The sequence below is a fragment of the Barbus barbus genome (assembly GCF_936440315.1).
Source record: "Barbus barbus genome assembly, chromosome: 31".
Classification (NCBI taxonomy): Eukaryota; Metazoa; Chordata; class Actinopteri; order Cypriniformes; family Cyprinidae; genus Barbus; species Barbus barbus.
Genome location: NC_136759.1, coordinates 11,882,659 through 11,942,473, shown reverse-complemented (window position 1 = coordinate 11,942,473; position 59,815 = coordinate 11,882,659). Strand labels below are relative to the sequence as shown.

The 59,815-nt window shown below is 36.1% G+C and overlaps 2 protein-coding genes across 3 annotated transcripts; one reads left to right on the top strand and one right to left on the bottom strand.

The window, feature by feature from the left end:
• The first annotated feature begins 3,423 nt into the window (after positions 1-3,423).
• c4 (complement component 4) lies at positions 3,424-20,812 on the top strand. 2 transcript variants are annotated; one of them, XM_079388017.1, is made up of 42 exons: positions 3,424-3,524; positions 3,630-3,648; positions 3,751-3,943; positions 4,028-4,208; positions 4,326-4,396; positions 4,486-4,571; positions 4,728-4,810; positions 4,906-4,993; positions 5,072-5,177; positions 5,301-5,427; positions 5,643-5,758; positions 6,758-6,931; positions 7,517-7,714; positions 7,940-8,134; positions 8,251-8,394; positions 8,546-8,675; positions 8,758-8,835; positions 8,912-9,115; positions 9,626-9,743; positions 9,837-9,907; positions 10,035-10,174; positions 10,416-10,619; positions 10,776-10,827; positions 10,918-11,001; positions 11,187-11,390; positions 13,169-13,244; positions 13,467-13,623; positions 13,707-13,811; positions 13,898-14,066; positions 14,235-14,422; positions 15,675-15,830; positions 17,070-17,129; positions 17,216-17,306; positions 17,572-17,746; positions 17,862-17,949; positions 18,287-18,361; positions 18,554-18,656; positions 18,747-18,836; positions 18,922-19,014; positions 19,103-19,186; positions 19,967-20,114; positions 20,205-20,812. In XM_079388017.1, the coding sequence occupies exons 3-42, from the start codon at positions 3,839-3,841 to the stop codon at positions 20,344-20,346; spliced, it is 4,959 nt and encodes a 1,652-aa protein (XP_079244143.1). In that variant the 5' UTR covers positions 3,424-3,524; positions 3,630-3,648; positions 3,751-3,838; the 3' UTR covers positions 20,347-20,812. The 2 variants fall into 2 exon arrangements, with proteins under 2 accessions (XP_079244143.1, XP_079244142.1); XM_079388016.1 differs by having other exon boundaries at positions 3,467-3,648.
• Positions 20,413-54,439, bottom strand: LOC306851630 (tripartite motif-containing protein 3-like). Its single transcript, XM_079388018.1, has 14 exons — positions 54,272-54,439; positions 32,461-32,634; positions 30,472-30,712; positions 29,793-29,944; positions 29,359-29,539; positions 28,500-28,847; positions 26,682-27,072; positions 24,522-24,625; positions 24,250-24,417; positions 23,528-23,696; positions 23,386-23,445; positions 23,024-23,094; positions 22,646-22,786; positions 20,413-22,170 (listed from the first exon to the last, which is right to left on the bottom strand). The coding sequence occupies exons 2-14, from the start codon at positions 32,604-32,606 to the stop codon at positions 22,018-22,020; spliced, it is 2,325 nt and encodes a 774-aa protein (XP_079244144.1). The 5' UTR covers positions 32,607-32,634; positions 54,272-54,439; the 3' UTR covers positions 20,413-22,017.
• Between the last annotated feature and the right edge of the window lie 5,376 nt (positions 54,440-59,815).

The window sequence follows — 59,815 nt, the reverse complement described above, 5'->3', positions numbered from 1 at the left end:
CACGGGCAGGGTCAGACACGGCAAGATAAACAAGGCAGGACTAGGACTAGAACAATGGCTCTGTAAAGTTGCTATCGCTGGGTGAGTGATAAACAATTACAGAAATGAACAGAAACACGGAAAGGCACGGTAAAGCAGCTAGCGCTAGGAGAGCACTAAATGCAGAACAATACTCGGCCCTGATGCTGAGGAAGTCCATGGCTTAAATAGTGGGTGTGATAGGGTGATCAGTGAAATCAGCTGTGTAATCAGTGACAGCTGTGTGTATCGTCAGTGCAATGTATTGTGGGAACTGTAGTCCAGTGTGCTGTGTGGTGTATGAGTCCATGTGGTGAGTGAGTGACATCTGGTGGTGAGTTAACGGAAGAGCATGGCCAGGATTCGTGACAGTAGTAGGCTACATTATAAAACAGTATGCAATAATAACGTACTGAGTGTAAATTATAATTTGTATTAAAATTATTAACTGGATGCCGCCCCTACAACTAACCCTACCCTTAACCAATAATCACGTTATTTTCCATTATTTCCCAAATTTTTACTGAAAATAAGTGCCTGTCCGATGTGATACGGGATGTGGAAAGAGAGTAGAATGAGGTCAGTAGAAGGCGGAATCGAACCCGGGTCGATTGCGTCAAAAAGCAACTGCATCATGTTTTACTTTCTGCGCCATTGAAGACTACAGCGATTAAAAGTTTTTTGCAGTATTCTAACCCTACGACACGTTGGTAGGCGGAGTTAGTAGAAGTAGCCTCTGCCTAAATGAAAACAAAATAATTATTAAAAATAGCCTGCAGGAGCGTTTTATTTTTATGAGAGGGCATTCGAATGCGCCGTTCTCTTTTGGGCTCTGTACCTTGTCGTCTATCCGCCATAAACATTCATAATGGGCGGCACTCGTCATTAAATTATGCACATATCCAAAAAGGTATTCATTACTATGCACATATCCAAAAAGCAATTCCTGATATCAACAATTGAATTGTTGATATCAACAATACATATGTTTAAATGTTAAAAGGGCGACAAAACTATTACGGATATCAAAAATGCATTTCTTAATAGTTACAATTCTAAATGCACATATCACCTTTGTATTTCTTACTACTAGAAATATAATTTTTGATTCCAATAATTACATTTTTACTAGTAAAAAGGTCTATTCTTGATATCAACAATGTAATTATTGATATCAACAATTTAGTTCTTGATATCAAAAATTTTATTGTCACTAGTGACAATGTTCATTTCTGATATCAAGAATTAAATAGTTGATATCAAGAATTAAATTGTTTATATCAGAAATTACCCTCCCAATTGTTGATATCAGAAACACATTTTCAGATATCAGAAATGAACATTGTCACTAGTGACAATTGAATTGTTGATATCAAGAATAGACATTTTTACTAGTAAGAATTGTATTTCTGATATGTGAAATTGGATTTCAACTAGTAAGAATTTAATTCTTGATATCAACAATTGATTTTGAATGGCAGCCTATGGTGACATTTAACTAGTGAAAATACAATTCAACAATTTAATTCTTAGTTTAGTTTAGTTTATTTATTTATATAGCACTACTAAAAGAACCCCCAGGGTTACCCACAGTGCTTTACATAAAAACAAACAACCGAAACAACTTCACACACATATAAACATATAAACAATCTGACAATCATATAGTTTAACTCCCATAAACTGCCACCCCAAATTCTTGATATCAACAATTAGCATTTTAACTAGTGAAAATTGAATTGCTGATATCACAAATAGCCATTGTTACTATAGTAGAAATCTAATTCCTGATATCAAGAATTAACATTTTAACTAGTAAAAACTGAATTGTTGATATCAAGAACTCATATCCTGAGAAGGAATAAAAGTCAAAACGGCTTGCCATAACCCCAGTGGTTCTCAAACCTCTCCATGAAGTGCCCCCAGCCCTGCACATTTTGCATGTCTCCCTCATCTGTCACACCTGATTCAACTCATCAGCTCATTAGTGGAGACTGCAAGACCTGAAGTGGGTGTATCAGATAAGTAAAAAAAGTAAAGTCGTGACGTATTGTCAAGTATGGTGACCCATACTCGAAATTGGTGCTCTGCGTTTAACCCATCCAAGTGCACACACACAGCAGTGAGTTGTGAACAAATCCACACACACACACACACACACACCGTGAACACACACCCGGAGCAGTGGGCAGCCATGCTGCAGCGCCCGGGGAGCAATTGGGGGTTCGGTGCCTTGCTCAAGGGCACCTCAGTCGTGGTATTGAGGGTGGAGAGAGCGCTGGACAGATATAGGGAGACATACATTTACATTTATTCATTTAGCTGACGCTTTTATCCAAAGCGACTTACAATTGCTATATATGTCAGAGGTCGCACGCCTCTGGAGCAACTAGGGGTTAAGTGTCTTGCTCAGGGACACATTGGTGTCTCACAGTGGATTCGAACCCGGGTCTGTCACACCAAAGGCATGTGTCTTATCCACTGCGCCATCACCACCCCACATACTATATAAATATACTATATAAATACTATACAAATATCATACTATTTATATTTTTATATTTTATTTTATTCTACTTTTCTTTTTCTTAATATTTATGTACATTCGGTGTCTTGTATTCTATATAATTGCACTGTCCTTGTAGCGGACCCGACTTACATTTCACTGCTGGTTATACTCTGTATAATTGTGTATGTGACATAAAAATCTTGAACATACCCTGCGTCCCAATGTGCATACTATCCACCCTATCTGCCCTAAATAGTATTGAAAATTACTAATATCACATAGAATTTAGGATGGATAGTGTGCACATTGGGACACAGGCACACAAAATGTGCAGTGCTGGGGGTACTTCATGGAGAGGTTTGAGAACCACTGGGCTACCCGACCCATGAAACGAGAGCAGCTGCGTTAGTGGAATGACATATAAGGTTAACGGTAGTCTACTACGGTCTTGGAGTGAACAAACATTTTATGGTCCTACGCCTTCCACAGACGATATAAACATATAGATACATTTAGACCATTTAACTTACTGGTCGCTATCGGGATATATGAGGAGACTTTCAACCTTCAACCAGTATAACAAAAAATGTTTTTGACCCAAATCACCTACCCCAAAGCACTCAGTCCTGCATTGGCAGGAGATTTCAAGTGCGATTCAGTTCCCAGCGTGGTACTGAGATATTTCAGACTGAAAGGTCTAAGAAAGAAGCATTTTATTAATGGCATTACTAAAATTAATACAGACACATAGCATAAAATAATACATAAAAGTGTTTTATTAATTAAATTGTTGTTTTCTTTTCTCGTTGCCTTTGCTCCCGACAGCTGTTCTCCCTGCTGTGTTTTGTTATGAACAAGATTTCTTGTAAATCACATGACCATGCTGTTTTTGCCAAGATTTCCTTTTTCCCCCCATCCTCTTCTTTTTTTTTCTTTCCCAGTGTCAAAGCCCAATTTTGTGAAGGTGGGAAATAGCCCTTGTACACTGAGTTAGTAGGTAGGTGATGTTAGTTATCTGTCCTAATGGAATAATCACATACGAACAAGTTTTACAGCAAGATGATCTGCCCTCTATTTTTTGCATTTTTTGTTTTTCTTACAGTGGATGCACGGAGACCCACGTAAGTACTAGAATTATTGACTACATTTTACAAATTTGAAATGATTATTTTTTTTGCATCTTGTTCTATCCTCTCCCTGTGTATGCTGTTATTCGTGTGTAGATGCCTAATTGTTGCTCCAAATATAATTCATGTGGGAGTGGAAGAGACTGTGAGTGTGCAGCTTCATGGAGCAACTAAAGCAACCAGTATGGAGCTATACTTTGAAGACCAGATCTCTAGTAAAATTGTGTCCGAAAAGAAAACTATAATCCTCAATAACGACAATAACTACCAGGCTGTAGTAAAACTTAAGGTATGTCTGTACACTTCATATTTAGTAATAGTTTTAAAGTGTGTTTTTCTACTTCCATTTAATTTTCTAACTCATGTACCACAGGCTGATCGCAGCTTGTATGGAAGTACAAAAGTGGAAGAGTATATTCAACTTGCAGCCACAAGCAGTGATGTCTTTGTGGGCCAATACAAAAATGCAAAAAAAGCCAGCATTTTTTTTTCAACAAAAAGAGGGTACATTTTCATCCAAACAGACAAGCCAATTTATAATCCAGGAGAAACTGGTATGATGATTTATTTTCTTACTTATTATTTATATTATTTCTTCTTTTACTTTTGTTAAATCTTACTATTATTAAAATTGCCACTCTTGTTTAGTTTCTCTTTATTCTGTTTCCCAGTCAAATACAGAATCTTCACCCTAGACAACTACATGGTCCCCATAAAGGATGAAATCCATGTTCAAATAATTGTAAGTTGTTTCTGTCAATGATGAAATGCAAATAATACTCACAATTACCTGGAATGAGCAGGCTTTTTTTTTTCTTTTTCTTTTTACAGAACTGCAAAGGCTTTATTCTTTACAATCATATTTTGATTTCTGACCAAATTTTGGAAAAAACAATCACAATACCAGAAGTAGAGCAGTAAGTTAACTGCATGAATAATAAATAAACACTAAATAAAGTGTTTATGTATTTGTGAGTGACTAAAGCTTTGGTTGTTAATATCGCATACATATGGGCAACATTACAATATGGGGGACAACTATGTCATTCTGTGTAATTGTATTAATCCTTCAGGACAGGCAGTTGGAAAATCATTGCGTCATATCATAAGTACCCTGAATCCACCACATCATTGGAGTTTGAGGTCAAGGAATATGGTAGGTGTTATGAAACTGTAGGTGCATCTATTCTAATCATTCATATTTTTTTCACTTGTCGCATTAACTCTTAAATGGCATTTCATTCTTTATAGTTTTGCCCACATTTGAGGTTACCATTGAGGCTTCACAGCCTTACCATATTTTGAAAAGCGAGTCCTTTCCATTCAACATCTCTGCTAGGTACGTACACTAATGTCACATGCTGAATGGCACACTTCAGATTTTGTTATGTTACTTATCAGCTTTTGTTGTTCTCAGATATACTTATGGGAAGGGGGTCAGCGGCATAGCATATATTCGTTTTGGATTGATTGATGAAAAGGGTAATAAGATATATCTTCCAGGCACTGAAAAGCAGATAGCAGTAAGTAAATCATTTTTGCATCAGAAAAAAAGATTAAATATTAGCCTAAACATATCTTTCTGATAATTATAGTAATAATATGTGCTTGTCATTATCTGATGGCTGTATTCTGCTGTTACATAGGTAGACGATGGTACTGCAAAAACAGAGGTACTCACTGAGGACTTAAAGACAGCATCAGAAAATAACACTCATGGCCATATAGAGGGATATTATCTTTATATTGCAGTCTCGGTTTTGGAAAAAGCAAGTGAGTCATAAACAAAAAGCAGTCTAATGATTAGATCAGGAAATGCATGCTATGCAAAAGAATTCTAGTTACAAGTGCTAAATTATATTGATGCAATAATGTTTATTCACTTATTTTACTCAATTAAAGTTACTTTTTATCCCTAGATTGACATGAAAATATGTTTAAGGATTACAAATTAGATCACAATGATTATTCATCTTTATTTTATGCAGGTGGCAATCTGGAGGAAGCCGAGAGTACTTCTGTGAAGATTGTGACATCCCCATATGTTGTTGATCTGTCAAAAACCAAGACATATTTCACCCCAGGTGGCATGTTTTCTGTTTTGGTATGTGGCCTAAAGCATTTCCAATTTTAAAGAGGTCATATGATGCAATTTCATGGTTTTCTTTCTCTTTGGAATGTTACAAGCTGTTTGTAGGGATGTTCCAAATGAAAGTGAACAACTGAATCCTTTTCCGTTTGTGATCATGTGATCTTCAGTTATGAGGTTTTGCGAAGCATTTTAAAGCAAAGTTGGGGTTGATTTAAACTTCACATACAGTCGTAAGTAGAATAGGCTAATTAAATTTGTATTTATTTTAATGTAATACTAAATATTTTTCGTCAGTGACAGAGATGGCAGTGAAAGAAAGTTTAAGCAAGTTTAGTTTGATAAAGTTTAATAGTAATAAGACACAATTAGATAATATTTGAATAAAATATTAATAAGAAGAAATATTTATTTGCAACTACTGAAAGAGTGCCGAATGCTGCATGCCCGCGCAGCGTTGTCAAAGTAACATCTGGTCGGTCATTCCCTTCTCCAAGGGAGTTCCAAATGCTTATACAAGACAGTTATGCCCTACACCCATCAAAGAACATACTTCTAAGCGTGTAGGGCATATGGATGCTCACTTCCGTTTGGAATTCGCCCATTATTCCTGTCTCCACCACGTCATGGAGACACTATATGTTTCCAAATATGGTAAGGAGCGTAACATTTCTGTCACACGCTTGAGGTATTCAGCCAATCACATCACACTGGATAGCTGGTCAATCAGAGCACACTGTGCTTTTCAGAACAATGAGCTTTGTAAAAATCGATGCGTTTCAGAAAGGAGGGGCAGAGAGGAGCAACAATAATGTACAGTATGTGGAAGATAATGTGTTTTTTTAAACTTAAACCAAGTAAACACATTGACCCCTCACATGACCCCTTTAAATTCTTAAATTCTTCAATTAATTCTTGAGTGCCTATGACTGGAATTAAAATATATGTATGTTAATGCCACACCTGCACATACACACAAAAGATGTTTTGTAATTTCTTTTCTATTTATTGCAGGCCGCTGCAACTTATCCAGATGGCAACAGAGTCCCAAACTTGAAATTTACAGCCACTGTTACAATAGATGGACCACCAGAGCAGATTCTGAAAAATGAAGGCTGGGGAAATGACATGGGAGATGTAGCCATGTCCTTTCAAATTCCACCACAGGCTAAAAATTTAGCTGTAACGGTAAGCATTCACATGATAATCATTTTTCATTCCAAAGTCCAAAATAAAGAAATGCTTCACCCAAAATGGAATATTTTCCTTCAAGATGTAATGCTAAAAATCTGTTCCAGTGAAAAAAAAAATGCATCTACATCTTGTAGATTTTAAGCAAATGTTCATTTTTGGGTGAACTATTCCTTTAAGGGACCAAATTATACAATTACATTGTTTTGAATCAGCTGTCAACAACAATATCAACCTTTCATGTGTTCTTATGGCTTTGGTATTGACCAATCAGCATCCAGGACTGAAACTATCAATTTAATAACAATTATTGGTAACACTTTTGTATGGGGACCAATTCTTACTATTAACTAGTTGCTTAGCATGCCTATTATTAACATATTGGCTGTTTATTAGTACTTATAAAGCATATATTCTGCTTTTACATTCCTAATCCTACCCAATACCTAAACATAAGAACTATCTTACTAAATATTAATAAGCAGCAACTTAGGACTTTACTGGGGCAAAAGTCATAGTTAATGGTTTATAATAGCAAGAATCTGACTTTCAAAATAAAGTGCGACTCTATTATCTTTGCAGGTATTTGCAGAGGGGAGAGACCAGGAGGTCATTCGTAGTGATAAAAAGATGACGGTCATTGCAACAAGACCTGAGGAACACAGCTATCTTAGTTTGGAAGTGGAGCATCAGTTCATAGAGCCTGGAGAGGTCTTAAAAGTCACATTACGGGACATTTCACCTCAGGGTGCAGCAAAACCCACTTTTATTTACTTTATGGTAAGAACGACCAGAGGTGTGTTTTCCAAAAGCAACTATGGTCACAAGTTCCATCTTTACCAATAGAGTTCAATGGAACTTACCACCATAGTTAGCTAACAATGCTTTTGGGAAACGCACCCCCAGCTCTGATGTTTTTTTGTTTTTGTTTTGTTTTTTGGGGAGAGAGCAATACTGTACTTTATCTTCAATCTAATGTCTTCAAAATAATTATTTCCACAACAGATTTGGAGTAAGGGACAAATTGTGCAGGTGGGAAGGGTGCCGAGAACTGAAATCACAACAGTCAATGTGAATGTCAACGTGGAGATGGTACCTTCTTTTCGCCTGGTCGCCTACTATTTTACAGGCTCTTCGCCAAAAGAAAAAATTGTGGCTGACTCTGTGTGGGTCGATGTGAAAGATGTCTGCAAAGGCAAGGTATAACTAATGAGTGAATCTTTCAGAATCAAAATCTGGTGAAGTGATATTACTTGTATATTTGATTGTTTTAGAATGTATTTTCACTCAAATGTAAAATACCATTTTATGTGTAGGTAGAAATTGATCCACTGCCTGAGATAAAACCTGCAACTAAGCTTGAAGTGATAGTCAGAACAGATCCAAAGAGTAAGGTGGCTCTTGCCGCAGTGGACTCTGCGGTTTATATTCTGAACAAAAACAAACTAAGGCTTCAAAAGGTAACACATTTGTGATTATGTACAATGGTGAACCCCATGAAATCAAATTTTGTGGATATCTTGTACACTGTGCTAGTGTACTTCTAAAAGTATTCCGTGTATCTTTTCAGTATTGTTGCTTATGATGGAGATCATTTGTTTTTACCCACAGATGTTCGAGTATATGAACTCATATGACCTGGCCTGCTCGATCGGAGGAGGAGAGGATTCCAGTGCTGTTCTGCAGAGGGCTGGGCTAACTTTCATGTGTAACTGTGATACGATAACCCCTTTACTCCAAGGTAAAAAAAATAAAATAAATATTCAAGAACCATGCAAGAGCATAAAAGTGTGATCCATACAGTTTTTTTTACTTCTTCTCAGAGCATAAGTGTTATAACTTCAAACCTAAACCTCGCATCAGAAGATTGGCAGACTATGTTAAAAAATACAATGAAGTCGGTAAGATACAAAACAACATTTTAACTCTCATTCCTTGCATAATTTTCTTTTTAATGATGTCAAATAATGATATCAGTCAACAGATTCAAGAACCATGACAGGAAATGTTGTTTTGATGGTGTAAGGCCTAACAAAATGGATATGTCCTGTGATGCGCGTCTCAAAAGAGTAAAAGAATCGGAAAGCTGTCGTAAGGCTTTTAAACACTGCTGCGAAGCTGCAAATGAGAGGAGGAAGAGGGAGAAGTTGGAGAAGAGAAAAACCAGCCTTGGAAGAAGAGGTACCATTTGTCTTGCATAACTTCTTGGAAGGGGGTTCTTGGATTAAAGCTACATTGATTGTACAATTCTACATTGATTTCAAGCACGTTATCTAAATCAAACCAGACAAAAAAATGTGAGAGAGCACTGAAGCCAGTTTAGTATATTTTAATAATAATAATATATTCAAATCAATACATTTTGTAATACTAAATTGGCCTCACTGCTTACTCACAACCAATCAATTTCAATATAAAAAATATGACAAATGTGACTGAGCAATGAAGTCATTTATTGTATTATTATTATTATTATTGGTGTTGTTGTTGTTGTTGTTATCACTTATTTATAAAACCATTTTAAATCATAAAATGTACAATTTTAAATAATAGCAATAATTATTTTATTATTAATATTATTATTACTGATAAAAATTGTTTGTTTAGGGCAAGGAGTGTAAACTATGCTTGCCAAAGTTGCTACTTTCAAAAGCTGAACTCTAACTACTCTCTTTGTCTGTTTCTCACTAGTCACCGACGACACACTGGACGAAATTGTGATTAACGAGGACGCTATCTACACCCGTAAATATTTCCCACAGTCATGGATGTGGACTGTTATTCAGACAGATAGCACTGGCATTATCAGGTCACCTGAATTCCTTGTTTTTAATGAACAGAATAAATCAGCTCTAATGTCATTTTTTTATGTAAATATGTTTTGCCTTTTGTAAATTTTTAGGCATGATGTAGTTGTTCCTGATTCCATAACCACATGGGAAGTCCAGGCTGTGGGCATTTCTCCCACAAAAGGTTGGCAGTAACTTAAAATCTTGACAACAAAACTTTCTTGAAAACAAAAGTTTTTTTTGGCTTTATATCATTTTGTGTGCTGTTTAGATGCTGATCAGTTTTCAAATATTTTTTTTTCTCTCTCCAGGATTCTGCATTGCAGAACCGAAGCCCCTGAGGGTGTTCAAGGATTTCTTTTTGTCGGTCAACCTTCCTTACTCTGTGAAGAGAAATGAGCAGCTTCAGGTTAAAGCTGTTGTGTACAATTACAAGGAAGAGAGTTTAAAGGTAAATTTAATGAAGCTTTATTTACGTCACATTTTATTATTGGTACGGCTCACTTGGAACCTCTAGGTACTAGGTACTCTATGCAGTGGAAAACCCCCCAGAAGTGAGCTGTACCAAGCTGTACCATCCAGTGGAAAAGCCCCATAGCACACGTGCCTGAAAAAATATTAGACGAATGAGCAAAAATGAGTCTCAAAGTGTGACAAACAGGATTGAAATGCCATATCATGTGTCTCTGTAGGTAAAAGTGAAGATGGACAAGAAAGAAGGTTTGTGCACTGCAGGCGGGAGTGAGGTGACGGAGGAGGTCATGGTTCCTGGTAACTCAGCAGTAGCTGTGTATTTCACCGTGGTGCCCCTTGTTATCGGAAATATCCCCATCATAGTGCTGGCTGAAGCCTCAAACACTGTTAATGATGGAGTAGAAAAGCTGCTCCGTGTGGAGGTAAAGGGTGTCAAGATGGCATACCCAGATTTGACTGCACTTCAGTGATACTTCAGTGCACTTCATACCTAAGAAACTGAAAAAAGTGTTCTTATTTGCCATAATTAATTCTGTATATGACACTGAAAAACTCTCTTTCTAATACTTTGTGTTTAGGGTGAAGGGGAAATTGCCACTATTGACAGAACGTACAGCATTGATCCGAAATGTAAGAATCCAATAGGCTTATATAATCAGTAGATCTGTTCTTAGGTTTTTCATCACTGTGATAAGATTTTTTGTATTCTCATTTGCACAGTGAGGAAATTAGATATTGATATTCCAGTCCCTGCTGATGAGATCCCTGGTGGGATGGACTCAGAAATATCTTTGAGTTTAAAAGGTAAGGTGCGATAGATAGATAGATAGATAGATAGATAGATAGATAGATAGATAGATAGATAGATAGATAGATAGATAGATAGATAGATAGATAGATAGATAGATAGATAGATAGATAGATAGATTTCCTCTACCATACTCTTTCATAAAGTTTATGAGAGAGATAATGGCCCTGTTATTTTGCAGGTGGGGTGATGAGTGAGTCGGTAGAAAACTGTCTAAACCTGGAGGGTATCGATAAACTCATTCAGCTGCCCACTGGTTGTGCGGAGCAAACTATGGTGAAGATGTCTCCTGCTATTTATGCCATGAGGTACCTGGATGCCACCAAACAATGGATATCACTGAAAGCTGAACGCAGAGATGAGGCCCAGTCAATGATCCAAACCGGTGTGTATGCACACTTGTAGATGACACAACATTAAGTAAATGTTCTAACAGTTTATAAACTATAAGGGTGAGGAGGTATTTTAAAAAGTAATTTAACAGTGATTACACTAGATTAAAAGCTTCACAAAACTGTACTTCTAATTTTTAAGAGTAATCTATTTAAAAGTTTGGGGTCAGTAAGACTTTTTTTAAAATGTTTTTAAAAGTAGTCTCTTATGCTCAGCAAGGCTGTATTTATTTGATCCAAAACACAGTACAAGTAGTCAAGTCAAGTCACCTTTATTTATATAGCGCTTTTGGTAATACAGATATGTCAAAGCAGCTTTACAGTACTAAATAGGAAAACAGTATGTAGTAATGCAAAAGGACAACACTGAATTTTCAGTTAAAATCAGTCCATCATTGATTTAGTGATGTCATCGTCCAGCTCGGTCCAGTTCAAATCTGTGCAATCAAGTCGACGATATCGCTGGAAATTAAGTGTCCCCAACTAAGCAAGCCAGTGGCGACAGCGGCAAGGACAGACGAAACTAACAGTTTAATTTCAAGCTGCAGCAAAGGCAGATTGAGCAGAGGACTCGTCTGGTTCCAGTGGTCTTGTACCATTGGCCATCTAGGTGACATGGTCTTTGCTGGAGATCTGTCTCTGGGGCTCATCTAGTTGACATAGTCTGACATTCAGAGCTGTAGGGGTCATCTCTAGGTTTCCACCATCCACCATCTGGACTGGATACGGGCTGGATCTAGGTGGCTATGGTGACCTTGGAATAAGGGTCAAAACAGACTAATATTAGCGTAGATGCCATTGTTCTTACGATGTAGCGAGTACTAAGTGGGAAGTGTTCCCAGTTCTGGTTGACCTAATTAATGCAGCCTATCAACTGTTTAATGGATTTGAATAATATACATTGTTAGTGTGTCATGTCTAAGCCAGGCTAAAGAGATGGGTCTTTAATCTAAATTTAAATGGATTTTAAACCTACTGTGTTTGCCTCCTGAACAATGTTAGGTAGACTGTTCCAGATTTAAATAGGAGCTAAATAGGAAAAGGATCTGATGCCACAGTTGATTTTGATATTCTAGGTATTGTCAAATGGCCTGACTTTTGAGAACGCTGCAGACGTGAAGGACTGAAATGCCATAAGAGCTCACTCAAGTACTGAGGAGCTAGACCATTCAGGGCTTTACAAATAATTAGCCAGATTTGTTTGGCGGTTTGTGTACGTGTTGTTTCCCGTCCTATGGACATTCTGTCAGGCAAATAACACCTGCAGCCGCCACAATCTCCTTAGGATAGGAGTTTGTTATGAGCAGAGTGTTACAGCTAAGTTTAAGGTCCTAACTAAGGACATAGTGAGGAGCCCCAGCTCTCTGTGGATTCCTCATGCATGTCTGAGAAACTCATGAATATTCATGATGCTCCCCCCACTGAAACTGAAAATCTTAGAAACCGAAAATCTTGTAACACCTGCTGAGGGTATGAAGTTGTGTGAAACAACATATTATTCATTTATCAAGAACAAACAAAGCAACCTCGGTGTCCGATTCCAGGCCATTAACTTTTGATACAATTAATGCATCTTTATGGAATACAAGTAATAATTTATTTTAAAAAAATCTTACTGACCCCAAAATTTTGAACAGTATTGTATGCATCATATAGTCGCATATAAATATGACAGACAAGAGTTGTTGGGTTCTTAATATACACGGCAAATGACAGCATGTTGAAAATCACATATACCACATATATCTTGTTTCATCTTCTCATGTACCAGGTTACAACACAGTCCTTACATTCAAGAAAAGTGATGGTTCTTACGGAGCATTTCTAAAGACTCCCAGCAGTATTTGGTATGTTTTTGGCTGTAGCACAACTGGTAATACATGGCACTTGCAATGCCAAGGCCTTGACAAAAGTGTCTGCCAAATGGTTCAAATTTATTGAAATAATTATATTAACTATAAGAAATCCACACATAATTGAAGACTTTGTTGTTGTTGCTTTTTTGACATGATATGACGTATTTGTGCAAAAGTGTTTTTTTTTAAAACTTATATCCTATCTTTCCGTAGGCTTACAGCATTTATTGCCAAGGAGCTGACAGAGTCTCGGGACATTATCGATGTGAAAGATTCTTATATTCAGGATTCCATATCTTATCTCATTTCCAAACAGAAGAGCAATGGTGCATGGGATGATCCAAATCGACTGTATGACAGAGGAATGAAGGTATAGACAAAGGGGTGCATTGGTTTTATTTGTCAATGGTGATTACTCACAATGATTATACAAAAAATTATATTTTTCCTCAGGGAGGAGTTGGACAGGCGAAAGATGATGTACCCCTAACTGCCTTCATCCTTATTTCAATGAAACATGCTTTGAAAGTGTATGAACTGGGAAGCGACACAGAACTGGTAACATGAACTCTAGTTACAAAATATGTCCTCTATTCATTAACTACTGAATAAGCAAACCTGTACAAACCTCTGTTTATTTCCAGAGAGTAGCAATGGATGAAGCAAAGTCCTACCTTGAGGGACAGTCGGATGTTTTGAAAAGTCCCTACTCACTTGCAATCACAGCTTATGCCTTGTCACTGCATGACCAGCAAAGTGCAGAAGCCCAACGAGCACACCGAAAGCTAAAAAGCATTGCTAATTGTGACAGTGGTCAGTAATGAAAATATTACCTGCATTTTCACATCTCAAATTCTTTCTGTTAGGCCATAAACTACTTAATACAAGCAAAAGATATGTGATGAAAATGTGGTCACAATTTATTAGCTCAGCATCATATATTTCAATTCTCACATCACCTTTTCTCTTCTTTCTATGAAGAAAAGTGTTTCTGGAATGCCAAGGGTGGCAGAGATAAGTTGGCAGGTAAAGCTGACGCTGAATCTGTGGAGACCACAGCATATGCTCTGCTCAGCGCACTGTCTTTGCAGGACAAGGCCACCGCTAAACAAGCTGCAAACTGGCTGACAGAGCAGCGCAAATATGGTGGTGGATTCCAGTCCACACAGGTGGGTTGTGGTATTTTAACCATAGAAGGATTCAATGTGATTAAATGTATTCATATTTTTAATTGACCCTTCGCAAAGACCCAATCTCACACAGTGAAAAATACATTATGGAGCAAAGTGCAAACTGACAACGCGCCAACAGACAACACAGAGCATGTTACGTTAGGTATGAAACAAAATATCAGCTTTCAAATTATACCATTTTTTAAAGATATTAAAACAATTATACCATTTTGTGGCTCTTTAATGTGTCGTGACAGATCACTGTAACGCCTCAGTTCAAGTGCCAAGTTAACCGATTATCTCTTTCTCTGTAATATATGAAAAATAGAAAACAGTTATTTTCAGTCGTAATAAGATTCAACACTATTACTGTTTTTACTATATTTTTGTCTAAATAAATGCATCCTTGGTGATTTATTTTTTTAAATCATAAACTTTTGAACAGTAGTGTAGCCTACCTTTTAGTCTGATATGAGGAGTTTCACAAATATGAAAAAAATTAAGTCAAACCATCTTCATGTCTGGTGGCAACAAATACGTGTTATATTATGAGCATTTGAATAAAAAAATCCTTAAGTTAAAAACCCATAAAACATGACCCCTAAAGTCACTGTTCTCTACATAAAATCATACTTCATATCATACGGTAAAGAACATACATCTGTGAAAATGTAACATTGATATATTTAATATTGACTGAGTAAGGCCAAGTCAAAATTGAAATCATAGTAAAATTAATGGTTGAAATCAAACTTTGATCCTTGTTATCTCATTATTAGATTTTGAGACTTTGGCCTGGATTTCACAGACAGAGTCAATAAAAACTTTGTGTACTCAAATGTGAAAGACAGCTGTGTTTACTTTTAGAGTGGTCATAATTGTTTCATGAATTGATTTAGCTATTTTCCTGTTTATCTCTGTGAAGCTGATTTCACAATCTGTATTGCATAAAGCTATGTGACAGCGACTTGAATTGAGCTTGCCTTGAACCTCACACTGCTGTACAAGTACATTTAATACCATAGTAAATTAAAACTGAAGCTAGTGTTGCAAACTTTCTTAGAATTAAAAAAAGATTATCAGATAAGACACAAAGTAAAAATAATAGTTTGAAGGCCATTTTGGCAAATGAGCATTTTTAAACTTGTGCCCCTTTTCTACAGTCTTTTGTCTTGGTTGGTTTTTCAGCTTGCATTAACCTTTAATTAATCCACTTTTTTCTTCTTCTTTTTTTTTCTTTTAATTATAGGACACAGTTGTGGCCCTTGAGGCTCTGGCGAAATACAGCATACAGAACAATGATGTAGAAGATTTGAATCTGAGGGTGGAGATGTGCCTTGAAAATGGCAAAAAACAAGATTTACACTTGACTAAATATAATACACTCACTGCAACAGCTGTTAAGGTAATAAAAATTACTTAGAAATAGTTCTAGTATATTCCTAAAAGTTGTGATCTTACCAGACAGGACTGTGATCTTAACCCCCCCAAGTAAAATCAATATTTTAATTATTTTATATAATAATTTTTTTCAGGACAGATTAGTTCCATCTGGTGGGAGTAAAACATGGTTTAGCCCATAGATTCCTACATAGCTCTATATAAAAGGCCTATACATTCTATAATTGATTTTAGACATAAATACTTGTTTTTATTAAGTTGTGGATTTGGATATATATTTAGACATTTTCAAAGACAACTTTTTGTAAAGGTTTAGATTTTTTTTGGTTTTTAAAGCGTCAATTTTTGAATTATTATTACTACAGTCAAACCTGGACACAGAGAAAGCATTTTGTTACACAAATATTAAAATTCTATAAAAAGTAACAAAAATGAACAGGAATGTTTTATCAGAGCTTAATCCTTCTGGGTCTGATCTAATTTCAGCCTCTTATTTCAGTTTTCTGAGTTGTTATGGCTATATGGTTATAACCATACCAATTCATTTGAATGTGTGTGTGTGTGTGTGTGTGTGTGTGTGGATGTGCCTGTTTTGCACTCTTGATGTTTCAGAGTGTAACCCCTTCCTTGCTGTCCACTTTTTCACTGCATTGTAGTTGAATTATTGCTTTTATTTGATATATTTGCTATGTTACAGTCACACCAGTTCATAGGTTTGGGTGTGTATAAGTGTGTGTTGTGAGTGGATGTGTTAGTTTTGCACTCTTGATGTTTCACCCCATCATTGCTGTGTACTTTTTTCTGCAATATGGCAGATTTGTAGATTGTACATACAAAACTTTGCAGAATTTTTGTGTTTTTGTCAATTTCCCATTCATTTCCTATGGTCGGTCATTTTTGACCAAAGAGCACAAGTGTGACTATTTTTTTAACGACCACTTAGCCTGCTCGAATCAAGCCCTCGATTTGTTTGTGTTCACATTCCAAATGCCATAAAAGTCACCAAGTTTCATACCATTCCGATGAAGCTGTGATTTAAAAAAATTCAAAACAGACAATTTTCCGTTCAAAAGTGACCGAAGAGCACCAGAGGGTTAAACGAGTAAGCCCCTTCCACAAATTCCACCTTCAAGTTACTAGAAAGGTTTTAAAAAGAAAAATTAAAAACGTGATATTAAATATGTGTTAAAGTATGCCATGACAAGTAGAAGACTCTTCACTATATGTGCACTTGTTCTCACAGGTCAGAAATGTTGGTAAAGTTTCCCTAAATGTTCAGGGAACAGGACGTGGAACATTAGCAGTAAGACATTTTTTCCCAGTTTAATTCAATGTCGATCAATTATGTTTCAGTTTATAGTATTTTGAATGCCATTTTGCTCATCTCAGGTTATGCAGACATACAGAACTATGAAGAAGGATGAATCACACTGTGATCTGTTTCACCTTAGTGTTACAGTGAAAGGAGAGCTGGAATACAGTAAGTCAAATATCATGGAAGAGCTCACTCTAAACAAGAAATTAATTATGAATCAAGTGCACTGCAATGTATACATTTGATATAAAATGCATATATCTATTGTGAGGCAATACAGAATATTGAAGATTAAAAAGTTAATAAGAGTTCTAATATTTGAGTGTGGGTGACCTCAGGTGGTGATGAAGAGGAACAAACCTTAAAAAGTTATCTAATATTATTTTACCTTAGATATTATCAAACTAAAAGTCAATATTCTCTTCTCTAGAAATATACAATAAAGAAGAAATGTTTGAGGACTATTACAATTATGACGTCGATGAAGATCAAAAAGATGAGCCCATGAGCAGCATGGAATGGTTTGATATTCGTAGCCGCAGAAAAAGACAAATCTCAGAGGTGCAAAAGAAAGAGAGTTCAGTCATATACACAGTGTGTTTGGGGTGAGCACAGAAAAGAAGTCTTTTTTATGCATTCAAATTATTGATTTGTTATATAAATATTCAACAGAATTATGATTACTTGTTTGGTCTAAAAATCAGCTATGTCTTCACACAGCATGAAAAAGAAGAATACTGTTGGCATGGTCATGGTGGAAATCTCACTTCTAAGCGGACTGATACCAAACACCAAGGATTTGGAACATGTGCATATGCTTTTTTTTAACTCTCTGTCTTTCTCTCTGTACTCCATTATATTTCCAGAACTTTTTATTATTTGATTATAATGTAAATAGTAAGATATTTTAGCATCGAGCATCAAAATAACAAATACAAAACAAGCATAAAATAATAAAATAAATAAATACAAAATATAAAATCAATTAAAAAAATTATATGAGTAATAGGGTTGCAAATTTAGTCCACTTAATAACTTTCCATCTAATACCATCATCAAATGTAATTTCCTGGCTTTGCTTTGTTACAGATAATACATATTTCACAAATTAATTAACATTTGAATGTATTTTTTCTTCTTCACAGAATGTAAAGGGCTCAGAGAGGTACATGGATCACTATGAAGTCCACCATAATAAAGTCTTTCTTTATTTTGCAAAGGTAACAGAAGAGTTTCTATTCTAGTATTCCATGAATCTGATATTTCTTCTTAGTATATGTTTTGCTTCGTTTTTAGTTTTTCTATACTGCTGAATTTAAACATAAATGCTATAATGTGGTTAAACTGGCTCATCAGTATTTATGCAACAGATCAAGCTTAAACACATAAATGATTTGATTTTATGTCAACAGATCACTGAAAGCGAGGAGTGTCTTCAGTTCGGTGCTGAGCAGGTTGTTCCCATGGGCCTTGTCCAACCTGCTTCTGCGGTCATCTATGACTATTACAGCCCAGGTCATCAAACCCTATGAACCAATCGCTTTGCTGACAACACTTCTGAGTGCTGAACACTGACTAATGATATTTGTTCAATGTGTTACACAGAAAAGAGATGTAGCATATTCTATACAGCCCCTCACAAAAGCCCCATGATTTCCAAACTGTGTAGCGGGGATGTGTGTACATGTGCCGAAGGTGGGAAAAACTCTAGTGTACTGTGATATATGTTTTGCTTAAGTGGAAACAAGGTATCTATTTTATATTTCACACTTATTTTCAGGTGGTTGTCCAAAGCTAAAAGTCACCTTCAGCAAGGATATGAAACAAAACACCCGGAGTAGCTATGCATGTTACAGTCCTGTTGTTGACTATGGTAAGAAACTAAAAGCAAATCATGTACAAATATGCTGATAAGTCTCAGTATACTTATCTGTATTTAAAATGTGTTCTGTTTTCTATAGTCTATGTGATCAAAATTCTCAACTCGAGCACAGATGACGTGTTTATGTACTATACCACATTAGTCACGGATGTTCTTCAGAATGGTAAGTTGACTGCTATTTTGAATACTTTATGATTGAATTATGCCATCCAGTGGTTAAAAATGTACTGTATAATAATATAAACAAAATAAATAATAAAAGTCATTTGATCATGGCGTGAAATTATTTTGCACTATTTTCATGTCCCTCCTGTCAAGATTTACTACATCCTCGTATTCGTACTGAAAATGACTTCAGAGGACTTGAGTAGTAATATTACTATAATAACAATAATACTATTGTAATGGACTTCTTTTTCTTAGTGGAATTTTAAAGCTATACAGGTAAACTCGATCATAACATTTGTTAAACTTAAACCAGTATTTTTCAGCAACGTATATTCTTAAATATATTTCAAAATATACAGACAGCTAGATAGATAGAACATTATTAAATCATTATAAATCTAGTTTTGATCTTTAGAAGGCTATGTAAGAAGATAGTAAGTGTATTTTCTTCCCCCGAAATACATATTTGTATATGAAGGTTGAAACTAAATAAAAGTTATATTTTTAAAACATATTTTGGCCAGGAAATATAATTTCTTGCTGTATCGGGATGTGGTGAGTATTTGCATATAGTACAGTCAGCTTAAAAAAAAAAAACTGTAATTGCCGACTGTACATGATCCACTTTGAATAAAAGTGTCTAATAAATGAATAAATGTAAATGTTATGGATACTGTAAAGTGCATAATACATTACCTAATGCACTAATGCTGTTGACATACTTATTGTAAATTGTTACTGCATAAATAATATATTAACACTTTTCCTGTTTAAGGGGTGTTGGATTCTGGTGTCCAGAAAGATGCCACACGTCAGATGATACTGCGCTTATCTTGTGATGAAATGGAGCTGAAAAATGAAGCTCACTATCTGATCATGGGGCAGGACGATGCAGTATCAGTGCTCAATAATGACGGACAACAGTAAGCCTTGAAATCCTTTATTGAAAAGACAAAGGAATGCAAATGGCTGTTTTTGATTTGTAAAACATTCTTCTTCTGTTGTTTCTGAAGTTTCAGGTATGTGCTGAACAATGACATGTGGATTGAGAAGATACCAGAAGAAAAGAAATGCAAGGCAACCTTAAGTCGCTCTGCCTGCCATCTTCTTACTGAATTTATAAAGCAACACCCCATTAAACGCTGTGACATTTAGAAGACAAGATGGAAAATAACCACTTCCAACATCGTTATTTGGCTTTTATTATTTACTTTTATTTCTAGTGCATACTAACATATAAAGAGACTGTTACAGTTGTTTGGTACATTGGAAACAAGAGTCTGAAGCATTTTAATTCAGTTTTTCATGTGTATTGGCAATACAGTTGATTCAAGTTACCCAAGTTACAAGAATTCTATTACAAAAATGTCTGACATGGCGACCTTTAACTTTTAGTTCACAACCTTCATTTTTAGGGGTACTTTTAGAGATGCTACATCAAGAGTGCATTATTGCAGTTTAAATACGGTTTCAAATGCTTCACATATCCCGTTGTTGTTATACACTGTACAGTTGTATAACAGAATACTGTATTTAGTGGCTTAAACAATACTGGCTTTCGCTCGCACATGTTTGTAAAACCAGAATCATGACTTTATATAAAGTACAAATGCTCTCCTGATTCAGAAATCATTGCTTTTATGGGCCAGAATGATCAAACTGTCATTTCTAATGCAGTATTTATTTTATTTTATTTTTCAATCATTTGATTACATTCATAGAAAACAAGGAATAAAACAAAATAAAAAATAATTTAAAAACAGTAGTAAATGCTTCAGTAATACGGTAAACTATGGCAAGTACCCTGTAAATTATTCTTTTATGAATTTGGCAACTCAAAAATGCAGCAGTGGCTGTGTGACTTCATTTCCCTTTTTAATGTTCATATTTTCGGTATCTTCATATGACAGATCCACATTCCCTTTAATGACATGGTGACTATCATGTGCATAAAAAAAACTCAGTTGTACTTCACAACACGTTAGCTTTGCACACCTTGTGAAAACCATTGAAGGCATTGAGCTGCAGATAAACAAAACACTTCAACTTAGAAAAATAACATTATTAACCATTGTTTACAAAATAAATAAACTTACTTTATAACCTTTTTTACGTGAATAAAACGCATGCAATATGTCAATTGTGCTGTTTTGGTCAGTGATATGTAGAAAGCCCATGTGACGTATAGGTGTAACTTTTAAAATCAGAGGCACGATGAACCTACAAGCAGTTTTACTAAAGCACATTGACAGCCGGGTTACTTTAATATTGAGCTTCAGCGCACTAAGAGAGAGTGGATCTCCAAAACCATATTACAGCAAATCAGATTTACACCATATGATACAAATGCGTACGCATGTACTGCTAGTCAATGCACAAAAGGCCAGTTTGATGTGAGATAGTGCCATCCGCAGGTCATTCTTAAACTGTTGCATTAATGATATGCCCAGAAAACATTTATTAACCACCACTTTGTTCCCTGCAATTTAACGGAGGGGTTTTTCAAGCAGCTTTTAAGGTTTTCAAGAAAGACTTTTGTGAAAGCACACAGATAGCTGCCCTTGGTCACTGTTATATTCACAGCGACTGTGTTATTACTTGCTTGGGTTCGATATACATTCATTTAGGAAGTGACTATTAACACAAATCAATGCAAATTGATCAAATAGGGATGCGACATTCATGAAGCCCTGGGTTTGTTCACATCAGCATGAGTCAAATGGCTGGAAATTTGTGTGCAGAGACTTGTGTGCAAAGGAAAACATGAAATGCCAGAGAAGACTGTTGTAGCTTACAGTATATGAACTCTTCCATCACGGCGAGTCTTTACTGCAGGTATCGGTAGACTTTGAAGCAGTGGTTTCCAGAGTCTGCCACGGCCACATGTCCATCTGACGTGAGAGCCAGACCCTGCGGACCGTACAAAGGATCCGCCGTCGTGTTGATGTATGACAGAAAAGAGCCCGCACTGTCAAACACCTAAACAACAAAAGGTACTTTTAGTAATTCATTAGTAATTCATGTCCATGAAGTGGATTCTGAAAAACCTTGTTTTTTCATTAAAAATTGTATTTTTTTTAAATAAAACTAATTATTTGCTGAAAGTAAAACTAGATGCTTTTTTTTATTAAAAATGTACAAAAATATATAATTATATTAGAAAATAAAATGAAATATAATGTAATTGCACATTTTTTTTGTAAATTTTATAATAAAGAAGATATAAAATAAAAACAATTTAATTAATAATTATGTTATAAAATAAAAGGAAAAGCTGAAATTAATTGCAAAAAAAGTCTCTTTGGATGCAGTTGCTATTAGTTTTGACCTTTTGTTATCTAAAGCAATGAAATTCATACATTTTGAATTCTGTCTCAAGTGTGTAAATACTTAAGTCATCATTTTAGAATTTAATTACTCAAATGACAAAATAACATAAAAATGAATAGCCTACCTGTATCCTACTGTTACCCCAGTCTGCAACAATAATATTCCCATTGCCATCTACAGCCACACCAGTGGGTGCGTTGAACTGGCCGTTCCCTTCGCCATGTGAGCCAAATTTAAACAGGAACTCCCCATCAGCATTGTAAACCTGCAAGAAGCCATAAATCCAAAACAATCCGCATTAAATTCAGGGGAAAAAATAACCACGAAAATGAACAATGTCAAAAAAACAGTGAATCAAAGGAATCTTTTAAGTTGCACAAAAGCAAACGTTACATTAACATGATGGAACACAATAAAAACAGCAAGTCTGGTTAGTGTTTGATGTGAATAAATTATGACCTGTGGGATAATTTACACAATAAAAGAGAAGAGCTTACCGTACCTTAACAGAATGATTGTGGAAGTCTGTCACAACAATTTCATTCTTGTTATTTATGGCCACAAAATGAGGACCTTATGGCCATAGAAGGAGAAAGAGAGAGAGAGAGACCATTACATTCTCAACATGTTGTTTTGTTTCTAAGGAAATATCTAGCAACACAGATATCCATGCAACTCCTACCTACATACCAAAAAATAAAATAAAAATCTCTCAGCATAGCTTTCTTTATGTGAAAAATCAGTTATACTACAAGGCTTTCTAATTCATTTTAAGATGACCTCATTCAATAATCAATAATACGATCTACTTGCAAAAAATTTATGTAATAAATCAACTAAAAATGAATAAAGTTGAATACTCACTGAAGGCAGGGCCAGATTTACTCTGCTTTGGCTCTGTCGGTGTATTTGGAGTACTTTTGTCTGCAGAGAAACAGAAAGTAACATCTGATTAAAACGTGATCTGGCCATGAATTAAATGCTGAACAAAAATAAGAGATATTACCTGCAAATTGCCTCTCTGATGTTCCTTTGGCACCAAATTTGGTCACCAGCTTGCCGTTGGATTGGAAAATGAAGACACAGCAGGCCTTATTGTCTGCTGTGATAATATGACCATTCTTGTCCAAGGCCACTCCTTTAGGACCCATCAGGCGGCCTGCACCGATTTTATTCTGCCGGAAAACCAAGGGAACATATTAGCACCAATTAATCAGATCAATGTGACAGATATTTATGGAGTAACACAAGCAACATAAATTAGTAAAGGCTATCTGATTTTTGGAAGAAGCGAGTTCAAACATGATATATATTTTAAATGTTTTTATTCTACACTAGTTTTAATATAATTTAAGATGTTTACTATTTATATATTAATAACATTTTAATTACTATTTTATTTCATTTTTCCCCATGGCATATGTCAATGAGGAAGGCATGTCTAGAAATGTCTAAAATACACTTAATACATGTTTTTGTACTGAACGCTTTTAATGTTTGAAAGCTGATTCCTTAAATATTTTTTTATGATACATAATATTATTTTAAAATCCAAAAATTGGATGTTCTATGACTTTTAGAAGTTATTTAATTTTATTATTTAATATTGAACTAAAGTTTATTTCATTATCAATTTAATACATTTTGTATTTCATATATTTCATTCTTTTTTATGATAATATATATGTTTTAATTAATTAAAAGTACCATGAAAGAAATGTAACTTACCTTAAACTTGCCATCTGGAGAGAAGATGCTGAGCCACCTGTTGTCATAGTCGGCTACAATTATGTCACCATTCATGTCCACTGCAATGCCAGTGGGGCGCTGGAGCTGGCCAGGGGAGCGACCTCTGACCCCGAACTTCAGTTTGAATTGACCATCATTGGAAAATACCTTGAAAATCACAGAATGCAGCATATAAATGCTTCTGGCCAAGTGGTACACATTTATTCATATATCCATCTGTTAAAGGCTACCATCAGGCTGTTTATTCTTACCTGTATGCATTGGTTGTTGCTGTCAGCGAGCACGATTCGCCCGTTGCTGGTGGTAGAGATGCCCTGCAGGTTGGAGAACTCCCCCCGCTCTCGACCCCTCGTTCCTGTCACATCGAATAAGACTTCAATTGACACACTGTGACGCAGGCCAACAATAAAGAAGAATGCAGAAATGACCTTTTCATCTTTTCAGGCCAACGTAAAAGACTGAAACAGTATAGCACTGTACTGTTACAGTACTGTTACTGTAACAGGATAGCACTATAATATATACAGTGCCCTCCAAAAGTATTGGAACAGTAAAGACAAAATTGCTCTGTTGGCTGTGGAGTCAAGACATTTGAAAATATGATTAAAAGATGAATATGAGACAAAACTACAGAATGCCACATTTTATTATTAGCCGTTTCAACACATATATGTTTTACCAAATAAAATGAACAGCACTTTTAGAGTTCATCACTCATTGATGTGAGCATTAGTATTGGGACAGTTGAACACAAGGCATATATAAAAGATTAAAAGCTATTATTTAGTTGCAGATCCCTTGCGCACAATCACAGCAGTGAGTCTGTGACCCATAGACATCACCAGACTCTTGGTCTCATCCTCTGAAATACTTTTCCCAGCCTTTAATGCAGCCAACTCCAATTGTTGTTTGTTTTGGGGAGTTTCTGCCTTTACTCTCCTCTTCAGCTGGTGAAATTCATCTTCAATCTGATTTAAATCTGGATATTGACTTGGGCAATCTAAGACTTTCCATTTCTTTGCCCTTATAAATTCCTTTACTGAACTGGCAGGGTGATTTGGGTCATTGTCCTGATGCAATATGAAGCACTTCCCAATGAATCTGGTGGCATTTTCTTGAATATTGGTAGGCAAGATGGTTTTGTACCCTTCCAAATTCATTCTGCTACTGTCATCATACATTAAGTCATCAGTAAAGTTGAGAGGGCCTGTTCCAGAGGCAGCCATGCATGCCCATGCCATGACAACACCTCCACCATGCTTTACAGATGAGGCTGTATTCTTGTAATCATTTGCAGTTTCCATTATTTCTCCACATTTTTGCTTCCCCATCACTTAGATCAAGGTTCATCTTTGTCTCATCGGTCCATAAACACAGTTCCAAAACTCTTCTGGCTCACCTTTGTGCTTTTTTGCAAACCCTAATCTAGCCTTTCTATTTTTGGTGCTGGTCAGAGGTTTGCATCTTGCTGTGTAGCATCTGTAATTCTGTGTCAAAGTCTCCTGAGGACAGTAGATTGTCAGAGCATCACCCCAGCTTTCTGGAAGTTGTTGGTGATTTTACAGACACGTCTTTTAGGGTTCATTTTCACAGCTTTTATGATTTGTCTGTCATCAACTACTGTTGTTTTCTCAGCCGATCTGGTAGTTGTTGGTTGCTGGTGGTTTCCAAACTCTTGATTTCTCCATGCCCTTTATTTTTTCTATAGCTCTAATTGACTTCCTCTTTTCTTTCAGCATCCAAATTGCTTGCTTTTCTCTCAAAGTCAGCTCCCTCATCTTCATCCTGGTTTGTGTGTCATCATCGAATGCAAGATTCAGAATGCAGAAGTAATGGATATAACTGATACGACACATTCCCTGCTTTTAATATCTGGAGAATTAATGCAACAGGACACAGCTGATCACTTAGAAAGACCTGTGAGGCAACTGTTCCAATACTTATGCTCACATCAGATAGAGGGATGAAACTCTAAAAGTGCTGAACTTCTTAGCTGGTAAAGCATCTATGTGTTTAAACGACTAATAATAAAATGTGACATTCTGTAGTTTTGTCTCATATTCATCTTTTAATCATATTTGTAAATGTCTTGACTCCACATCCAACAGAGCAATTTTGTCTTTACTGTTCCAATACTTTTGGAGGGCACTGTATATATATATATATATATATATTTATTTATTTTTTGAATGAATTAACAAAATTTTAAATATTAATCATGCAGCTTGGAACAAGTTGGAAATATATATTTTTTTAAACCTTCAAATATCAAAATATATTATTAAATGTGCTTTAAAAATTGATTTAGGATGATTTGAAATGCATTTGAAAATATGACATATTTTTGGCATACGGGACACAATTTGAAGTAAAAACATAAAAAAACAACAACCATGCAACTCTTCACTCACCCACTCTGTAGATGAGTTCATCCTCAATGGGATTCTCCTTCTTCTTCGTTGTACTGTACATGCTCGAGGGTCTGCGCACAGCCTTCTGGCGCACATGTCCTCCAGCCACTCCACCTCCTCCGGGTGACTTCACGCGTCTCTTCACGTCATCAGGCGACTGTGGGGCGTCGCAGGGTTTGACGGCCCGCAGGCGGAAGGGGCTGCCCCTCACTGGCTGCCCGTAGAGCAGGACAGAGAAGGAGAACTCACCCTCTGAGCGGAGAGTGTAGCCGATCTCGTAAGTGCCATTCTTGTTATCTGTTATGTCTGTTTCGGTGATGGTTCCATCTGGACCGCTGATCTGAGCCCTCAGTGCAGCATTTCCAGTCTTTACTAGCTCACCGTCTTTGTCCTAGGGAAGCAGTTGGAGGCTTTTGTTTCAAACTTAAATCAAGCTACAGCATTTATTACAAGGACAGTCTGAAACAACCATTGGCACGATGGTGATTTTCATAGATCAAAATGACATTACCGATATTAGAAATTGGTATTTTATAAAAGTCAATAAAAGAACAATAAAATACAACAAATAAAAGAAACAAAACATCAAAATAATTTATAATCTATATAAATAAGTTTATATATGACCCTGGACAACAAAACCAGTCTTTAGTCGCTGGGGTATATTTGTAGCAATAGCCAAAAATACATTGAATGAGTCAAAATTTTAGATTCTTCTTTTATGCCAAAAATCATTAGGATATTAAGTAAAGATCATGTTCCATGAAGATATTTTGTAAATGTTCTACCTTAAATATATTAAAACTTAATTTTGGATTAGTAATATGCATTACTAAGAACTCCATTTGAACAACTTTGAAGGCGATTTTCTCAATATTTAAATTTTTGCATTTAAAATGGACTCACAGATTCTAGATTTTCAAATAGTTGTATCTCAGCCAATCCTAACAAAACATACATCAATGGAAAGCTTATTTATTCACCTTTCAGATGATGTAGAAATCTCAATTTCCAGGGTCACATATAAACTATTATTAATTAATTTAATGTATTATTAAATTATAACTATATAATTAATTTTAATTTACTCTGTGTGTGTATATACTCTCTGTTAATTTACCTTGTATATATATATATATATATATATATATATATATATATATATATATATATATATATATATATATATATATAGAGAGAGAGAGAGAGAGAGAGGTTTTTATAATTTATGAAATACTTTTATTTTTTTAAATACTTTTTCCAATAATAAATAATTATTTTAATCAATTTAAAAGTAACTCATAAAATAAATTAAATGAAAAAAAAGAAGGAAACACATTTTGTTACAGTAGAAATATGTATTTTAAAGATACTTTTAAAGATTTTGTATTTTCATATAAAATATTACAAAATGTAAATAATATTTACATAATAAATAATGTTTCAATAAATAAACAATTATTTTAATCAATTAAAATAAAATTACATTTTAAAAATCTATAAAATATAAATAACACATTTATTGTAAAAAAAAATATATATATACAAATTAATTTTTTTTACAGAAATTTTAAGTTTTAACTACTAAAGTAAAACTAAAGTTACCCTAACCCTAAACTAAGCAATTATTCATTTATTATTGATTATTTACATATTGGTATTATCCAGAATTTTATATCAGAGCATCTCTAAGCATGACTATAACTTATACTGGATATGACAGCAAATCCACTTAACAGTAGATTTACAGTACAGTACAGTAATTTTACAGTATGTTTTCAAACTGAACTCAAACCCAAGAGTGACATTATCACCAACCTTAGTGGTCACTGTAACAGTGGCATTTTGCCCAACAACAGCATGTCTGAGACCCTCCCCAGTAGCCACACTAGTGTGCCCCACGGCGCTGGTGGTGAGCAGGACTCCCAGGTTCTGGATGGAGCGGCGCAGCCCCTCTGTCTCCACCTGACAGTTCAGGTGGCCGTTCTCATGGGGCTGCTCAGGGAAGGCGTGTCGGGCCAGAACGCCCATCCGCTCTCCCATCTGCTTCTGCACCAACAGCACCTCAGTGGGGCTGCCGTGGTTCAGCGCCTGCTCTGTGAAGCTACAACTGCTCTGGATGTTTTCCTTCCCTTGTAGTAGTGCAGTGAGTTGGGCCTGCAGTACCTGCAGCAACATACGCATTTGATATAATTACAGATGTCCCTTCAAAATAAAATAAATATTAATTTATTGCAGAAATATATATTTTTAGATATTAGAGATGTGAATAATTTATTTTTACATAATATTTAGATAATAAAAAGTTATCAATAATAAATAATTATTTTAATACATAGAAATGAAAACGATGCATGAAAATTAAAACAAAATCTAAAAATCTATAAATATAAATAATAATTACATTTTCAATATGTAGTAATATTATAATATTTAGTAGATAACTGAAAATATATATAAAAAAAGCTAATTTAAAATATGAATAAATAATATAAATAATACTGAAATAATACTTCTGGGTAAAATTTGCTTGATTTATTCACATAAAATAAAATAATAAAATAAAATGAAATTTACATCTCATGGAAAATATGGAAAACAGCAAATAAATTTGGAATTAAATAAGTTTTTTTTTTTTTCCCGAATGAGCTATGCCTTTACGGAGTAAGCTTTACACCTTCTGCTTGGTGCTGCAGATGTTCTCCAGGTCAGTGATGAGGGCAGTCTTGCGCTGATGCAGTGCTTTCTCCAGTTCCTCAAATGTATTGCTGATCTCCGTCACTGCCTCATTCTTCCTATCTGTTAGCTGCTTGGAGATCTCATTTACCAGCTCTATAGCTGCAGTCAGCTGAGGAAGCCTGCGAATGCAGAATGAGGGCAACGTTCAGTCAAAAACTTTCCATAAGGAGGTCATGATGTGACTCAAGCAGCTGAGCTTTGCAAACACTGAAAATGTTACCTTCAAAAGAAGGGAAAACAAGATTGTAGTATTTTATTTTATTCAATTTATTTATTTTAAAACTAAAGAATGATTCAGTGTATAAAGAATGGGTTAAAAATAAGCTGGCTCAGATAAACAGTGCGCTTAGTATTATTTTTGGCTGCATGAACCTGTTGCGAATTGCATCCAGCTGGTTCTTCAGTGCAGCTTTGTGCTGCTCCAGAACATCCCGCAGTGGAACGGTCACATGTTCTCTGTGCTCTCCTTCTGTGCATTCCAAACACATGGCTGTTTCACAAGACTCGCAATAAAACTCCATCACCTGCAGAGGATGACAAACACTCATTAAAACGCTGCACATACAGATGGGAAAGAATATATAATATATATATTAAAAAATATATATAGTTGTACAAGTAACACACACACACACACACACACACACATATATATATATATATATACACACTATATTACCAAAAGTATTGGGTCACCCCCTTCTAATGAACATGTTTGACTACTTTAGTAATTTCTATGAGTATAAATCTTAATGTTAAAGCATATAATGATATTCTACGGAATTGTGTGCTTCTAATTTTATTCCAACAGTTTGGACAGGACCCTTTTCTATTTTAACATGACAGTGTCTCTGTGTATAAGGCACGGTTCAAAAAGACATGATTGATTCAGTCAGTGTGGAAGAACTTGACTGGTCTGCAAAAAGCCAAGTCCTGATCCCAGCTGAACACCTCTGGTGTGACTTTAAATGCAGACCTTGAGCCAAAAACTCATCACCAAACACCAGTACATTTAGTTGATAGTAGGAGGCCAAGATGTGTGCATGCTTACCTTGCCCTCATGGTTGGGGCAGGAGAGGGGAGGGGCATATGTAGCAGCACCGGCTGACTCCAGCCCACTAGAGGCCTCGGGACGGGTGCAGTCCTGCTCCCTCTGCAACACCTCCATCAGATTAGTTATGAAAAAATTGTTCTGCAGTGCTGCAACACCCTTTTCAGGCAGGATGGAGGTCTGTCTGCACACCGGGCAGGAGAGGGTCAGGGACTGAGGGGGGATGTAGTTCTGGAGGCATCTGTGATGAAAAGAGTGTGAAAACAAGTGCAAGCTGTAAAGATTTCCCTCCAAGGTCAAATGGATTTTAAATGCACTGAGTGTATCCTGAGACTCGCAGTCTGTCTGTGTTCAATTTTTCAGTCTCATTAAATTGCAGCCGTAAATATTTTGACAGGACGATATAAAGTAACAAAAACGAGAGCAATTAACTGTCATGTGAGGACACACGATTTGTTGACAGAAGCGGAAAAAAACTGAGGTTCACATTCCAGCTCAGTGACGGCAGAGGGAATACGGTCATCTCTGTTTTTGCCTTACTGGGCGGTTTCGAGACATGATGTCATATGACAGCCATTCTAAAGCAAAATCCAGCATCTGTGACATTGCTTTGCTACTATTGAGGAAGCCCTGGAATAGCCTTAAGTCAAACTGTACATGTTCACTGGTGTGTTGGAGCCGAACAGGGTTTTTAATTTATTCTCTATAGGAGCAGAGCAGCAGACCAACAGAGTAGACCAAGTGGTGGTGAGAGTGTTGAATTTTGTAATTATAGAAATGAGAGGCTTAAAACAATGGGCGGCAGCCAGTCACTGTGAGGTGAAGGCAGTGACATCTGTCACAAATATTTAAATTTCGTTACATATCACTCAGTAATAGTTTTTCATATACATATGAATCATTTTAACTCAATATTATATATAGTTAATTTCAAATGCAGAATGTTGCTAGACTGTTTGTGCACTTTGGCAATTCAAAAATAAATAAATGTCTTTTATTTTATTATTATTTTTAATTTAACACATATGGCATTATTGTGTAAAATTTTCAGTGTAGCTAAGCTGTGGCAGGATCAAAATAAGTGCATTAAACTTACATTGAATGTGTACTTTGACAATTCAGAAATTGTTTTTTTTTTACTGAATTGTGTGTATATATATATATATATATATATATATATATATATATATATATAGCTATTTTAAATGTAATAAATATTACATTATCTTATAAAATTTTCAATATGGCAGGATTAATATTAAGTGTATTAAACTGATATTGAATGTATACTCTGACAATTCAGAAATTGTTTTTTCATTTTATTATTATTGTATTTAAAGATTTTTTTCTTTAATATATATATATATATATTGTGGCAGTACTGACAAGTGTACGATTCAGAAAAAAAACATTAATTTTAATTTAAAATGTAATTTAATTTGATTTAGTAATTATGATATTATTTTGTAGAATTATTATAAATATTATTTTCTATATTTCTTCACAATAAGAAATGGAAATGGAATTGGGATGGGGACTGAACTGGTTCACTAAAATGAAATTCCCAAATGTTTCATATGAGAGCGGGTGGACAGATAAGCATGTTGGATTATCACCTTAGTTTACTCTGCTATAATACTACATTACACAATAAAAAAAATAAGATGTACACTGCTATTTGCCAGAAGAAGTATTTTGTTACTGAATACGGTCGAGCTACTATCATGCTACTAAAAATGTGGTTAATTTAGTGTTTGTCAGTTATTCCCCACACTGGATCATCTTCAAATCAGCCAGACTGCTGTGATTTTACAGACACACCCCCAAAGTGGCAGCGTTTTGGGCGGCATTTAGCAGATATCTTCCACACCAGTGAACACAGACAGCCTTTAGCATATCGTGAAAGCAGCATTCAGGCTATGATTGCGTGATTGTAATCATTTGTTCATTTATGCACGAGGCTCTTTCTATTGAGATGTGTCAGTTTACCTCTCGCAGAAGGTGTGCAGGCAGGGCAGGACTTTGGGATTGTGGTAGTGCTCCAGACAGATGCTGCACATCAGGAACTGCTTGTCTATTTGACGCACCACCGGGCTGGTGCTGCCGCTTTCCCGCTTAGCCATCGTGAGAGGCATTCAAATGAAGAGACAGACGCCTCTCAGGCTATAAAAGAGAGACAGAAAGAATGGTAATCTTTGAATACAGCTGTAGGTCTATCTGTACAATCCCATGTATGTAGGCAAAGACAAACTTGCATAAAGGTTTTTATGCATGACAAGGGTCGGCTACATTTTTAAATGACCACTAAATACAATTAAATATTTCCAAAATTTTTTGTAATTTTGAATTTAAAATGGGGGGAAATATCATTATGAAATAAATGTTTTTTCACAAATACACGTTGGACACAATTATTGGCACCCCTAGAAATTCTTATGAGTAAAATATCTCTGAAGTATATTCCCATTCATATTCACAATTTTGAGCACTCTAGGTGATTATGAACATGAAATTATCCAGCCATGTCTTCCTGTTTCACAGAAATATAAATAGGAAGGAAAACAAAGCCCAAATTCCCTTAATCATCCATCACAATGAGAAAAAAAACAAAGAATATATTTCTGATGTGTATTTCCATCATCAGGGCAATAATTAAGAATTTCCAATCAACAGAAAATATTACGAAACTGCCTGGAAGAGGACGTGTGTCTATATCGTCCTAATGCACGGTGAGAAGGAGAGTTTGAGTGGCTAAAGACTCTTCAAGGACCACAGCTGGAGAATTGCAGAAAATAGTTGAATCTCAGGGTCAGAAAATCTTTAAAAAAAATTGTCAAACAGCACCTACATCACCACATGTTGTTTGGGTGGGTTTCAAGAAAAATTCTCCTAGCTCAACCAAAAACAAACTCCAGCATATTCAGTTATCAGACACGACTGGAACTTCAAATGACACTGGCTTCTATGGTCAGATGAAACTAAAAAATAAGCTTTTTAGCAGCAAACACTCAAGGTTTGGTGAACACAGGGATAAAAAGTACCCCGTGTGTACAATGAAATATACTGCTGTATTTTTGATGGTGTGGGCCTATATTTCTGCTGGAGGTCCTGGACATCTTGTTTAGATACATGGCATCATGGATTCTATCAAATAACAACATAAAAAAATCAATAAGTGACTGACTCTGTTAGAAATCTTATAATGGGCCATGTTTGGATCTTCCAACCGGACAATAATCCAAACACAAACCTCAAAAACAACACAAAAATGGATCACTGAGCAGAAAACCAAGCTTCTGCTGGCCATTCCAGTCCTCTGACCTGAACCCTGTAGAAAATGAGTGAGGTGAACTGAAGAGAAGAAGCACCAACATGGAGCTGGGAATCTAAAGGGTCTGGAGTGATTCTGGATAAAGGAACGGTCTCTGATCTCTTGTCAGGTGTTCTCTAACCTCATCAGGCATTATAGGAGAAAGTTTAGAGCTGTTTAACTGGCAAATGGACGTTTCAAACAGCATTGAATAAAAGGGTGCCGTTAATTGTGGCCAATGTGTATTAGAGAAAAACATTTATTTCATAATGATATTTCCCCGCATTTTAAATTCTTATTATCCAATGAAAGGTTAGATTTTTGTGAATTTTTTAAATAAAAGTTGAAAAGGATTAACAATGCAGATTAATTTTCACAGCCTTCTTTGATCATATTTACCAAAGCTGCTGATATTTTTGGCCATGACTGAACATATATGTATTTTTATATCGAATTTATATTATATTTAAATATAAATATTTTATATATAAATATGACATTTCTCTTAAATACATACATGCTTGTGTGTGCATATATATAAATAATAAATATACACAGTACACATATATATTACGTAAAAGCAAACATTTATTTTTAGGGGTGTAACGATACACCAGTGGCACGGTTCGGTTCGGTTCGGTTCACGGTTTTGGAGCCACGGTTCGTTTCGGTTTGCTGTGGGGGTAGGGTTCATGTCATCTTACCAGCAATGCTAAGGAACAATAGATTCACTTAACTCAATAATAACAATAACTTGACTTAACTTTTTCTTTATTAACTTTGGCTTCACATTTTTAGTGCAGTCAGCATACCGGAGTAAACAAAAATGAAATAAATACCTCCAATATAGACTAGTCAGAATAAAACATTTCTCTCTTTAGTGCAGCTTAACAGAGTAAACTAAAATGAGATGACTCCAATGTAGGTAGTCAGAAATAAACATTTGTCTCTTTAGTGAAGTCAGCTTACCTGAAGTAAACTAAAATGAAATAAATAAACTCCAATGTAGGCTACTCTAGTCAAAAATAAACACTGGCTTGTCCACTCTAAGAAACATTTGGAGGTTCAATTAAGTTTTAAGTTCTTTTTCAAAAACACCATCATGCAGCACATTCTGACTGAAATGCGGTCGCCTCATTCGCGCGAATTGCGCCACAGGATGTCTAATTGCGTCTTTGCATTGACTTAACATGTAAATCATTCGCATCTGGTGTGAACGCACCATGAGATGTGTTTCCTGTCGTATAAGAGAGTTTTGTGAAACAGTTACGACAGATTGTGTGCGCTTTGTCGAAACGACTTCCATTCCTGTACTCCACTGGAAAACCAAAGTGTTCCCACACAGGAGACTTAAATGTGTCCGGGGGATCTGCAATTTCAGTACTATGTGAAGCAGCCATCCTGCATATACTAGCAACCGAGTGTGACGCTCACTCCCAAGTCACGTGAAATTACATGCACTTGGAAAACAGTAACTTTAGAATATAATATTTAGAACAAAATTTAAAAAGTTCTTATTAGTCGTTACTAATACAATTTAATCAAATGTAAGCAAAGAAAAATTAGTTAGTTAGAGATAAGTGCCATTAACCTCAACAATGGGCAGCAGGGGGCGTGAGAGTACCGCGGTACGCGACGAGAGTACCGCGATTCGTATCGTGGGTGGTGTATCGCGATCTTTCGGTTCGGTTTGTGATATCATTACACACCTATTTATTTTGGATGCAATTAATCACGATTTTATGATTGATCACTATTTATTTATTTTTGAAAGAAATTAATACATATATTTAGCAACAATGCAGTAAATTGATCAAAAGTGAGACAAAAAAAAAAAACATCTATGTTGTTACAAAATTTTTCTTTTTCAAATTTATGGTGTTATTTTGAACATTCTATTAATCAAAGAAAAAAACTGAAATCATCACATTTCCGCAAAAAAAATATTAAGCAGCACAAAATGGTATCAATATCGATAATTTCTTGAGCACCGAATCAGCATATTAGAAAGATCATGTGAAACTGAAGACAAATGACATTTTTATATTATATTAAAATAGAAAACAGCTGTAGCCATCAGATATATCCATGTGAACATCTGTCTGCTCAGATTGAACAGATTAACCCTGATCCCTCCATCTACTAACGACACGTTATTGTTTCAGTATCAATGAATGTGCATACGGCATCGGTTTATCTTCCACAAAAACAAATGGGATGTGAAATCCCATGATAACCAAAACAAGTCTTTCTGTTATTGAGAGAGTCATATGTCAGTCTGTCTGTCTGTATGGATGTGCTTGTGTGAGCACATGGTTTTTTTTGTTTTTTTTGCTGTTTCAGTGTCCATGTGCTTCCTTGCCTGCCCTGATTTTCCAACTCTGACCAACGTCTGATTCTGTTTTTCTCAATTTTAGGATTAGAGTGTGAGGTTTTATCTACTGAAAATATGACTTCTATATTCCATGTTGCAACACAAGCCATGTGTCAGGCACTTCCCCTTAGACAGCAAGCATGAACAGCTGGAGAAACAGTACATTTACATTTATTCATTTAGCTGACACTTTTATCCAAAGCGACTTACAATTGCTATATATGTCAGAGGTCGCACGCCTCTGGAGCAACTAGGGGTTAAGTGTCTTGCTCAGGGACACATTGGTGTCTCACAGTGGATTCGAACCCGGGTCTCTCACACCAAAGGCATGTGTCTTATCCACTGCGCCATCACCACCCTTACAGTAACTGCAACAATACTGTAAATGAAACGGTTTGTCCATGTAACGCCAAGCGGGTCGGTGGAGGCAAGATCACTTTTCATTTTCATAACTCGTGTATTGAATTGAACTTACTTAGGCAATTCAAAAATAGTGTTTGTTGTATATTTTATTATTTTAATTTAATTTCTTTGGAATATTATATTATTTTGTAACATTTTAAATGTGGTTAGACAACTCAGAATGAGTTTTTACTGTATTTATTTTTTTTAGTTTAATAATTAATTCTTTATTATTCATTTAATGAATTATTAATCATTTAAGCATTTTTGTAATATTACTTTAATGTGGCTAGACTGTAGTAGCATTTTTTTTTTTTTAAATCCAGCTTTTATGTTTTCTGGAGTTTTTTGCCCATCTTTAATTGTTTGGGAAGTCATTTCAAACAGACTGTACTTCTGTCTCTCACAGCCTCATTTTTACTCGTGTCAAATTAAATACGGTCTGTATCTCACATTAGTGCAGTCTGATGAATGAACACACAGCTGCTGTGAGAAGACAGGAAAACTGCAGACTCATCTCTCACATCCTGGGATTAGAAGCCTCCCCATTCCTTCATGACTAACCTGTAATGTCAGATGTTCTGTACTTCATGAGTAATCTTTCATTTCCAGCTTGTGGAAAAGCAGTTAATTGCGGAACCCTGGAGCTGCAGAGTTTCACTCTCTCATAATCTGTTCTCTTTATCCTCCCTTAAACTGTTTACTCAGACTTTAATAAAAAACACATTTGAAATATTATCTATCAGAGTGCTGCACCTTTCATTTCTGTCTCTTTACAGGAGGAAGGGAAAAAAGGAAGTCTTTAAATGGCACTTCCTAAAAATCCTCCCAGTTCCTTCCTATGTGTTTACAGCAAGAGAGAGACAGAGAGAGCGAGATTAACTAGTCATTGCTAGCCATTGAGATGAATAGAAAGAGAAGATGTGTCTCTCTCAGTCCAAAAAGGCAGCTGTCCTTATTATTACAGCAGAATGAAAACCCTAGGGAAATTTTACTAACAATAAATTTTACCCGCTGATAACATTGGTTATCTGCACATGTCTGTGGCTGTTTTGTATTAGCACCAAGTTTACTAAAGGAATTATGCAAATCAGGCAACTGACATCCAAAAAAGCAGCGGACTTCTTGGATTTGGCATACTTTGCTTTGACAGTATAGCATCACCGTACAACAATCAAGACACCTGAATCAACCCTTAAAAAAAAAAGGCAAAATATGTTTGTCAACATAACCCATCTAGATTTGGCTCTTCTCCATCCATTGGTCATAATTTGGTGAATTAAGGGGCTGTTTAAAAGAAACACATTTCTGCTTTAAATATGCGCTGTGCAAGTTCTCAAGAAGGTTTTTTTTTTTAAAACTGAACTAAAAATGAAAATTCTGTCATTAATTACTCACCCTCAGGCCGTTACAAACCCTTAAGACCTTCGTTCATCTTTAGAACACAAATCAAGTTGTTTTTTTTTTTATGAAATCCGAGAGCTTTCTGACTCTGCATAGACAGCAACGCAACTACCACGTTCAAGGCCCAGAAAGGTAGTAAGGACATCATTAAAATAGTTCATGTGACATCAGTGCTTCAACTGTAATGTTAAGAAGCTACCAGAATACTTTTTGTGTGTAAAGAAAAAGTAATGACTTTTATTCAACAATTTCTTCTCTTCCATGTCAGAATTCGATACACATTCGTGACAGTACCATGATGCATGCAAGGATTAAGGATACATTTTTAAAAATATATATTTTACTTACAATTTCTACCCAATGAAATATTTTAAAGCATGACATTTTATTAATTTACACAAATTTTCCAAGCCTAGATTACTAAATTACACTAAACTAGGCTTCTTCAAATGTGATTGTGGACCACAAAACCAGTCAAAATATTTATATGATATTTATACATAATCTGAAAGCTAAATACATGAGCTTTCCATTGACGTATGGTTTGTTATGATGGGATAATATTTGGCCGAGATACAACTATTTGAAAATCTGGAATCTGAAGGTGCAAAAAAAAAAAAAAAAAAAAAATCGCCTTTAAAGTTGTCCAAATGAAGTTCTTAATGCATATTACTAATCAAAAATTAAGTTTTGATATATTTACAATAGGAAATTTACAAAATATCTTCATGGAACAGGATCTTTACTTAATGTCCTTTTTTAATTTTTGGCATAAAAGAAAAAGCAATCATTTTGACCCATTCAATGTATTTTTGGTTATTGCTACAAATATACCCCAGCGACTTAACACTGGTTTTGTGGTCCAGGGTCACATATATGCAGGTTTCCAAAGAAAAAAAACTAGTGTTAAAGGGGTGAATTAAAATAAGAAACATCTTGATTTTGGTTGTAGCTTATTTCAATGCTTGTTTTAGCTTGTGTGTTTTGTTTTTAATATTTTAAGGCATCTGTGAGGTTCACTGAAGCCCCCTATTGGGCCCCAGACCCCTGATTGAGAACCACTGCTCTAGCGCATGTTTACATAGAAAAACAATGGAAAAGCAGTGTAGTGGAAAAACACATTCTGTGTGAACAGCCCCTAATGCTACTATGATCAATAGAAAATGCATACATCACAGTACAACCATCACACATCACATGCAAACATCACTTTTCAATAAAAGTTTTGTGATTAAGGCTCAATCTATAATAATGGGACTAATTTTGCATAAAAAGAGTGACAGAAGTGAAACCAAAAATATTCGCTTTAGGATGAATGACTCTATTAAACATGTTAAATTCAATCAGTTCCAAAACTGCTTAATCTTTGCAGAGAAATGGAACAAGGGATCAACAGATACATGTTATGTACATGGATGATGTTGACATCAAAATAGGCTGTTGGGCAATTTATATATATATATATATTAGTAAATTGGCCCCACTGTTTAATTATTACACATTGGCATTAATTCCAGTGTATACACACACAAAACACACAAAAGATTATCCATGGTCATTAAAACCACACCAGACAGGGTTGTGGATTTTCTCAAGCAGAGCTCATTGTTTGGTTTCCTGCATGCTCTAGCCAAGCCCAGTAACCAAGAAACACCAGCACGGCCCCCCTCGCTCTCCCGCCCCACCCCCTTCTTTGACCGCTTCTCTCCCCCTCTCGTCATGCTCTCTAGATTCTTATGCTTACTCTTAGCTCAGCAGACATTTCAAAAGACTAGGCCTGAGTCTGTCTGCCATTAGAGTCCATGTCCTGTGCACCATGCCTTGAAAATAGGACTGTAAACGTTACTTTTTGTTTAGAGTTTTTGTTCAGATGTCATATTCGAACTCAAGCTTAAAATGAAAGTTTGGACATTTTAGCTGGTGACCTTGTTTTTGTGTCATGTTGTCACACTATATGGGGTAAGTTGTCACAAAGCAATATGCAATATTAGGTACATGTAATATTAAGAAACTGTTTCCATTTTAATGTTGCTTAGCATGTGAAATATAAACTTGTGGCCATAAGCCATATTATGTGGTACTCTCACCCAATCTTTCTCACATTGGGTTAATGAGCTTAATGACCCCCCGCAGCCAAAACCGCCATGAACAGCCTGGATCAGATACATGCCACCTCTGAAAACACACCCTGTGTATATTCACACCCTCTCAAAATCTGCTCTTGAAGAAAAATGTTTACCCTTGGTGAAGATATTAATGAGGTTATTTTTCTGTGTTTAGTGCAGTCTTTTTATTATTAATCACCAATTTTGCCAATAATAGTGAATAATGTGAAACAAATATTGTGAAAAAACTTAACAATTCAAAATATCTGTTTTCCAATTGAATATATTTTAAATGTAATTTATTCTGTGATGGTAAAGCTGAATTTTCAACAGCCATTACTCCAGGCTTCAGTGTCACACGATCCTTCAGAAATCATTCTAATATGCTGGTTTGCTGCTCAAGAAACATTTTTCTCAATGTTGATAACAGTTGTGCTGTTCATATATACCACCAAGTGAGCCTTTACCTCAAACTACACAAGTATGTCTTCAGATGTCCCAGATAGTAGATAGAATAATGAGGACCAACATAGCGAAAACCGCAGTATTGCAAGCACTGCTCTACAGCAGTCAGTACTGACTTCACAATGCACTGATTTATAGTTTCCTGCTGAATGGATAACGTTTATAGTGTGCATTGTGTGGAAGCATAAATATTAAACAGCTACACTTCATCATCTGAATGTTGCTAAAGAAATTTAACAAAAAATATGCTATTAATACTATATTAAAAAAATACAGGTCATATATAATCCAACATTTCAACAAGCTAATATTGATAATACAGGTGTAGCCTATTTGCTGAAACAGAATATTAATATACACTAATACAGTCTATGGGGTTGTATTATGCACAAGGTTTTAAGGGCCTTTAACATATTTCTTTCTTAATTCCCCATTCTAAGACCTTTTCTCGGCAGGGATGGCATTTAATCGGATTGTAACAGAGGCTTACATTCAGAAGAAAAAAATCAGTCTGGGTCTAATCTGCCTGCCACAGAGAGCGTCTGCCCCCCCTGCCACCTACAGCTTACCAAAATAATAAGCTGCCCGTTTAGGACAATAGAGCTGAGCAGCGAGTCCAAGTCTGCATCATTTCCATAAATTCCACTTTCTTGCAATTAATCAACATTAGCGAGACAGCTCAGCAAGACAGCATGCGACTCTTCCCATTACCTGTGTCCAATTGCAGGATATTGCATGCAGCAAGCAATAAGCAATTTAACCACAGGCCTGAAGAAAACAATTACAAAAGACCCTCAACACAAGAAGTGAGGTCTCAGTACAGATATCTGCATGCTCAGACTTTTAAGGAATCTATGAAATCTACAGACCACAAGGAAGCAGTTGCACAGACATAACTAGGCTGATCTTACATGCTGAGAGTTGCATAAGTGGTATTTACAGTGTTGTGTCTGGGGAGATGCCATGAGTCACAGAGCACTAACAGAAGGGATGCATCCGTGCTTCTTTATCCTTATATGTCAGGTTTAAACTGCAGACGTGGACCGGAGAGGCTGGAATGAAAGAGTTATTTCCTGATGCTGCATCCACATCCGGTCTGTCTATTCATGAATAATGAACAAATACAAAAGACTGCTTTTAAAATGGCTCGTAGACACTGATCGAGGATATTGCATGATATATTTCAGAGTTGGACTATGCACTATGAGCAATGATCTTAGTGTTATTGTTCTGTCTATAAATCTATAAGTTCAAAGTTCAAGGGGCTGTATTTAACATTTGAGTGTATAATTCCACTCCTTAAAGGGATAGTTCAGTTTCTATGGAGTACAAATGGAGGATATTTAAAGAATCTTTAAACAGTTTTCTTTCATAACAGTTCATAGCGACCACATCTGTCAAGATCCAAATAGGACAAAACAAAGCATAAAAGTGGTTTGTATGACTCATGTGCTACATTTTAAGTCTTCTGAAGTCATATGATATTTTAAGAACTGCTTCTTGTTGTTCACAAACTAGACTGAAAGATTCATTTATAAATCAATCAGATCATTAAGTCAGTGATTTGAATTCAAGAACCAGGCCAGGGTTGTGTTTCCCAAAAACAGTGTAATCCAAAACCATTGGCACCAATAGTGTTTGCAATCTATTTAAGGCCTGTTCACACCAAGGACAATAACTATAAAGTGTTAAAAATCGTTCTTAATTTAAAAAAAATAGCAGATAAAAATAACAATAAAGGCACAGAGAAATAATATAATTGGAATCACATTCTACCCCGTCTAATTCATCAATGAATCTTTCAGTTCAATGTATGAATAGAATCAACAATTCAGTGAAAAGAAGCAACTTAAATAAATTATTCGTTCGCGAATCTGACCAGTCCGGTTCGAGTTCAACTCACTGACTAAGTGGATCATTTAAACTATAATCTCTGTGATCTACTCAGGCTTACACAATGCTTTTGAGAAATGCAGCCCAGTCTGATTCATCAATGAATCGTTTAGTTCCATTTGTGAACTGAATCAACTATTCAATGAACAGAAATCTGACTAGTCCAGTTCAAGTTCAAATAACTGATTCAGTTAAAACACAATAATTATTTTTCCATGACAAGAATGTAAATATGTCGGCACCAATAGCCAATAGTGGTTAGTGCGCCGACATATAGCGCAAAGTGCTCAGGGTGACCCGAGTTCGATTCCTGTCTCAAGGTCCTTTGCCGATCCCACCCCCTCTCTCCACCCAACGCTTTCCTGTCTGCTCTCTACTACTGTCCTATCTAATAAATGCTGTCAAAACCAGAAATTAATGACTCCAAAAAAAGTCTTATTTAAATGTCTCATTACTTTGACTGCACAGGTTAAGAGGGAGAGAGATCCAACACATCCAACAATAAAATCAATCACAAAGACAAATCTAGTCAGCATGATTGGATTCATCGTGATGCATGAGTGCACTTGTGTGTAACAAGTTAAATTCTGCACACACATGCAGAAATAAACATTTCTGCAAGGTCAAAATATTCCAGACCACGAGGCGCCGCCCAGCCCCCTGTCAACTCGATGGCAGGACTGCAGAGTAAACTGTCACTCACACGAAGATGTGATTCCCGCACATCGATTCACCTGGAACGGGCTGCTGTCTGTCTGTCTGCTTTGCTTAACATCAACCTGTCAGCATCTGTCCAGCATGAACCTTCACCAATCCCTGTACAGACACTAAACATGCCATAACAAACAGAATATTGACTTCTACACAGCTATTCTTCTTGATGTATAAAATACACCATAAACCAGCGTCTGGTTTCATTTTGTTGCAATCATCACGTTCAACACCAATAACATGTTATCTTCATCACACATGGGGTCTAAGTCTACTTACTGTGCGTTCACACCGCCGCCGGCGAGAGCGTCATAATTCGCCCTGGCCGCCCTGACTGGGGGATGCACTTTTTTCCAGGGGCTTCAGAACAGCGTAATCGAAAATGCGTCATCAGGTAGGCGTGGCCTATTTGAGAATCTGCATAGGTCACAGATCATGAGCAGTTGGGTATCTATTTACTTCAGATACCGGTCCTGATCGCAGGGGTTTCATGTGAAATACCTTTTATATTATATACAGTAACTTCAGATACATTTATTGTTGTTGTAAAACCATGGTTAATTTTCGAAAGGAGACTGGCTACAACTTAACGTTACAGTAAAACATAATCACGCTATTGACGGTTACTGCACGTTTTACATTTCTTCTGGTTGTTTGTTTTCGAAAACCGTTTAAATGTAAGGTTATAAAACATAAAAATAACCTGTATGACTATTTTGTTCTTCATCCATCTGAGCTGATCCTGGGATTGGAAATGCCCGCGCAAAAAATAAACAGCATTCTGCGTATGATCGGTGACCTTAATTTTTTCTTTTTTTTTGGAAAGGGGGCGTTTTCCCAACACCTCCAGAAACGCCCATTTTACTATGTGGTAATGAAACCCCTGGAATTTAGTGACAACCGCTTCTTTAAATACAAGACGAGCATACGATCTACCTCAGAGCGTCAGGGCGTCCACGAATCTTTTCTACAGCGGCGCAGTCAGGGCGGTTGTCACTAAATTCCAGGGGTTTCATTACCACATAGTAAATAGATACCCAACTGCGCATGATCGGTGACCTATGCAGATTCTCAAATAGGTCATTAGCATTTTCGATTACGCTATTCTGAAACCCCTGGAAAAAAGTGCATCCCCGAGCCGCAAAGGAAACAAGCAGGTTGATCTTGTGCAGACTGACCACAAGTAGAGTATAAGTTAACCTCATGAAATATTTTAAATGTGAAAGTGAGAAATTGATCGATGGAAAGAACTTAATTGTAGTTACATGTTTGCTAACCAAATAAACCAGTTAAAAGCCATTTGTGTGGTGTGGATTTGTGTTCATGGTTAAGTGCTAATCTAATTTCAACATTATAGGAGACATTTACTAGCCTTGGTCTTTAATTAACATTAATTTGTGTGCAGCCTACATTACAAACTGTCCAGATTGAAGTGTAGCCTTAATGCAATTGGTCAAATCGGTGTTGTTTTGAGCAAATAAATTGCATTCCCGCTGAAAAACAAACGTTGTAGCGGGAAAATGTCCCCTATAATTTTTATTTATTTATGTCCCTGTACACAAACAGGCACACGTCAAATATTATCGGGAAACCCGCCACAGCAATAATTAATCTCTCTTCCATTTTGCTTGGGAACTAATGTGGTCGGAACCAAAGGGATGGCATTTAATCGGATTGTAACAGAGGCTTACATTCAGAAGAAAAAAATCAGTCTGGGTCTAATCTGCCTGCCACAGAGAGCGTCTGCCCCCCCTGCCACCTACAGCTTACCAAAATAATAAGCTGCCCGTTTAGGACAATAGAGCTGAGCAGAGAGTCCAAGTCTGCATCATTTCCATAAATTCCACTTTCTTGCAATTAATCAACATTAGCGAGACAGCTCAGCAAGACAGCATGCGACTCTTCCCATTACCTGTGTCCAATTGCAGGATATTGCATGCAGCAAGCAATAAGCAATTTAACCACAGGCCTGAAGAAAACAATTACAAAAGACCCTCAACACAAGAAGTGAGGTCTCAGTACAGATATCTGTATGCTCAGACTTTTAAGGAATCTATGAAATCTACAGACCACAAGGAAGCAGTTGCACAGACATAACTAGGCTGATCTTACATGCTGAGAGTTGCATAAGTGGTATTTACAGTGTTGTGTCTGGGGAGATGCCATGAGTCACAGAGCACTAACAGAAGGGATGCATCCGTGCTTCTTTATCCTTATATGTCAGGTTTAAACTGCAGACGTGGACCGGAGAGGCTGGAATGAAAGAGTTATTTCCTGATGCTGCATCCACATCCGGTCTGTCTATTCATGAATAATGAACAAATACAAAAGACTGCTTTTAAAATGGCTCGTAGACACTGATCGAGGATATTGCATGATATATTTCAGAGTTGGACTATGCACTATGAGCAATGATCTTAGTGTTATTGTTCTGTCTATAAATCTATAAGTTCAAAGTTCAAGGGGCTGTGTTTAACATTTGAGTGTATAATTCCACTCCTTAAAGGGATAGTTCAGTTTCTATGGAGTACAAATGGAGGATATTTAAAGAATCTTTAAACAGTTTTCTTTCATAACAGTTCATAGCGACCACATCTGTCAAGATCCAAATAGGACAAAACAAAGCATAAAAGTGGTTTGTATGACTCATGTGCTACATTTTAAGTCTTCTGAAGTCATATGATATTTTAAGAACTGCTTCTTGTTGTTCACAAACTAGACTGAAAGATTCATTTATAAATCAATCAGATCATTAAGTCAGTGATTTGAATTCAAGAACCAGGCCAGGGTTGTGTTTCCCAAAAACAGTGCAATCCAAAACCATTGGCACCAATAGTGTTTGCAATCTATTTAAGGCCTGTTCACACCAAGGACAATAACTATAAAGTGTTAAAAATCGTTCTTAATTTAAAAAAAATAGCAGATAAAAATAACAATAAAGGCACAGAGAAATAATATAATTGGAATCACATTCTACCCCGTCTAATTCATCAATGAATCTTTCAGTTCAATGTATGAATAGAATCAACAATTCAGTGAAAAGAAGCAACTTAAATAAATTATTCGTTCGCGAATCTGACCAGTCCGGTTCGAGTTCAACTCACTGACTAAGTGGATCATTTAAACTATAATCTCTGTGATCTACTCAGGCTTACACAATGCTTTTGAGAAATGCAGCCCAGTCTGATTCATCAATGAATCGTTTAGTTCCATTTGTGAACTGAATCAACTATTCAATGAACAGAAATCTGACTAGTCCAGTTCAAGTTCAAATAACTGATTCAGTTAAAACACAATAATTATTTTTCCATGACAAGAATGTAAATATGTCGGCACCAATAGCCAATAGTGGTTAGTGCGCCGACATATAGCGCAAAGTGCTCAGGGTGACCCGAGTTCGATTCCTGTCTCAAGGTCCTTTGCCGATCCCACCCCCTCTCTCCACCCAACGCTTTCCTGTCTGCTCTCTACTACTGTCCTATCTAATAAACGCATAAAAAGCCCAAAAATATAACTTAAAAAAGTGTAAATGTGACTAAAATTAAACTATTGTCTTGCAAATAAAAATATTTTCTAGCAGTAAAGAAAAACTACTAGGGAAACTGGTGTGAAAGTAGATGAATACAAATACAAGAGCATTGTTTGAAGTGTGAGTGTTAATGCAATCATATAAATGCTGAGAGGCTTATTTTGACAATGATGTCACTCTTTTGGATCTACCATCTGATGAACTAACAGTCACTGGTCACTGTTGGAAGAGAAGAGTTTGACAATATCAACCCTGATCTTCATCCACACCCAACCAAATATCCAAAGATTGGATATCATCACAAATGAGACCATTAATGAATTTCTTATCACATCGGATCCTGCATAACCAAACAGCGCTGTTATTATGAGGCATGAAGATATGGCTGTCCTGCTGCGGCGGCCCAGATGCCAAGTCCATTGGGAGATGCTTGGCTCCTGTTCAGCATAATGAAAGCCTTGTCTGCTGCGCCACACAGCTCCATGCATCTTTAAAACCAGATGGATGAATCTGTCCATTAATTCCTTTCAGTTACTCCATACCATTTACCCAACAATTATTCAGCACCATATTGACTCATTAGTACACTGTGACAAACAGAAGGATAAAAATGAAGCCTTTTGTCTTTTGGTAAATGATACAAGATGTAGGGGAAAATTGCTGCAGTACAAGTTATGCCACATTTTCCAAAGCAGTCATTAGTCACACTATATAAACTTGTGTTACTGTCCACCAGCTGAGCTGTGTGGTCATCTGGACATCTGCACTAACCTACAGTAGCATAACGAAACAGTTCTGGGCATGAAAGCAGATGGAGGAAAACGTGCCATGTTTGATTGTTTGTTTTCTTTAAATATGAATTTATTTATAAATATAAATATAATTATTTTTATATAATTCATAAAAATAAACTGTAGTAAAAACATGGTCTGAATTTCAAATGGTGTAAATTTATTTGTTTATTATTTATTTATTCATTGCATCAAATAAGATATTGCATGGTGCATTAAATAGGATATAACTTTAATTAATAAATCATTACTGATATTTACACTTTTCAACAAAATTGGTTATTTCTTCTTTTAAAAAACAACAAGTCTTTGTGGGTAAAATAATACTGTATTATTTGCCTAAATTATGTATATTTACATTTATGCCAAGAGAGAAACAAGCAACCTTAACAGTAGTTAAAAAAAACTATGCAACCATTTAAATTGCAAATGAAATGAGCCTAAATATAAAAGGCATGCTTTTATTCATATTATACAGATTAATATATAATATATTGCATGTTCTATTGTGTGTGTGGTTTGGTTTTATGTTTGTAGTCCAATGATTATTTATTTCTTATGCTGTCAAAACCAGAAATTAATGACTCCAAAAAAAGTCTTATTTAAATGTCTCATTACTTTGACTGCACAGGTTAAGAGGGAGAGAGATCCAACACATCCAACAATAAAATCAATCACAAAGACAAATCTAGTCAGCATGATTGGATTCATCGTGATGCATGAGTGCACTTGTGTGTAACAAGTTAAATTCTGCACACACATGCAGAAATAAACATTTCTGCAAGGTCAAAATATTCCAGACCACGAGGCGCCGCCCAGCCCCCTGTCAACTCGATGGCAGGACTGCAGAGTAAACTGTCACTCACACGAAGATGTGATTCCCGCACATCGATTCACCTGGAACGGGCTGCTGTCTGTCTGTCTGCTTTGCTTAACATCAACCTGTCAGCATCTGTCCAGCATGAACCTTCACCAATCCCTGTACAGACACTAAACATGCCATAACAAACAGAATATTGACTTCTACACAGCTATTCTTCTTGATGTATAAAATACACCATAAACCAGCGTCTGGTTTCATTTTGTTGCAATCATCACGTTCAACACCAATAACATGTTATCTTCATCACACATGGGGTCTAAGTCTACTTACTGTGCGTTCACACCGCCGCCGGCGAGAGCGTCATAATTCGCCCTGGCCGCCCTGACTGGGGGATGAACTTTTTTCCAGGGGCTTCAGAACAGCGTAATCGAAAATGTGTCATCAGGTAGGCGTGGCCTATTTGAGAATCTGCATAGGTCACCGATCATGCGCAGTTGGGTATCTATTTACTTCAGATACCGGTCCTGGGGCCCGTTTCAGAAAGGAGGTTAAGTGAAAACTCTGAGTATGTTAACCCTGAAATCAGGGAAACTCTGGGTTTTCGGTTTCAAAATGGGAGGTTTGTCAAACCCGAGAAAGCAGGGTAAGTCAAGCCCGTTTCTGAAAGAGAGGTAATTTATATTCCGAGTCAGTTACCGTAGTAACTTACTCTGTGAACCTAACCTGGTCGGGAGCAGGTTTTCTTCGGTAAACCCAGAGTTTCTTTCGGTCTCCTCCCCCTTTTTATAGTGTTAGCGAAGTTTAAATACCTTATTCATTCATTCATGCTGCAAAATAGATTTTCTTACTAAGTATTTTTGTCTTATTTCAAGTACAAATATAAAAAAATTCTTAATATGCATCTTATATAATTGTCTATATTTAGTCTTTTTTCCTGGGGGATTTTCCTTTTAAGTGCCTTTTACATAAAACAAGTAAAATTGTCCGCCATAGGGTAAGAAAAATAATCTTAATGCAAACGGAAACAAGAATACTTTTAATTTCTTACCCTATTGGAAGATAATTTGCAAAATAAGAAAAATGCACTTTAAAACATCGGAGATGCAGAGCACATTATAGGTCCGCTGTATGCAGATTCTAAGGAAAGTGTGCATCCCTCTCACACCCATTTTGAGAATTTTTTCCTGGGCACAAATCCGTCAAAGAGGGGTTTCACAGGACTGTAGGTCAGTGGTATAAAAATTGGTTTAAATGAGGCTGATCTGATAAATGATGTTCACTTGATAACATCATTCTGTGACGTCTGGAAGTAACCCAATAATCCGAATTTCCTTCAGGACTTCCAGTGTGGAAGCTTGGATGCACTGATGACAAGCATATCCCCACCATCGCACCTTCTGAAAATGAAACCGATTACTTTATGGAATGGAAGGATGCCAGATGGAAGGGTAGTATAAGCCATAACCACCACCACAGCTGTTAAATAAACAAATTAGTCACAAATTTTTGGTCATCTTTATTTCCTAATACAAAAGAAAAAGTTATTTTTTTTACTTTTGGATTTTAGAAATCTTCCAATACTTGACCATCTCCTCTTCATCTGTCAGTGGTGCAGGTGCAGGTTCTCCCCCCTTTTTGGGAGCCTCTGCCTTCTTGCTGTCGACAAGTCAGTAGTTAATTTTATTACTGTAATTAAGAAATGTAACAGGTTGGATTAGAGAATATTTAATTATGTGAAAAAAGCTGCAGCGCATTGAAATAGACACTGAATGATATTTAATGTCAAAAGTCATGTAGCCCACACCCATGAACCTTTCATGTTTAAAGCTTTACCTTGATTTAATTGTGTTTTTATACTTTTATATAGTTTTTTAGCTGCTCCCACGTTCTTGTTTTTGTTTTTTTGTTTTTTTTGTGATCATGAGATACCATTAAAATGCATTTTAGTTCAGTAATTTATGGCTTTCCCCTCTGATATTATAAAAGTTATTAAGTTATTGGCAGTTATTAAGAATTAAAGTTATGCATTGACGGAAGTACGCACGCTGATGTCTTTTTGACGGGAGCTGTTGCCATGGTGAATCGTAATTTCGGCGCTCCGCTGATCATGACTTTTCATAGTCATGGTGCACGCGCTTAACTCAGAGTCAACCTACTCAGAGTTGAGTAAACTAACTCAGTTCAGCTGTTTTGTAACCGAAAACTCAGAGTTTCCTGTCTCAGAGTAAGTCAACTCTGAGTTCATGTTTAAACTCAGAGTTGGTTGAACCTCCTTATTGAAACGGGCCCCTGATCGCAGGGGTTTCATGTCACATACCTTTTATATTATATATAAATATAAAAGGTATGTGATTAAAGTCCAAAACCTGACTTGAAATAACCTAACAAATCAATCGGGACTAAAGCGGTTCCATAAACGACAATTCAAGTTCACGCAATCTGACTAATGCTATCCAGCTTATTCTGAAGCAGCCCTTAATGTCGATCATGGATCAAATCGATCCACCATAGCAAACAGCGAATATTTGTGCTGTTTAACGCAATTGAAACATTGTGTTTTCCTCAGTGCATAACTGATACATCACAGGTATATTTTTTATAGAATACTAGCGCAAGGATTCTGAATAAAATATACATTCTGCTAAAATATTTGTTGTTGGACATTAAATGTGACACATAGAATTTTAATTTCCTACATATAAGTGTATTTTTATGATAGCAGCAACTGTGAATCACTAGCTCAAATGAGTTAAATGTGTGTTCCTCTTATCAGTTAAAATGTACTCTGATTTCTATTATAAATTTACATTTTTAATTCAGTGATTTTAACTTTTGATTGTGTTTTTATGCTTTAATGCTTTAAAGAGTCATTTTAGATTGTAATGTTTTAATGTTCTAATAACCATAAAAGGTACAGCTATCATAAATTCAGAGACAAATGCTGCATGGCTAGAAATTTCTGATCAACTGAATGCACAAGTAGCCACAATGTTAAAATGTCATTCACCTACATTTTGGGCACAATACATTAAATACAGTTGGTTGTAGCCTATTTTTTATTTATTTGATTATTTAAGGTGTATTTTCTGTATACTTTTATTTTTGGACCGATAATAAATTCAACTGACTGTATGTGAGAGAGTCAGTGGTAATATTGATGCGTTCCTATTGGTCAGAGTTAGAGGAGCTCAGCTTAGCCTGACAGTTAGCCTGCTCCGGACCAGGTTAGTTTCCCAGCATAAGTCGCCACAGTGACTGAGCTTGAGCTATGGTAATTTTGCTTTCAGAAACCAAATCAAGTGAAAATAAGTCAGAATTACTGAAATAAGCCTGGCTTATTTGGTAAACTTGTTTTATGGAACAGGCCCCTGATCCTGGGATTGGAAATGCCCGCGCAAAAAATAAACAGCATTCTGCGTATGATCGGTGACCTTAATTTTTTCTTTTTTTTTTGGAAAGGGGGCATTTTCCCAACACCTCCAGAAACGCCCATTTTACGTCGTGGTAATGAAACCCCTGGAATTTAGTGACAACCGCTTCTTTAAATACAAGACGAGCATACGATCTACGTCAGAGCGTCAGGGGCAGGGCGTCCACGAATCTTTTCTACAGCGGCGCAGTCAGGGCGGTTGTCACTAAATTGCAGGGGTTTCATTACCACGTAGTAAATAGATACCCAACTGCGCATGATCGGTGACCTATGCAGATTCTCAAATAGGTCATTAGCATTTTCGATTACGCTGTTCTGAAACCCCTGGAAAAAAGTGCATCCCCGAGCCGCAAAGGAAACAAGCAGGTTGATCTTGTGCAGACTGACCACAAGTAGAGTATAAGTTAACCTCATGAAATATTTTAAATGTGAAAGTGAGAAATTGATCGATGGAAAGAACTTAATTGTAGTTACATGTTTGCTAACCAAATAAACCAATTAAAAGCCATTTGTGTGGTGTGGATTTGTGTTCATGGTTAAGTGCTAATCTAATTTCAACATTATAGGAGACATTTACTAGCCTTGGTCTTTAATTAACATTAATTTGTGTGCAGCCTACATTACAAACTGTCCAGATTGAAGTGTAGCCTTAATGCAATTGGTCAAATCGGTGTTGTTTTGAGCAAATAAATTGCATTCCCGCTGAAAAACAAACGTTGTAGCGGGAAAATGTCCCCTATAATTTTTATTTATTTATGTCCCTGTACACAAACAGGCACACGTCAAATATTATCGGGAAACCCGCCACAGCAATAATTAACTTGCTAGGCTCAGAATTCAGCAGCATTTAGAAAGCAAACAACAAAAGGTCACTGAATATGCATTAACATCCTACTCAGAGCTAAAGCAGATTCTCACACCACTGCAACAAAACATTTCTACATGTCAGTGATAATGCAGTTTGATAATGCATAATCTGTAACTGGGGAAAAATGTGGAACTGCTGACGTAAAGACTCCACTTTCATCCTTCTTCTCAAACAGATGAAGACACTGAAAGGAACAGCTGAGCATTTACTGTGCCAAAGTGGGCAACAGCTGCTATATTGAGCAGACAGGGCTGATGAAACTTTCTCAAGACTACTAAATCTCTGGTTTATTTTAGCAGATTCCCACTTTACATAGGTGTTTCGGATAGCAAAAGAGGATAAAGAACAAGCTTTATGGAAAAGGGGTTATGAAGTCTTTTCATGTTAACACAAAAGTAATATCTCCTTGGAAAATGAATATCATTACTGTATCAAATCCATCCAATGCCACACTGGTCTGATGATCGCGTAGTCTTTCATATCTGGACAACAAATCAACAATACATACTCAATCGCTGCATGTATCAACACAACATGGCAACCTGTTCAGCATAATTATCCCGCCTTTGTCACCAACAAACCTGTCATTTTTAAAACAACCCCAATTAGTCTTGCACTGTTTTTACACCAGATGAAATATTTAACACGTATTTTACTCGCTTTGACAAACTGCAAGAATAGTAAAACAACTACTGCATGGAACACTATAAGGGCCTAAATTCTTGCCACTTTTCTAGTGAAAGCAATGGTGCATGATTGAGGAAATTGCCTGAAAAAACTATAAATTTTTGAGGGAATAAATGCTGCAGAGAAGAGCCATTTATATGTACAGTAAGACTGCACCTGATTTCTCAGTATAGCATCTGTAGTATACTAAATGCACTAAATCCTACAGCAATAATAATACTGTACTAAATACTCGAAAGATTTTGATCATTTTGACTTCAATATATCTGTATAGATAGATAGATAGATAGATAGATAGATAGATAGATAGAGCGTGTCAACAATATTCTTATTTTTTTAAGCAACCAAAATGCATTAAGTGTTTTTGTTGCAGTAAAATGACTGTTTCCACTATGTCAAAAATAGACCTTAATTAAAAATACAAGAATGAGATTAAAATGATTATGGGACACTAAAAAAAAAAAGTCGATCTCTACTAAAAACATGCGGTGTCATTTAAAATATGCATCATACTAGTCATATAATGCACCTAATTCAGATGATTTATCAGCAGGCCTTGCATGAACTTTACAAAATATGTACTTCTAGAGACAAAATAACTCTATACAGGAGTGGTTACAGCCTAAGGACACTAACAGCTATAGAAAGTGCAAAAATTATGTGATGGCATGGCATGGCATTCATTCTGCGTTCACAGTGAAACAATGGAACATGAAGACAGTCACAGATAAGGTGTCAAACACGTGGACCTAAAGCACAGCCCCATGACATAAAGGAGTAGATACATCCTGCAGATATTTTAAGACTTCCTCACATCCTCAGAGATGGTGGAAACTGAAACCCTGTAAAAAGGCTAACGTTTACAAAGAACAGAGGCTGATTTCAGCCGTCAAGCCACAGAGATGCGTGTCTTCTGTACAAATGTCAATGAATTATTCAACATATGTCTCAGCGCATTCACCGCAATGACAAAATGAGTCGAATTTGGGAAGAAATTAGTGCACTCACGTGAAATTTGGGCCGGGTTTAGAGAAGAGTCAGCATGAATAACAGACATTCATTGTCAATATCCGATAAATAAACCGGGTTTTACTGGTTTTTTTCATGAAAAACTGCAGTCCTTTTCTCCGAATGGGAGAGTCGGTAAGGAGTGGACAGTGAACTGTGATTGTGGGCGTGTACGAACGCAAGAGATGTTCGTTCATTGGTCAGCACTGGAATAAGAGGAGCTACGATAACCAATAAGTGTTCGTATTTTGGAATAGGTAATTATTTAAAATGTATATCTGAAAAGGGGTGATTCACTGATTGTGGGGCTTTTGAATCTTGAATATCTTGAATCTTTCGAATCTTAAAAAAAAAAAAAAAAGATTTAAGTGATTTGTTCATGACACTTTCTGGATACCAAAGTAAATGTCTGTATGTGTAAACGAGTGTTTTGTGTGTTATCAAGTTACCAAACAATCACCCAAATGTAAAAAAACCTGGAATCATATTACAGCACTAATTAATCCCAAAGGGGAAGAGACATCGTAGGACAACACTCTGGAAAGACGTCTTAAGATAGGAAAACATCTGGTACTTTTTTTTTCTTCTTCTTAAACAATTCTGCCAAATAAAAAAAAGTAAATTTATGACCATAGATGATATGAGTGAAAGTAAGGCTGTATGGGTGGGGTTATGAGGCTGCATAGGGGTTGGGCTTTGTTTACAGTTGGGTGGGGGAGGTAAGACTGAAGTCTCTTTCATTATGAAGGTGGTAGTTGCTATGGAGACTGCATCCAGCCTAAGGCAGCCAGATGGCAGAGGCAGACTGTCTCCCGAGCCACGTCAGCAGACATTAAGACATAGACTTAACATTATTACACATTTGTCCATCGTGTGCATCATGGTGTGCTCTTACAAAAACAAACAAACAAAAAAAGTCAGCTGATGTTACTTTTAATTAATTCATTTTAAATTACACTTCCAACCAGTAGATAAAATATAGGTTAAGATTTTGTTTTATAACAAGTTTGAAAAATAAAATTTTCCATTATACTTGCAACCAACAGATTATACACAGTACTTTTTAAAAATAGTAATTTAACAAATTAAATTATTTCATCTTTAACATTTTTATTTTATATTATACTATTAAATATTAATCAAAATGTTGTGTTTTATATAATAATAATTGAATAATTTTGTGTTTTTATTCTGTGATAAAGACCTATCATTCCAACATTTCTGTAATTAAATTTACAATCTGTTTATCCATATATATTTAAAGAAATTAAACACATCTCTAAACAATTCAAGCATCTGAAATAAATAGCATCCAGCATTTAGACATGTCCTATAACAGCATGAATATACATATTACACAGTTCCTACGCTTTTTTTTTTTTTCCAAAAAAAGACATTCCAAAGAACCATTTTCAGTATCAGCTGTCCTATAAACATAGCATGTTGTGACATTCAATCAGCGCTTGACCCTTTATTCTCATGTCTTTGAAACTGATGATGATTCACTCACTCAATCAGCCAGATACCCCTTCCCCTAAAACTCCACCCCCACAGGGTCTCAGGCTGTCCTGTGGGCACCCTATGACGTTATCTATTCTCTCTAACTAAGCCTCAATGTCTTTATCGAGGATAAGCCCGCTTTAGCTTCTCAGTCAGAAGCTCAGCAGGCTAACACATTTACAACCATCAGGTAGCACTAGAGATCTTGTTAAAGTCACATCAACATAACACACACACACAAAAAGATAAATAAAAGATAAAGATAAAAAAAAGGATAAAAATAAAACCATATAAAAATGCACATAAACATCTTAGTGTATGATTGACTCCTAACTGGAACATGGTCTCTAAATGTTCTTGAAATCTAATATTGAGAATCAAATGCAGAGGTTTTACCAGCAATGAAACAAATAAAAGGCCTTCTTTTCATTTCTAGAGCACTGAAAACCACAAATTACATGAAACTCTCTATTCCCAATTTCATCATGTAGGCGAGTTTTTTGATGCGTGGACTTCCACGTCATCATTTCAGACCTACAATGACCATTCAGAGGCAATTTTCAGAAAAATGACATGGTATGAGCCACATCAGGTCAACAGAATAATAACAAGAATTCCTAATAATAATAATAAAACATTAAATTCCTCATCAGGCAATACATCTGTGTGTACTCAAAAGAGTATATATTTTTAAAGAGTTATTTTGATTGTAAATGGTTAAATGTTTGCAGATACAGATGTCATGTACTGCCACCTTGTGTTGAAGAAAGCACACTGCGGGGAAAATCTCATTTTCTACTTGATCTCAACAGTTTTTTAGATGCTGTGTAATTGCATGTGCATTATTTTTTCTCCTTTTATAGTAGACATGGAAATAAATGTCTATTCACTGTTCCAGCAAGCAACAGTGACAAAGCACCAAGCTTGTTTTCCATAAACGCAGCATGAAACCTAGCATGAATGCCTGAATAAATAGAAAAAAAATTTTTTAAGATCATGGGTCTATGCTGTCAGAATCAAGCTCTTTTGGTTTGTCTTTTTCACGCCAACGCTTAAATAAAGACATAAGGCTGAAGCCCTCTTTAGTGCTTTTAAATGATGTTGTTAGGCTATTTCTCTTCCCAGTACTTAACTGCAAGCTAGGAACTGTCTCTTCAGCTTTCACCTCCGGCTCGACCGATTGTGATTGTGTTGAGTCAACAGATTGTGATTCCTCTTGAGAATTAAGTGGCTTGGTGTCTGAATCTTTAACGGTGTCTGTAGAGTTTTGCAATGTGGCAATCATACAGCAATCCACAGATTTCCCTTTTCCAATAACACCTATAGAGGGAGCCGGAGATGCATTTAGATTACTAGGCACAAACAGATCCTCTTGGCTGGTATTTCCACAACTGGCCTCGGGAAGTGCGATTGTGTGCCGGCGATTGATGATCTGGCCGTTCTGCAGCAGAGAGCTGGATTTAGAGGCGTTTTCTTCTATGGTCATGATCAGCAGTCTTCTGTCTTCCTGGAAGAACGTCTGCCTGGGAGAAAGGATCGGTGACAGGGCCTCACCGGATGAAATGCTACTTCGACTGGTCTGGTATTGCAAAACTTTCCGTGACACCTCTCTCATATTTTGCACCTCTATCTCTGTCTGCACATCTTCCTCCTCCTGCACCGTAAATACAGAGACACGATTGATTGAGGAATCTGCACTTTTCTGCTCCGGGCTTGAGATTGTAATCTCTGGGTGCTTGGGCGTCTCATCTTTATCAACGCTCTCTTTGATCAATGCAGACTGCATGTCACTTTTGATCCAGCTGTCTCTCTTGACCTCTCTATTGTCAGTGGGGCATTTCTCCGGCATGGTGGTCTCAGTAAGATTGACCCATGAGGGGGAACTGGACCCAACTCTACGGCGGGATTGGCGACTGTTGAACCTCTGTAGGATGGACTCCAGAGCAACTCCTTCGATGTCTTTGTCTCGTGTGGAGCAGGTAGCGGTGGAACGTCGCTTGGTAGCGACCTGAGTACGCTCTCGCTGTCTGCGCTTCACCTCTACCATTTCTCGTTGAAGATTCTCCTATATGGAGAAGAGAAAAGACACAGGCTTAAGGTCATTCATTTTTACCTCGTTGAGGAGCATGAACAATATCATTACAGACGTCTGTGGCAGACATTTCTGAAATCATGACAAAACTTGTTTTGACTTTTTAAAGAAACAATATCTAAATACTAATAATATAAAAAAAATCTATTAAAAAAAATCATATTTGACATTTAAATATTTACTATTTATAACTGCCTAAAGTAATGACCCTGATATTTAAATGTATGTCACATGATCCTTCATAAATCATTCTAATATCTAAATACTGCTCAAGAAATATTTCTTATTATCAATACTGAAAACAGTTGTGTCGACAGTGATACATTTTAGAGAGTTCAATAGGACTAGACGTTTAAAAAAAAAAAAATTGATAAAATTTTTTCCTATACATGTAACTTCATGACCAATTTAATGTTCTTGCTTAAAGGGATCGTTCACCCAAAAATGAAAATTCCGTTATTAAATACTCACCCTCATGTCGTTCCAAACCCGTAAGACCTTCGTTCATCTTCAGAACACAAATTAAGTTATATTTGATCAAATACAAAAGCTTTCTGACCCTCCATAGACAGAAATGCAACTAACACATTTAAGGCGCAGAAAGGTAGTAAGAAAATCGACATCAGTGGTTCAGCCATACAGTTGTCGACATCAGTGGTTCAGCCATACAGTTGTCGACATCAGTGGTTCAGCCATACAGTTGTTGACATCAGTGGTTCAGCCATAATTTTATGAAGCTACGAGAATACTTTTGTGCGCAAAGAAAAAAAATATATACTTTTTTCAACAATTTCCTCTTTCTTTGGTCTCCACAGCCATTCATGAGAGTGCTACGACACGGCACAAGAATAATTTATGTTCCGAAGATGAACAAAGGTCTTATGGGTTTGGAACATGAAGGTGAGTAATTAATGATAGAATTTTCATTTTTGAGTGAACTATCCCTTTAAGTGTTAATTTCATAATGAACCCACGTATTGAAAAACCTTTCCAAACTTAGTGTCGTGTATATTGAATCTCTTCTTCATTTTATGGCACAACTTTGTTCTTCATTGTTTGAAAAAAATTCACAATCCTAAAACATTTCCAGCTATATTTTCAATGCGGCCTCAGATTTCAGACAGATTATTTCTTTGTAAAAATATTTTACATGTTTGCATAGAGTACAGAGAATGCATCTTCAGATGGCGCAATTACCTGAACCGCTCGTTTGAACTTCTCACAGAAAGAGTAGAAAATGGAGCAACACTCCTCTAATTTGAACTGAGTTGGATCCTCACAGAAATACTCCGCTACTGAATCACTCACGGCAGCAAGGTTTTTGAAGGCCGCCTCAGTCTCCTGTAACATGGTGTCTGCATTCTAAAAAAAAAAAGAAAGCTAAATTGTAGAAACTTCTATTTAACAATACCATTTGTGTCAGCACATCAATAGTCAATAGACTCAATAGTGTGTTACCATACCTAGCGACTTTGGACAAAAAACTTGCATGCTCATATTCAGAGATAAACTAAACAGGTCTTGAGGACTTGAGACACATAAAATGCCTCACCTGCAGAAAATCCCTCATCTGTTCTTCCAGATCTGGGTGTTTACTAGCATTCTGCTTTGCCACCTGGACTCTATTCACTTCCTTCTGGAAATCAGACTCGATTTCCTGCTTATGGATCCTGTATTGCAGAAGATAAAGAAAATATTTCACTCTTTTTTGCATTTACATTGCAATTTAGTATTGAACACAATAAGTTGAGCTTTACAGATCAACTGAAAGACTTTTGCGAAAGCAAGATTAAGATTCTATCTTCAATATATCAAATTGATAATGTTGTTACAATCAGTATTGTTCAATACAACTATAAAAGGTTTTTTAATAAAGCTAGAAAAACATTATGAATATTAGATGAAAAACTTAAAATTAAAAAACTTCAACAAACAATAGAAATGTTGCTTTG

Excerpts from the sequence above, each read along its gene's own strand:
- LOC306851630 (XM_079388018.1), bottom strand. The coding sequence starts at position 32,606 with ATGCCTCTCACGATGGCTAAGCGGGAAAGCGGCAGCACCAGCCCGGTG. Across the intron at positions 23,697-24,249 it reads CTCCAGATGGCAAGTTTAAG|AATAAAATCGGTGCAGGCCG; the intron begins GTAAGTTACATT and ends GTTTTCCGGCAG. Across the intron at positions 22,787-23,023 it reads TCCACAATCATTCTGTTAAG|GTTTACAATGCTGATGGGGA; the intron begins GTACGGTAAGCT and ends GGCTTCTTGCAG.
- c4 (XM_079388016.1), top strand. The coding sequence starts at position 3,587 with ATGATCTGCCCTCTATTTTTTGCATTTTTTGTTTTTCTTACAGTGGAT. Across the intron at positions 8,135-8,250 it reads AAGATGTCTGCAAAGGCAAG|GTAGAAATTGATCCACTGCC; the intron begins GTATAACTAATG and ends TTTTATGTGTAG. Across the intron at positions 18,837-18,921 it reads TGTGTGTACATGTGCCGAAG|GTGGTTGTCCAAAGCTAAAA; the intron begins GTGGGAAAAACT and ends ACTTATTTTCAG.